The following is a 72,089-nucleotide window of genomic DNA, read 5'->3' on the forward strand; positions in this document are numbered from 1 at the left end:
TCTTAAACATAATTAGAATAAGACAACCAACAGTAGAAGGGATTCACTATTACCTAGGTAATTTAATTATAAGTGATAGTGAAGCAAATGATTTCATTGACAAGGACACACAACTATATTGTGCACCCATCAAAAAGATACACGATACTATAATGAGCTCATACTATATAAGAAATTCAAAGACCATCAAATTAAAAGCGTCACTGTAACATCCAATGCAGATCAAATCTTAGAATTGAAAGAATGGATAATGGATCCAAATTAAAAGCGTCACTGTAACATCCAATGCAGATCAAATCTTAGAATTGAAAGAATGGATAATGGATCCAAATTTCCACTCCATACAACAAATAGTAATAGGAGCGAAAATGATGATCACAGAAAATATAGATCTCACAATCAGAGCTACAAATGGCGCTATTGCAAGTGTCATATCACTAGAAATAGATAATAACACAAACAACATTTTAAAAAATCATTATCAACAAATGAAAAAATCACACTAAGACGATCAAAACATAGACGGAAGGTATTAAACTCAATATGGTATCATAAAACAACTTTTCCAATCACACTAGCATATGTAATTACGGGACACAAGTCACAAGGATGCACACTCAAAGGAAAGGCTCTTGTAGTAATACAAAATTCATTTGCACCAGGACTAACATATGTCATGCTTTCACCAGTCACCACTCGAAAGAACTTAAGAATCTTAAATAAAATCAATCCATCTGACTTCATTCCAATGCTTACATGAACTTTAAAAAAATAGTAATCAATAGAAAATCCTTTTATTAAATATTCATCATTTAAGAGAAAAGAAACTTTTGATATACAAACTAATATGCAGGATCTATCAAAAAACTTATTTGAAGAACAACCAACAATAAAATATGGCAACATCAGACGAGGTACGTTTTCAATATTAAGCATTGTAGTATTTCTTCACATTAGTTTATATTCTAATTTATAATATATTACTATTTCGCAGATCTTTAATCAATTCAAAAGTAAAGCCCGATTGGCTCAACAAGATCAAGAGAAATCAACAAAAAGAACAAAGGGACAAAATTACTTCTTGTATATAGCTCAAATGCATCTTGCAAACATGGCTGGAAAGGAAGAGGAAAGGAACCAGATGAATACATTTATGGATGGAGCACACTGCAAGACCTTAGGAATTTCATGGATAACAATCAACATGAAGTACTACAATAGAAGGCAGAACATGGGGACAAAGAAATGAGAGCAAACGGTTAGTAACCCAATTTTATTTATAAAAAATGATTAAATTTTAAATTTTAAAAATACAATAAATAACATATACATAATATCAATTCAAACATAATGCAGGTCTAACTAAGTACATAATTCGAAAAATCACAAAAGAGGACGATATCATTACTCCAATGATGTTGAGAATTGAAGCACAAGCTATAATAGATAAGCACTCAGAAGGAATTTCAGCTTATTGCCTTGAACTTCTACACTTTAGCTACAATGTAAGCTTACCCGAACTCCTCAAAATAGATCGTAAGACTGGAAATGTCATACTAGCGGAGTTCAACAACATGTTCCAAACAGATGATTAAAAAAAAGCAAAAGAGTTGCCATTTACCATAGAAGGTATAACTTCCATTATTGATTTAAATTTTGCAAAAGAAGCATATGGCGAACATTTTGAGTTTTTCCCGACCCCAACAAAGTACAATATATTTCAGCCCCCTACAGGTACATTCTTGACTCCATATCTTAAAATACGTACAAACTTCATCTTCTAACACACAAGAAAAACTCATCGTATTTCGTTTTGCTATTTCAAATAGGAAATCGCGAAGAAGACAAAGAAAAAGGCACAAAAGGCCCATATTACATATATTCTATTCTATGTATTGCTACAAAAAAAAGACATATTGGACAAACTAGAAATCTTGAAAAACAGATAGCACAACACCAAACCAATCCTCCATTAAAATTGAAACATGATGTTAACAAGTACAAACCGTTCGACTCGAACTTCAAAACTGAAATCCTAGCCACCACAAACTTTAAAAGTAAAGTGGATACACTCGAAGAGAAATACATAAGAGAACTAAATACAACCGACTCGAAATATGGATACAATAACCTCAGTGGAAATCCAGCATCTACAAAAAAATTTTACTTTCTCAAAAATAGAGACATAATCTAGTATATTTAAGTAGAAATCCATTTTCAATACATGTAAAGGACTTCCTATTTCAAACTATAGTTACATCATACTCTTGAAGGACTCTTAACTCATAACATATATTACTCATTTTTTTTGGTTTTCAAAGCATTACTACTTTTTTTCAATACACATAAAATAATTCATGTATAACATGTATTAAAAAATGCTTACAAAAGCATCATGTTTTTAGTGATATATAACTCCATTTATAACAATTCCAATAATAACCACTTTTAGGTATACTATATAAATTTTCATGTATTGTTACTCTTATAATAATATTATAGTGTATTTCAAAAAATTCTACAATTATAGTGCTCTTCTTCATATCATAATTAATTCTCCTCAAATTGCAAGTTTACATAAATCTAAGTTCTAAATTCACTTTAACAATCAAGTCAAGATGGAAAATATTATTTAACAAATTTTACGAAATAGCACTAAATTCATTCATATATATTCTAGCTCAATACAGCTACCTGCCCGGATCTATTTTGTTTATTTAATGTATTTTAGTAAGCATTGGGTTTGCCCAAGAGACTCCGCGGGTCTTTAGAAACCCAGTAGAGTTGCTTATGCTTGGGCACTGATGACGACATAAGTGTTGCTTTGCTTGCTAAGTATGTCTTCCTTTTGTTTTTCATAAAAGTTTTTGTTTATCTCTTATGTCTTCCTTTTGTTTTTCATAAAAGTTTTTGTTTACCTCTTTTTTCTTCTCTTTCATTTTCTCTTTTGTTTTCTTTGTAGATTTTTTATCTTTAGAACAACAAAAATTCTAAATTTGTATGATTGGACTTATTCTAGTCTTACAAAGGTATATTTTTCTATCACCTTAGCGGACATGCAAATTCTTTGAATTTTCGTCGAAGTGGTGATCAACTGTCCAACTACATCATTTTATCTTACACGGGTGCAGAAGCCCCAACAGCTATTCTTATTCTCATTTATTCTTATTATTATTTTAATTCTTTTCTTTTTATTAATTTTATTTTTTTATTTTTTATTTTTAATTATGTCTCTCTCTCTGTTTCTCCCCCTTAATTTTATTTTATTTTTAATTTTATTTCTTTAAAAAGTATGCTTTTGTGCTTTGTTTTAGTTGCTCTCCTTGGTTTATTTCACCATATGACCGCTTAATTATTTATTTATTTTTTAAATTATTGGTAACTTTCCTTTTCTCTTTCTCTTTCTTTGGTGCTTCTAGGTTGATTAAGCTCTTACAGTGGCCTTGGGACCCTGGCTAACCCTAACTGTAATCGCCAGTTTGGGGGTATATTGGCATTAGCAATACATGCTCTGATGAATTCGCCTTTTGGAAACCAACAGGGTGATCTCCTGGGATGTCATCTGGCTCCTGTGACATTCCGTTTTAGTAGTAAGGGAGGAGTTACCTTGGGACGAGTAACAACTGTGCAAGCAAGCCCCCCCCTAAATACTAGTCTCACTCCTGCTAGAGTTAGGGGATATAACAAGGGAGAAACTACCTTGGGATGGGCAGGGAGAGTGCAAGCAAGTTCCCCAATGTTGGATCGTTTGACCTCACCGAACAACATTGGAAATTCTAGTGATGGTCTTGTCTCTTTGGTAGGTGATTTAGTTGGGTCTAGCTCAATAAATCAAAACAAAAAAGTTAGAAGAAACATATATAGAGAAAGGTATAACTTTTTAGCTAGGTCAAACATGAATAATCTTCATGATTTTGGGGAAGGTAACATTAATTGGTCTAACTTTAAGGCTTTATTAGTTAGCACTCATTATACTAACAATAACATAAGAATTCTTAATAAACTAAGATGTCTTAGAAACCAGCATCTCAAGACTTCAGTTCTATTCATGCCACGCAAGTAATTTATGTTGTCTATAACATACATAGTAGTAATATGCTTTATGTAGGACAAACCTATAGGACAGCTTTTATTCATTTTCAAGAACATGTTAGGGAAGCTAGAAAAGTTCATAGGAAAAATTCCTTAATTGAGAATTCGAAACCCTTATATGCAGCAATGGCAAAGTCTGGTTTTGAATCTTTTCGTTGCTTTCCCATTGAGCATATAGAGGGCCATTTTAATAATGCCAAGGACTTTTACAAGGCTGCTCGTCCTCGTGAATTGTTTTGGATGAGAACTTTACACACTTTCTTCCCAAGAGGTTTTAATTTGGAAGGAAAATCAACTCTTCGTAAAAATAAAAGAACCCTTTGATGTGGAGAACTCATATCAAGCCCTTTAACATTCATCATTACCAACATAGTCATACATCTAACATCGTATGGAAACCTAAAGTTATGTTACAAGGTTGTCCTAGCTCTCCTGCAATCTCACATGTAGTTCGTGAGTCGCCTCCCTCACTTCCTCTTCCTCCACTTCCTCCTCCTTTAGTTCCAAAAACTTCCTCAGTTCCAAGAGTTTTTGCTTCTTGAGACTATAAAAGAAGACTACTCTACCTAGATAGATTAATGTCATTGGGTCTTTTTTCAATAAAAGTTTTTGAAAAATATAATGTCAAAGTTCTTTTTAAACATCAATACACCTTGGAAAACTTCTCTTTTGAGGATTTGAATCTAAATAAGCTCCATTATATACAACTTAAAACTTTGTTGGATCGCTACTTAAGAGTAAAAGCTTCCTTTCAAAGAAAAGAAGTCTATCTAAACAAGGAACTCTTGATTTGTATTTTTACTTCTCCCTCACTTGACAAGATAGGCTTAAACTTCATTTTGAAGTCTCCTGAAGTAATGGATTCTCTCCATCATTTTGTGAGAAGAATTTGGAAGCATCCAGTAATAGCTTGGAAATATGTAAAAACTTTAGGACAAAAGGCTTTCAACTATGGAGAGATAGGTAAAAGGCTTTCAGAGTACTCTTATGTCTTCCTTTTGTTTTTCATAAAAGTTTTTGTTTGACTCTTTTTTCTTCTCTTTCATTTTCTCTTTTATTTTCTTTGTAAATTTTTGATCTTTAGAATAACAAAAATTCTAAATTTGTATGATTGGACTTATTCTAGTCTTACAAAGGTCTATTTTCTGTTTTCATGGAGTCCTTGTCTGCCGAGAAGCAGCGCCAAGAACTCGAGGCATTTGTCATCCAGGCCTATAAGAATTCCCCCTTCGGCTTCGATTTGATTGTTTCAGCGTTTCTGCAGGCCCTTCACAGCCTCCGCCGCTTTTCCGGTGAGTCCCCTGCATCTCGATCCTTGCCTCAACTCCTTGGTTCGTGCAGGCTTTCGGCATTCGTCCTTCATTTGTTCAGCCGGAGAAATCTTGTGGCAGAATCTGTTTTCCTAACACGATCTCTCGATAGTTGACCTTCTCATCATGCAGTTTGTACCCCTTTCCCAAGTATTCTGTTCACAAAGGATGGCGATAAGGATTTTGCCGCAGTTGAAGCAGCCGTCCATCATTTTCCTGATATCCATAGAGAATTCCGTTCATCCACGGAGAGGCAAGCTGTACCTTCAGAAAGTCTAGAAGATCCAGTGAAATCTTTGATCAAAATACCTTTGGAATCTTTGAAGCTTCTACATTGGTTGCTGAGACTTCGATACCATGTGCAACCGGTGGTAGATCCAGTCCTTGAGCTGCCAAGGGAATTGCCATGGAGATTGCAGGGGAGCGGCGGAGATGGAGCTGCAGGCTCAGGACAATTACCAGATTATATTTTGAAGGTGCTCTTCTGCTCTCATCCTGATATGCCCCCTGATTCGTACACATTATTAATTGTTTGTCTGTAAAAGATTCACAGCATACAGAGTCATCGGCTCCATGTCTAGGTTGGGCCAATCGTTCACGATGTGGCAAGCTCATGGAAGATCCATTGGACCTGTGTGATGTCTTGAAAGGTTCATTTTTGTTGGTGTATGCCATGGGGCCAAATTCCATATAGATACAAAGCTGCTACAAGAAGAGAGTAGCAGCCTACGTGGTGGTCATCATGGTTTTCGAGAGTTTACCTAGGCATCGTCAACTCCCATGGCGTAAAGTCCCTACTTGTATATAAACACCGTGAGTAAGAATCTGTCACATCCATTCCCTACGAACGATGTGGCTTGCCACTGTTACAAATCTAAAAGGACTATTCTTTTGATTGCAAACCCCAACAATCCCCCCTCAAACAGAAGATGGGAGATGCAGAAACAAGTTCATTCATCCAATGGACAATTGTTGCAAAGCATGAACTCCTAGACAAAGGGATCCACCAAAAAGCTGCCAGAAGCAAAGTCCATCAATAGAGAACTTCCATGAAACGATTTCTTCCTTCCGGGCAGAAAAGTCACTGGAGAATTTGTCCAAATTGACGAATCGATCATCACAAGGCTGCAAACCACTACAAAACTGCGAACCAAAAATCTTAGAAAAACAGGAAAACTACAAATCAACGGAGCGTATGCCCACTCATCCTCAGCTGCATCTTTTTCAACACACAAGCCTGCAAACTCTTGCACAACAGTATTCACAGCGTCTTTCTTCTCAGACTCTTCTTTCTTTTCTCTGCATCCTTTTTCTTCTTGTAGCTTAAGTCGTCCTTGTGTCCGGGCTTGCCACAATAGCTGCACTTGAATTTATGGGTCTTGCTTTTGCTCAAATAGGCATGATCCTGATTTTCAAACAGGGAAGAGAGTCGTCTTTCTTCATCAAGCAGGGTAGAAATCATTTCATTCAGAGTCACATCGCTGCTAACATTAGGACTTCTGCTATGTCATGATATGCCGGAGATAGACTAGGCATCAGCACAGCTTTAGAATCGTCTTCATCAGATTGAACACCCAGGTCGATTGACCATAAATTACTCAGATGTTCACCAAGCTTGTCTCCATCTGACACTCGCAATCTGAAAAACTCTTGCTTTAGTAAGACTGGAAGAGGGTTTTGATTGCAACCCAATTCTCTGCAGCAGTCTTTGTCAAGTCAAGGTGGCAATTGTATTTGCTTTCTAGAGTTCTTCCAGGGATGCCAAGAGCCCTCTCATTCCTGATTCCTTAGTTATGAATCTTCTCACCACCTGATTGTTGCTGGGCTTTTACTCATTACCTGCAACAACTGACCAAACAAACTGCAAGTTGCCATGCTGGAAAGTTAGAACCAGTGAACTTCTCAATCTTGGACGAGCTCTCTGAGATCCACTCCATGTGCTCTGATACTAACTGAAGAAAATAGAATCGAAATTCAAAATGAAAAAAAGGCGATTCACCAATATTGCCAATTCAATTGTAGGAGAACTGATTATAGAATCAAGTTAACATAGCAAACACAATAGATTCAACGCAATAGAGGAACAACAAAGGTTTTGGCAAACAAAGCTACCACCACATCAATCAGGTCTTCTCCATAAATGTCCCCTCAGGCATACCTGCCTTTTTGGGGCTCACAAGGGATAAGATATCGTCATCTGCACCAAAGGCTAACACCCACAAAACAAAAAACGTCATGCTCTTGTAGAAAGCATTGCTTGAGCGTGGGAGAAAACCGCCATCACCAAACAGCCCTTAATCAAGCCACGAGTGAGTGATGACACTTGAATAGGTGTGCACCTCCAAAGTTGATTGGACCATCTCACAAGGCCAACCACACACTGCAAAGCATCAAAGGCTTGCTCTGCCAGGGACGTCTTCACATTTCAGAGATATCTATGGCCAACATGTTGTTGATCACTGCCCCATTCGTGAGCCCCTATATGAGGAGGATTGCTGGCTGGAAGGAGAATGGGCTGCTGTCCTTCCTGAAGGACCTCTCCTAAACTACAATGGAGTTCTTGTTAGAAATCTACCAACAGAGGGTACGCACAATGGAAGACTGATAGAATAGCCTAGAAGCTCACACAGTGTGTGGGGGGTGTGGAATCACAAACTTCTTAACTTAATGTGCATCACATAGATGTGCAGACTCATTAATAGACAATGAACCAGCCAGATGTAGAAACCACCAAAATAATATATTTCCATCCAAAGCTATGGACCCAATACAAAAGAGATAGATCCAGAGTCCCACCAATGGTGTGGTCCTGTACAAGGTACTTCTATCTGCCGGCTATCTCTAGACTCGAGCCCGCGTGCTCCACCTCGAGCATGTGTTCTTTGTCCAGAATGATCTTAGCAACCTTCTGCCCTGGAAGACAGTCTAGGTTCAGCCTCTCCCTGGAGCTAAGTCTGCAGCAACCCCTCTCTCCTTCACTTCCTGTTCTAGAGGCCCAAGGATATATGCTGCTCCTTTCTGTTCCTCCAAAAGCTGCAAGGCTGGATGATTTGTGAGGCATCAAGTCCCATTGAAGGTCCTAAGACATTTTCCCATCATCCCCAGAATACAACACATGTTCCGATGCAACTCCATTGTGCAACTAAAAGGCGAGCTGATTCTCCAGGTTCTGGATCCTTGTCTGATTCCGTGTCTCATACTGACTCTTCAATATGTTCCAGGCCACAATTGCCTTAGATGTATGCTGAATCAAGGTCAAAACACTATCAGTAGTACTTGTAACCAGGGCACATAGAGCATCTGCGTTCTTGTGTTTCCAAGCTTCCTATCTGCCGGCTATCTCTAGAGACTCGAGCCCGCATGCTCCAGCTCGAGTGTCTGTAGACTCTCTGTCCAGAATGATCTCAGCAACCTTCTGCCCTGGAAGACAGTCTAGGTTCAGTCTCTCCCTGGAGCTAAGTCTGCAGCAACACCTATAGGCTGCTCCTTTCTGCTCCTCCAAAAGCTGCAAAGTTGGATGAATTTGTGAGGCATCAAGCCTCTCCTTTTATAGGCCCCCAAGGGCTGGAAAACCTACCGACCCAGCAGCCTTGAATGGCCGACTGCTGGTTGGTTCACTTCCCCCCCCTGGCTGACTTGGTTGGCTGGTCCAACCAGCCCTATATAAGGGCCTATGACAGGCCCTTTTTGGGCTAGTCTCTTTGAAACTGGCCTTCAATAAATCAAAGGGCAGTAAAACTAGTAAGTAACCAGTCAACACTGTTACATTAACAGTTCAGCAAAAGTAGTACCAGCAGATTGGGAGCTAGAGTGCCCCTGCACCAAGACAAAGACACAGATTGGCCCCAAACCTTGGCGCCCCTTTTGGTATTTCTTAATTAAGTGAGAGGCCCTGAAATCCAGGCTACATAAAGGATACACTCCTTACAATTGGGGCATTCCACATCCCAGTGAGCAACCACGTACCCTGCATAGCCCTTACTGTTCACCGTGTTGGAGATAAGTGCACACTAAGTGTACTATTTCCTAGTCTACATTTGTCTAAGTCTAAGTCTAAGTCTAGTCTTTATGTCTTGAGTGTGTGCCATGTGGCACTTCTACAATTATCCCATAAGCACTCTTGCTTTATGTCTTGTACTTTGGCCCATATATTCATGGGTCACATCATTGTAATCTATCTGTCTAGCTTGTGTCTTGTCTACACTCTTCTCAAGGTATTTCTTGTCTTTCAATCTTGTTATTTCATTTCCAGTTTCTAGTTCTAGTTCTTGCTTCCATATTCCAACATGGTATCAGAGCTAGGTTGATCCCTCTTCTCTCCCCTCAGTCTGCCTCTTCTCAGATCTCTCCCCCGCTGCAGATCTGCCCCTCTTCTCAGATTTCTCCCTCTTCTCATTTCTCCCTCTTTCTGCCCCGCCATTGCACGCCAGATCTGTGTATTTCCGCTCCAGATCTGCGCCAGATCTGCGCTCCAGATCTGCGCACCATTTCTGCCAGATCTGAGCGCCAGATCTGCGCAGTTCAGCCACAGATCTGAGCGCCATTTCTGCCAGATCTGAGCGCCAGATCTGTGCAGTCCTGCTGTCACTCCTGCACCCGCTCCAGCTGTCGCTCCTGCATCAACGTACCTGCTATCTGTACAGATCAGCACCGTCCGTACGCCGTCCGTACGTCATCCGCACTCCGTACTCCATACATTGTCGTCCGTACTCCGTACTCCGCTGTCCGTACAGTCCGTACGACTGTACGGAATCCGTACCTGCACAGGCCGACTTCTCCAGCTGCTGTTCGAAATCCGCTCCATCTTCACGGAGATCTGCGCCATCTGTTCGACCTCTTGGACTGCGCCCTTTTTTTGCACCTCTACCTCTGCCTGGGATTAAGGTACTGTGCTTTGCCTCTTTCAGTTTGCTGAGCAGTCTCTCTTTTTTGCTGGTTCCTCCTGCTTCGATGGGCTGTCATATGCTATGGCCTTGACAAAGTGGTGAGAGAACCGGCTTCTTGGATCTCTCCTCTCATTTATTTCTGCAATATTGTAAGGGAATAGACACTGCCCTTGCATCCTAGCAAGAGGTAAGACCTTCCCACATGGCATCTTCTTCTCATTCTCTCATATCTATCGACAAATTCAATGGGTCCAACTTTCATACTTGGCAAATCAAAATCAAGTGCCATCTTATGAAAGAAGGTCTTTGGGACATTGTTCACCGTGCTGCTCCCGAAGGTCCCTCTGAGCAAGTTGTCACTGCCAAGAACGACAAAGCCTATGCTATCATATTGCTCGGCCTTGTAGATGATTACATTCATCACATCTCCGACATACAGTCTGCTCCTCAAGCATGGATCACTTTGGATACCCTTTTTGGAGCCCGATCTAAAAACTCTAAGATTGCACTTATGATCTCATTCTTTGATCTACATATGCAGGAAGGAGCTACTATAGCCTCTCATGTCAATTATCTTCGCAGTCTTATGGTTCAACTTGCGTCAGTCAAGTCTCCCATCTCCGAAGATATTGCTATTGCTGTGCTTCTCAAAAGCTTACTTGACACCTATGCTACTCTTGTCACTACCTTCAAGTATCATAATAATCCTTCTCTTGAGGGTATCATCAATGCTCTCCAAGAGGAAGAAAGAACTCAACAACGAAAGGTAACTGACACTGCATTTTTAGCAAAGAAAGGAAGTTCTAAGGTAAGAAAGCCTTGCACCCATTGTGGCAAAACTAATCATATGGAGAAGGACTGTTTCAAGGCTCATCCATGCACCATTTGTGGCCGTGATAATCACCGGGAGAGGGACTGCTACTCCAAAACCTCTACATCAGCCCCTACATCTACCTCAGCCCATGTTGCTGCAACATCTCCATCAGCTGATTTTGTTGTTCCTTCCTCACATGATGAGAAGTGGGCTTTCTGATTACTTCTATGTCTTGTCTACCACCTTGACCACCGATGATGTAGGTCAATTAGAAATGTCTCTTCAATAGAGTGTCTCTTGTGAAGGGTTGTGCGTCATAGGAAGTGTCCCGTCGAAAGGGCGTACCCTTCCACAAGTGTCCATTCATCAAACCATCCATAAGTCTAGAAATAGAGAAAGGAATACGTCACAGATCGTGACATCCCCTCCCACTCAAAATAAGGCCTTGGTGGAGATAATGAACTGATGTAGAAAATATCACTGTAAATTCTGAAAATACTGCTGTAAAATGTCAAGGTATTGCTGTAAATCTTCATCAGATTGCCAAGTAGCGTCGGAGTCGTCCAGATCTCGCAAAGAACAAGGAATTCCGTGATAAGTCGATGTCGAGTCTCTCGCTGTCAATGGTTCAGAATACGCTCAGGAATAAGGAGAACATAATCGTCTTCGATTTCTGGGACATAACACCTGCAGGAGGAACTGCTTCATCGCCTGGAATGTACGTCTTTAGCCAAGAAACATGAAATGTTGGATGGATTTTACCCCATGATGGTGGTAATTCCAATTTGTAACTTAAAGGTGAATTTTTCTTGACGATCTGGAAAGGTCCATAGTATCTTGGTGGCAACTTAGGAAACACAGACTTAACCGTCTTATAGCGATGTGGGGCTACAAATAATAGCACCATGTCACCAGTGTTAAATTCTAGGTGACGTCTATGTTTGTTGGTAGACCGTTGATACCGCTCTTGCGCTTTTCGCATATGATCCCTGACTTGGAGTAGAATGTCTTGCATTTCTTGAACCAGTTGATCAGCTAGGGCCACTCGATGTTGAAGTACAAAATTCGTTGGTACAATCGGAGTGTGTCCATAAGCTGCTTGGAATGGAGTCATGCTGATGGCACTAAGGAAAGAGTTATTATAAGCAAACTCAAGGAGTGGTAGATACTCTTCCCAAGTTGCTAGGCGTGACTGAATATAATGTCGAAGCATTTCTTCCAGAACTTGGTTGACTCTTTCAGTCTGGCCATCTGATTCTGGGTGGTAGGCTGAACTGAACAGTAAAGTTGTACCCAAAGATTCGAACAGTGAAATCCAAAAGTGACTGGTAAACTTAGGATCTTTGTCGGATATGATATTCTTGGGCAATCCATGGTGTCGGAAGATGTGTTGTATGAAGAGTTTGGCTATGTCCGGAGCCTGTGCATTGCTTTTGCAAGCAACAAAGTGTGCCATTTTGGACAATCGATCAACAATTACCATAATCTGAGTGTTACCTCGGGAGGATCGTGGTAGTGTTGTAATGAAATCCATGGAAATACTTTCCCACCTTTCAGTTGGAACTGGAAGAGGCTGAAGAAGTCCTGTTGGAAGTCGTTGGCTTGCTTTCATTTGTTGACAAGATAAGCAAGATGTAACCATTTTGATGACGTCGCTTTTCATTTGAGGCCAGTAGTATGTTGCATTGAGTAACCTATAAGTCTTATTGATGCCTGGATGGGCATCATAAGGAACTACATGATGCTCTTTTAACAAAAGACGTCGAACATCCTTGTCATGTGGTACACAGACACGATCTTGATAATGCAGAAGGTCGTCCGTATAAGAATAGGATGAGAAAATCTTTTGTTCGGAAGTCGAAGGTTGATCTTTTGAAAGAACTTGTACTGCTGTGTCGAAGTCTTTATCATTGAAATACTTTCCTTTGAATGAATTCGGAACATCCACAGATAATGTAGAGATTACCATAGCTGATGCTAGAGGTAACCTGCTGAGAGCATCTGCAACTACATTGCGTAGTCCTGGAATGTACTCAATGGTCATGTGAAAGTTGGCCAGAAACTCAACCCAGCGTGCTTGTCGAGCGTTCACGACTGGCTGAGTAAAGATATACTTTAAAGAGTGATGGTCTGTCTTGACCACCGAGTCGGCTCCCATGAGATAATGTTTCCAAGAGCGATAAGCATGTACAACGGCAAGAAACTCCTTATCATAAACCGGGTATCGGGTTTGGATATCAGAATGTTTATGGCTGTCAAAAGCAATAACTCTGCCTTCTTGCATCAAGACTGCTTCTGTAGTGATGTCGGAAGCGTCGGTCATGACCTCAAATGGAAGGTTTGGGTCAGTAATAGCCATAACTGGTGTGGTAGTGAGGGCTTGCTTGAGTTGTTGGAAACTATTTGATCGAAGAGGTCATCGATGCGAGGCAATGGATACTTGTTTTTGAGAGTGAGCTTGTTGAGGGCTCGGTAGTCGATGCAGAGGCCCATTGACTCATTCTTTTTTTCCACAAGTAGTACAGGAGATCCGAAAGGGCTGCGACTGGGCCGAATGTGACCTTTGTCGAGTAGCTCGGTCACCTGTCTTTGGATTTTTTCATTTTGAGTGTAAGAAACCCGATAAGGAGGTTTCAACGGTGGATTACTGCCGGGAATAAGTTCGATTGGGTGATCCACTGGTCGTCGAGGTGGTAACTGCTTTGGCAATTCCTGTGGAAAAATATCCAGGTAAGGCTGGAAAAAAGGTTGGTTGAGGTATTCAGGGGGATCCTTTGTTGGTGTCTCCTCTACTGCCGTAACCAACAAAAGTGAAGTCTTTACTTGGTGTTTACGAACCCACTTCTTTACTTGTAGGGCAGAGGCAACTGGGGTTGAAGGAGAGTCCCTAGAACCAGTTAGCTCAATAAGTTTTCCTGGTGGACAAACTGGATAGTATGGCTGCGAAAACTGATTGATGGATCATAGTCGTAGAGCCACTGTTGTCCAAGTATGACATCGTACCGAGAAAGAGGCATGATGTCGAAGTTCAACTTGTCCGTATAATGTTGGATGCGAAAAGACAAGTTTTTGATCCTGGTGTTGCACAAGAAAGTAGTTCATGCCTGAGGTGTCCTTGAAAGGTCGGGTGAATTACCAGGGGTTTCCATGCTTTAAGGGAGTGTCTTTCATTTGCTGTAATTTGATAATGACAAGAGAATCCTTAAAAGCAGAATGGAAAGACTCCACCTGGCGACGATTTAATCTGCCAAATTGTTGCGTAGAAGAGGCCTGCAGATTTCTGTCCGGAGGTCCATGTTGCAATGGGTGGCGAGGAGCAGATCTGGGCCTTGCATTTAATAGGCTGTCTTCATCGCGATAGGAGGCTGAAACTGCTGCTGATATGGCAGGAAAAAGGTGGTGAACCAAGGAGAGCAGGCTATCAATGGCGCAAACTGGTTGCAGGCTGGAAAGGAACAGAGCTGCAAAACCAGCGGGGCTGCAAATGGCAAAGGTGGCTGGCAGCGAAAAAGGCGAGGGGCTGGCAGCGAAAATGGCGAGGCGAGGCAAGGCTGGCAGCGAAAATGGTGCGGGCTGGCAGCGAGATGGCGCGGCAAGGCTGGCAGCGAATGGCGCGGGCTGGCAGCGAAATGGCGCGGGCTGGCAGCGAGATGGCGCGGGCTGGCAGCGAACCGGTGCGGGCTGGCAGAGAAATGGCAAGGGAAGAGGGCAGATCCTGCGTGCAAATCCGTACGGACGTCAAAGGGTGCATCCCCTTTCCGTTTGTGGCTGCCTAGGTTGGGTGGTTGCCCAAAAATTAAATGGTGGGTTTATTTAACCCTAGGGTAGCTAGGGTAAACCTAAGGTTTGGGGCTGGGTTTTTCCATTTTAACCCCTCTAGGTACCTTTTTATAAGTGCTTGGTGCCTAAAAGGTGTGCCTATTCGAAGGGGTGTGACCCTTGGAATAGGTGCACCTTTTCATGAAGGGGTGTGTCCCTGTTTTTAAAACGGGTGTCCCTACATGAATAGGTGTGTCCTTTTGTCCACGATGGGGTGTGTCCCTTGGGTGAGGAGTCGAGACTCTTCATCAAAAGGTGTGTCCGATGGTGGAAAAGGTGCGTCCCTTGGTTTTGGGACAGCCCAAGCACCTGAAAAGACACAATTTTTGTCGTGTCCATTCACATCAACTCGTGATGTGTGGGAGATGGAGAGGCCATAGATGACTTTAGGCAGGGTTGGCGCGAGAAATTTTTACGCTCATCCTCTCCATCTCTTCCATGCACAATGTGCACGGATATCCTTCTAGCGGTAAAGATGTATCAGATCGGCGCTAAAAGGTGGGGGGCATTTCCTACAGGTAGGAGCGAATTTTGCTCTGATACCACTGTAAGAAATGCTAGATTTACTATATTTAGAAATGTGCTAAGGAACAGAAAGGAGACTGAAATAGCAGAGAACAAGGAATAATTGTATTCCTTGAATGTCTGTAGGGTATCCGTTGTGTGTCATCCATACAATTGGGCCTCTCTTATATAGAGAGTGAAGAGTCACACATGAAAAGGTGTGTACTCCAAAGTGTATGTGCATGAAGAGGTGTGTACCCCTTGTGAAGGGTGTGACCCTTGATGAGAGGGTACATTACAATAGAAATGTCTCTTCAATAGAGTGTCTCTTGTGAAGGGTTGTGCGTCATAGGAAGTGTCCCGTCGAAAGGCAAGGGTTGTGCCTCATAGGAAGTGTCCCGTCGAAAGGCTATACCCTTCCACAAGTGTCCATTCATCAAACCATCCATAAGTCTAGAAATAGAGAAAGGAATACGTCACAGATCGTGACACTTGGCCATACAGTTCCCCATAGCTGTTACCAGTGCCCAATTAGTCATCCATTTGCTCAAAGTAGAGAAAGAAAGCATACCAAAGCTTTCTCCATTGTCCAGGACTGCCATGACCAATAGTCTCTCACCCTATGGGTCGCACCTATCGTGATACAAAACTTGTTTCCCAAAAGAGATCTAGCAACACAATACAACAAACACTATGGTAGTCACACCTGTACCATTCCTCTCGGGGTTCCAGGGATACTTCTCATTCCAAGCATGGATTCCCGACCCCAGCATACTCAGCAATGAGGCTGTAACAAAGATGTGTCATCTGCCTAGCAACCATGGCCTGCAAGTGACCCATCTCCTAGAGAACCAAAAAAACATATTCCCACACAGAACATGTTACTTGCCAAAGCCAGCAAATAGAATACACAATGAGTACAAACCCACTCGCATTCAGTGCTCTTCCCACACTCCATAGGCATTAGTATCACAACACATTAGCCCTGCGGGGTTCTGCTTTCACACCCATGTGACCATAGGCATCCATACTCAGTGCAAACACTTGCATCTAACCCGAGAGGGTTAACTAGCAGCCCACACAAGGCCACACACTCCTCAGAAAATCGCAAGTGTCCACTGACTCACTGGAATACCCAAACAATGGGTTAAAGCATCACTGAACTGCCCATAGTGATCATAAGCATGAACAACCTCTGCAAGCATTCATTGTGAATCACCCTGTCAACTAGGCTTCTCCAAAACACTTGTACTCAGCTTAGGGCTCTTTCTAAGACTAGGCTTCTCCAAAACACTTGTGCTCAGCTTAGGACTCTTTCTAAGACTTGGTCACACAGTCCCCTGCAAATGCTTCATGTGCCCACTTGTACACCCACCTGCTCACTGCAGTGAGAAATGCATATCTACTCAGCCAACACCGAAAGAGCCTAAAACAAAGGGATGACCACCGAGTTCCAATGGGATCCGCTATCCCTTCACTAACAATTTGTAGATACCAGCCAGCTCACCCAGAGCAGTTCATGGTCATCTAACAAAAACACTGACATAATTGGAAGCAGCCCATGAGCATTTGACAGAAACAGCCTGTTCGCCTCAGCTATTCTGTCAGTATAACTGGCGAAACAGTCTGTGCATATCTCGTACAAAGGGCAGTAAACACACAGCCGTACGTGTGGCAACCCTCACATGTAGCAGCACGTACTTATGGCAGCCCGTACAATAGTCGTACCCCTGTCACCAGCATTTATTGCTCCGTACACAGCCGTACCAGTAGCACGTGAAGTCCCCGTACACAGCCGTACTAGCAGCGCTCAATGCTCCGTACACAGCCGTACATCTTCATTAATATCCTTCCGTACCGTTGTACAGCCACATGAATTCTCTCTCTGTAGGCGCCAGCTCTCGTGAGGTCTCTATAATTTACACAATATACCCCCCGTGCCATTTTTCCCCGTCCAATTTCTGCCCAAGGCCTTCCTTGGCCTTCTTTTCCAAAAGGGGGCTGCATGGTATTGCCACATGCCTTGGGTTACCCCCAAGGGCCTTCAATTGCCCCTAGGCCCCCTCTAGTGGGGCCTTTTTAAAAAGCTCACCAATGACTAACTTGAAAATCCTAAGGTTCTTTGGGCCCTCTTGGCCCCAGACCTTTCATTTGCCCCCAAGACACAAATGCTAGGGGTGCTAGCACATCGAGTAACCCTTGACCTCGCCCCTTGTTTTCCCAGGGTCTTGCCCACATGCAGGCCAACATGCATGCGCCAGAAATCATGCCCTCGTGACACTCTTGCAGGCCGTTTGCCTGCCCAATGCCCCTGCCTTTTGCAGCCCTCTGCAGGCACCCTTTGACCTGCCATGCTGCTCCATGTGCCAGCTTCATTCTGCCCCCTGTGCGCCTGTCAGAGGCCTGTTCCAGCGTGTACATGCTGAGCCTTCTGCCAGGCTGCTGTGCTGCCCACATGGCAGCTCATGTGCTGCCCATGTGGCAGCCCCTTTTCTTCTCTATTGGCTGTGAGGTGCTGCCCATGTGGCAGCCCCCTCCCTCTCTCTTTTCTTGTCTGATCCCTGCCCTCATGGTAGCCATGATGCTGTCCATGTGGCTTTCTCTTAGACACTAGGTTCACCCCCCCATGCTCTCCTCATATGGGGGCTTACAAATGGGGAGTTGACGTTTCCAACAGTTCTTGCTGTACTGAAGCCTGTTGCTGCTATAGTGAACTGATATGCTGCCACACCCTGTGTGCATGAACTGCTGGAGAACTGTCTGCTGTAGTTCTGCTATGTTTGCCGCTGCTGAATTATCCTCAAGGTCTGTAGAGGGTTGATCTGCTGCTGAAATGGCTGCTGGTTTGCTGGGAGTCAAATGCCTGAATGGCTGAACTGATGCTGAAGTGCCAATGAAGTTTGAGGCCCTAGGTCAGATTGGTCATCCCTGGTTGTCATGCCCTCACAGGATCTAACCCTATTGGAATCATGGTCTACAACACCAGAATCATGTGCAGGCAACTCGCCACCCAGATCCATACTCAATCAGCCCCGCCTTGTGGAAACTGCCAGCCCTGCAAGCCAAACCTCACACCTCCTAGCTCTGCTTCCTCACTGGTCGGTGTGTGTAACTATGGCCCTGGTTATAGGCTCAGGGAAGAGCGCTTGCCAAGAAAAGCACACATGTGCCAAGAAAAGCCAAAAAGCAATCTTGCTAATCCATGTTCTCATAGATAGCACTCTAGCTCCTCGTCTGCATGCCTGTCCCTAGTGTGCACATGACATACTTCCCTTCCTCAAAGAGCTCACTCCTGAGCACATAAAAACTCGAAGAAGTAGTCAACTCGCTAGAAACAACTCACTATTGGGCGGAACGAATAGGCTCAAGGACTATGCTACCAAGAGATCCACCTGCTCAGAAAAATCAGATGGCCATGGGGTCTTGGTAAGAAGCAACATCTTTGTCAAATGGACCAACTGAACTCTACTCTGAGAATGCTACCAATACCTAAGGTAGGCACACATGTTAGAAATGAAGAGGGAATGAATCACTCAACCCTCCACCCAAGATCTCTCCAACTTCTTACACAACTCAGATAGATGATCACAGATGCAACAACCACACACTCAGAAATAATAGTAAATATAGATGGAGAGAGAGAGTATATTCATCCACCGGATGGTGGGCATAAAATGGCTCCAAGGGAGCAATACAAATCACAGCAGGGTGCTGGAGAAGAAATGATGAACTCTCTCTCACAAACTGCCCCAGACCTGAGTGCTGAACACAGCCTTGGAGAAGGGCTTTCAGTTTCGCACTGGATGCTGGGCTGAATGGAGAAGTGGGCCTTTTATAGGCTCTGCCCAGGCCCCTTCAGATGACTGACCAGCAGGGTCGGTACCCTGTCTGGTGGCCGACCATATAGGCCCCATAAACCAACCAGGGTTGGCCCTGGTCGGTGGCCCTGGTTGGGCCGACTTGGCCTGCCACAGGCCCCTATATAAGGGTGCCCTGGGCAGCCAACTGCGCTGCTGCTGGTGCCTCCATGTGAGGCCTAAAGCCCCCTTATACCTGCTGTTGCAGGCTGTGACCAGCATAGTTAGGGGAAATGGAAACGGAAACGGGGAAACGGGGAACGGAAACGGAAACGGAAATGTTTCGGGATTTTTGGGAGGGCTGAAACGGGGAAACGCCACGTCAGCAAGGGAGGGGAGTAGATGATGATGGAGGGCTGAAGCAGGCTGCAGGAGAGAAAGGAGAGGAAATGGAGTGAATGGGGCTGAAGGAGGGCTGGAAAACCTTGAGGATGGAGAGAGTATGAGGCTGAAGGAGTGGAAGGAGCCTGGAGACCAAAATCAAAAGCAAAAAGACAAAAAATGTGATTTTGGAGACCTAGCAGCCTGTGTTGTCTGAAACGGCACGTTTCAGAACTCTGAAACGCGTTTCAGCCTGGCTGAAACGTTTCAGCCAGCCGTTTCAGGGTCCTGAAACGTTTCAGACTCTGAAACGCGTTTCAGGAAACGGGGCTTCTCTGAAACGGCGTTTCAGGCCTGGCTGGGCTCTGAAACGCGTTTCAGCGTAACTGTGGTGACCAGCCCGTGTGCTGGTCGCCTATATCTATCATGCTATCCTCCCTCCGGTTCCGACTTGAGTCTCTCTCCCCAGCCATATAGGCCCCATAAACCGACCAGGGTTGGCCCTGGTCGGTGGCCCTGGTTGGGCCGACTTGGCCTGCCACAGGCCCCTATATAAGGGTGCCCTGGGCAGCCAGTCTGCGCTGCTGCTGGTGCCTCCATGTGAGGCATAAAGCCCCCTTATAGCTGCTGTTGCAGGCTGTGACCAGCCCGTGTGCTGGTTGCCTATATCTATCATGCTATCCTCCCTCCGGTTCCGGCCTGAGTCTCTCTCCCCGGCCCTCCTACCTCTCACTGCCCCTTGTCCCCTCAAATCGGGGGCTCATAGGTGGGCACAGTGAGAATCTAACACCCCTCCTCAATGTCACAACTGTGGGCCAATCTCCATACGTCTGATGAGGTGCTCCATCTGTTCTCGAGGGAGTGCCTTCGTGAAGAGGTCGGATAAGTTGTCGGCGGTTAGGCAGTACATGAGCTCGATCACGTCGTCGATGATGCGCTCTCGAACAAAGTGGTAATGAACTTTGATGTGCTTGGTCCGCGCATGGAACACTGGATTCTTGGCAATGGCTATGCAACTTTGATTGTCGCACATCAGCACTGTTGCATCCTCCTGACACACGTCCATGTCCTCCAGAATCCACCTCAACCACAGTGTCTCACAAGCTGCTGTACATGTGGCTCTATACTCTGCCTTTGTAGATGAAAGGGCCACTGTGGGTTGCTTCTTACTCAGCCAAGAGATGGCACCAGATGCAAGTAAGAAGCAATACCCTCTTGTTGATCTTCTGGTGTCAGCATCACCCGCCCAATCACTGTCGCAGAACCCGCCTAGTTCGATGCCTTTGGTGTAGGTGATCCCATAGGTGCAAGTACCCTTTAGATACCTCCCGTAAACTTGCATCCCAATGACTCTTCGTGGGAGAAGCAGAGAACTGGCATAATAGCCCAACTGCATAACAAATATCAGGTTGAGTATTGGTAAGGTAAAGCAAGCTTCCTACCAATCGTCGGTACAAAGGAGTATCAACCGGCTGAGATGTGTCGTGAACACTTAGCTTGAGCATGACCTCCATGGGAGTTACTGCTGTCCTGCAATCCTCCATCTGGAATCTCTTCAGAAGTTCTCTACAATATTTCTCCTGTGAAATGAAGATCCTGTCTTTGGCCTGCTTTACTTCTATCCCAAGGAAGTAGTGTAATAACCCAAGGTCAGTCATCTCAAACTCAGACATAAGTAGCTCCTTGACCTGAGAAATCTTCTTGACATGGTCACCTGTCAAGATAAGATCATCAACATAGAGGATGAGTACCAATCGCAACCCCTTCTCAATGAACAAGTAGAGGTTTGCCTCAGAAGGGCTCCGACTTAGCCCTATCTTCTAAAAGAATATATCTATCCTTTGGTACCAAGCTTTGGGGGCTTGTTTCAGCCTGTATAACGCCTTCTTCAATCTGCAGACCTTTAATGGGGACTTTGGATCTTGAAAGCCCTGTGGCTGCTCGACGCACACCTCCTCCTCCAGGGTTCCATTAAGGAATGCAGACTTTACGTCCATTTGAAAAATAGGCCAATGGAATTGGGCAGTAAGAGCAATCACTGTCCGGATAGTAACCATGCGAGTTGTGGGAGCAAAAGTTTCATCAAAATCCATGCCTTCAGTTTGAGCAAAACCTTTGACTACTAACCTTGCTTTGTACTTATCGAAGCTGCCGTCCGATTTGAATTTAAGTTTGTATATACACTTAGTGCCGATGACTTTCCGTCGCGGGGGCCTGGCCACTAAGTCCGAGGTATTGTTCTTCAGGATAGCATCCATCTCTGCCTGCATGACAGCCTGCCATTCTGGATTGTCCTTCGCCTCCTCGAAGGACCTTGGCTCTTCAGGCTGAGCCACCAAGTTCACGGATGGGGTTTGCTTAAGACGTTGGGACCAACGCAACCCGAAACTGCTACTCTCAGGTATATCGATGACCCGAGAGTCTTCCAATGTTCTTAGGTACCATTGGGGCAACCTCTTTTGCTTCTCAGTGGGAGGAGGAACTGGAACTGCTCTTGGAACATCTTGCTCTTCCTCAGTACCTTGTGGAACATCAGCTTCCAATTTCGCCACCTCTTGGATGGTCAACCTGGGGCAGGGTGGGTTCGGGGGTTGAACAATCTCCTCCTCCTCAATCTGAGGCTCCTCCTAGGGTTCAGGTTTCTTTTCCTCGAACGTGACTTCCCGATTGATAAGGATTTGCTTCTTTACTGGGTCGAAGAGTCGATAGGCCTTGGATTCTTCGCTATACCTAACAAAGATACATTTTTGGCTTCGGGAATCAAGCTTGGTCCTTTCTTCCTTGTGCACATGCACCCATGCGTTAGAACAAAAAATGCGAAGATGAGTGATAGAGGGCTTCTTACCATAAAATGCCTCATATGGAGTCTTGTCCTCGACAGCCTTCGTCTTGGTCCTGTTGAGGATGTGTACTGCCGTATTGACAGCTTCACTCCAATAGGCTTTAGAAGGTTCCTCCCTCGTAACATAGCAAGCCCTGTCTCCATGGTGGTTTTGTGCTTCCTCTCGGCTACCCCGTTCTGCTAAGATGTATGTGCTGTGGTGAGTTGTCGCTTGATCCCATGCTTGCGACAAAATGTGTTGAACTCATTGGAGGTGAATTCTCCCCCCCTGTCTGTACAGAACATCTTGACATTCTCCCTTGTCTCCTTTTCAACTCTGGCCTTCCAATCCTTGAATTTCTTAAAAGCCTGTGACTTTTTAGCCAAGCAATACACCCAGGTCATTCTACTGAAATCATCCACAAAGAGAAGTGAGTACCTGGAGCCTGCCCACGATGCTGTAGACATTGGGCCACAAATGTCGGCATGAACCAACTCAAGTGGTTTGCTGGCCCGAAACGAGGCCTCTTGTGGGAACTTGTCTGTCATGTGCATGGATTGGTATCTGACGTGTACTGGGTACACAAGACTAGCTCAGGTAGCCTGGGGAGGCTTAGAGCTAGGCAGGCTTGATTCTCGGGTTGAGTGGCAAGGGTACGAACTATTTATAGGTCTTCGCTATTTTTGGTGCCGGGGCCCAAGTCTATAAAAGGGGCCCAGGGGGTTCAGTTCTCAGTGTGCCGACGGGAGCAAGTTTCGTTCCCAGGTGCTAGGTCTGATCTTGGTTTGAGTTGCGGACGCGCGCCTGCATCTTAGCGTAGCCCAAGGCCCAGTGGCAGATCCCAGGCTTCACAGCACCACCTGGTGGTATGGGACACCAGGCTGGTTTGGATCTGATTGGGAGTTCGTGCCAGTAGCTCAGCTCGTGGCTCGCAGGGGACATCTCCTGATTCGGGATCACATCCCGTAGATGTCATGGTTGGGTGGTGAGCAGCCTGCTCAGTTTCTCACGTTGTGTGTGTTTGTTTTGCGGATCAGGGGTTTCAGGAGTGCTGGGACGTGTCAGTTGGTATCAGAGCCAGCTCCTGAGGTAGGAATTTCTGATGCGAGTACTTTGGACGATTTCATCCTCCAGGTATGCTCTAAATTTCGAAATTTGCTGCTGCAAATTCTGGTGGATTCATGGGTTAGCTAGGGTGGTCAGGATGTAGGGAAAAGGTAGGAGAAAGAGAGAGTCTAGATTTCGAAATTCCTGAAGGGTTGAGGTGAGAAAGGGAAACGTAGCTGGGAGAGAGCAGAGGTGAGGAAGGAGAGGCGATAGGGTAGCTGAGTGGCAGGCAAGCAGTTCGAGGCTGATCGGGGCTGTGTGGGGGTCGAGAACGCAGAGATGGAGGCTGTGTTGGTGTGCCATGGCTGGAAGGATTTTCAGCCAGGGCAAGAAGAGGCGCAAGGAGCTGGAACAGTGTGTGGCCACCCTGTGAGAGGTGTTGCTTTTTTCGAAAAAGCACCACCCTCCAAAGCTGGGATGGTGAGCCTTTTTTGGAAGCAGGGCTTCCTAATTTGGCTGCCCTGTTCCCTATTTAGTTGGACAAGGTTCCAAGCTCAGCCATAGCCTTGCGAGAAGCCCTCTTTGCCTAACGTCTAGACTGCGCCATCGGGATTCGGGACAGCCTGCGACAGGCTGCCGTACAGCCAGCGTCATCCACCGTACGCCCACGTCAGCAACTGTACGGACTGCGTCAGCGTCTGTACAGATTACGTCAGCAACCGTACGGATCGCGTCAGCAGCCGTACAATCTGCATCACCTGTATGGTCAGCAGGAGGGTACCGTACAGTACGGTTTGCTGCAGGAATCCGTACACTGTAGCCTGCAGCGAATTCAGCAAGATTCCGGGTTGATTGCGCCCGTGGTTCGCCAGTTTTCAGCATCTTCTTCCGTCAGCATCTTTTGGGACGGTTTTTCTCTGCTCCACTCTCCTTCCAGTTTCGATTTCCTCAGTTATTTCTCTCATTTTATATTCGTTCAAATCAGATTTCAGATATGTCTGATCCTGCAAATCCCGAGTTCACCATGGGAGAACAGGATCTGGATTACACTCCTGTGGGAGAGGAAGACTAGGGTCTTTATGACGATTTGATTACGAAGAAGGCCTTCATTGAATTCACCACTGCTCTGTATGGCAAATTCGAGCAGGTTAATGCGAATCAAACGGGGTTGACACAGCAACTCCAAGGGATTCAAGCGACTCTCACTCTTCTGGCTAGCACCGTGCAGGCACTCACGCATGTGGATGCCATGGCTTCAGTGCTAGGTCCGAACATAACTCCAGATCCTTTTCCGGGAGATCAAAAGTCTCGAACTAAGGAGGTGGTTGACACTTGGTTACACAAGTGGCAGGTACACTTCCAGTTCCACCCGTACCCAGATGAGAAGAAAATCCAGCTTGTAGCCGGTTTCATGTCAGGTAAAGCATTGCTATGGTGGAAGGAACTCCAACCTAAGCCGGATACATGGATAGATTTCGAAGGGGTCTTCAGGAAAGAGTTCCTGAAGAAGGAGGAGGATTATGATATCGTTGGCAAGCTTAAAGCCCTCGATATGTCAAAGCTGAACTTGTCATTTGAAGTTTATCTTCGAAGATTTCGGGATCTGCAGACCAGGGCCACAAAGATGGATTCAGTGGTCTTGTTAGATTTCTTTGTGGATGGTTTGCCAGATTCGTACAAGTTACAAATAAAGAACAACAAATGCACAACGTTGCAAGAGGCCATGACCTACGCGCGTATTTATGATGATACCATGGCCGGTGCAAAAGCAACTACAGTTTCCGACACGAGTGGAAAGAACAAACGCAAGTTCTTTCAGCCTACGACTGGTACCGGGGAGACGAAGTCTACGGACAACGCCTCCAAGAAAAACTTGACTCAGGCAAAGAATGGTCGAGCCCGTTTCCTTCGCACATTGAAGCTTAAGAAAAAAGGGACATTGCTTCTATTGCGAGGAGCGGGGCCACACCAAGAATGAATGTCCAAAGCGCAAGAATCAAAAGTTAGTGTTTGGACCGAAGCTCCAGGCGGGTCCAGGTACCAAAGCGAAGGAAGCGAACCAAGTTTCGATGACAGGTATTTTTGTAAATGTCATTACCTGCCCACTTTCTTGTAATTGCACTTTTAATACTTCGTTGTTTGGTTCCCATGATCTTTTCCGAGTTTATGGAGAAGTTATGGACCAACAAGTTCACATTCTCTTTGATCCGGGCAGCTCTCACAACGAGTTTATGGAGAAGTTATGGACCAACAAGTTCACATTCTCTTTGATCCGGGCAGCTCTCACAACTTTGTTAATTACAAATTTGTGCAGAAGATGGGGCTGTCCACAGTACCTAGCGATCACACCTATGAGGTGCAGCTTCCAGCTGGGAAGCAGTTTTGGGATCGCAAGGTTGAAGCGCTTCCTATCCGGATTCAAGCTTACACAGGGGCTCTTACGTGTTATGTTATGCACCTGGAGCATGTAGACTTGTTAATCGGAATAGAGTGGTTTAAAACCCACAATATTCAGATTGGATGGACGGAGCATACTCTTTCTTTTGTAGATAAGGACACCCAATTTTGTATTCAGTGTGATAAAATTCCCTCTTCTCAGGGACCTATTGTATCTGCGATGCAGCTTCGGAATATATTAAACACTTCTCATTATGACGTCTATCAGTGTGTTTTGATTCCGCTTTCTTCATTTGTTGTCTCCGTAATAAACAAAAATGATTTAAGTGTGTTTGAACACCGTGAATTGAGAATGTTGTTAGATAGTTTTCAGGATGTATTCCCTGCTCAACTGCCGGAAGGTTTACCTCCAGAACGGGCAGTAGATCATCGCATAGACTTAGTCCCAGGGGCTCAACCTATTAGTGTACCACCTTATAGGATGAGCCAGGTAGAGGAGGATGAGTTAGCTACCCAGCTACAGGATTACCTGAATATGGGCTATATACGCCTAAGTAAATCACCTTGGGGTGCACCTGTCCTCTTAAGAAAGAAGAAAGATTCTACCTGGAGAATGTGTGTAGATTATAAACGACTACATAAAGTGACAATTAAGAATCGATATCCTCTACCTCGTTCCGATGATTTGATAGACCGTTTGGCCGGAGCAAAGTATTTCACTAAGATTGATTTGCGTACGGGTTATCACCAAATCCGTATCTATGCTAAACACATAGATAGAACCGCATTCCGAACTAGGTATGGTCACTACAAGTTTCTTGTTCTACCTTTTGGTTTGACCAATGCTCCTGCAACATTTCAGCAGATGATGAACGATTTGTTCAGGGATTTTCTGAGCAAATTTGTTGTAGTGTTCTTAGATGACATCTTGGTATATAGTCGAACGCTTGAGGATCACATAGGACACCTCCGGCTTGTCTTAGCTATTCTAAGATAGCATAAGCTCTATGCTAAGATGAGTAAATGTGACTTCTTTATGAAAAAGATCATTTACTTAGGACACAAGATTTCTTCTGAAGGTATTAGCATTGATCTGGATCGTATCCAGAAGGTTTTAGAATGGCCTATCCCTCAGACTGTGAAACAACTTCGTTCTTTCCTAGGATTTACAGTATTTCTTCGGAAGTCTGTGCGTGATTATTCACATATCACGGCACCCTTGACAAACATATTGAAAGGTCGTGGACGCAGGTCTACCCAGCCGATCTCTTGGAATGATGCAATGAACAAGGCTTTTGAAACCTTGAAGTTTTCTATCAAGGAAGCAACCGTTCTTGCATTACCCGATCCTACCCGGCCTTATGTTTTAGAAGCCGATGCGAGTGATTATGCGATTGGGGCAGCCCTATTCCAAGAGGGCAGACCTGTAGCTTTTGAGAGTAAGAAGCTAGACGACACTCAATATCGTTGGCCCACACTCGAAAAGGAACTTTATGCTGTAGTGTATGCCCTTAAAGTTTGGAGAGACTACTTGTATGGTTCAAAGTTCCTTGTATTGACTGATCATCAGTCAATTAAGTATGTGTGTGATGGGTCTGAATTGAGGGGACGGAAAGCTAGATGGGCAGAATCAATGCAAGATTTTGATTTTGAAATACGTTATTGTAAGGGTTCGTTGAATAGTGTGGCTGATGCCTTAAGTCGAGTTAAGTTTGTAAATGCTCTGTCATTTACGGAAATATCCTCAGACCTATTTCAATCCTTGAGAGGGCTATACGCAACTGATAGTCATTTCAGTTCTTATTGGCCGAGAGTCCAGGATGGGAGCTCCATAGTTGACCAGGACTCAGGGATTGTGCCACCTACGGTACAAGCGGCGGGAGGTCAGTGGATGATTAGGAACGGCTTGCTGTTTCGGAATGAAAAGATTTGTGTGCCAGATGTTCTGGACCTTAAATCCAAGATTCTCTGGGAGTGTCATGACGCTCCTAGTGCTAGACATCCGGGTATACATAGGACTCTGTCTCTTGTGTAGCATACCTTTTATTGGCCTAAGATGCGTGCATTTATTGAGAACTATGTAGTAGGTTGCCGGGTTTGTCAGGTTACTAAGGCAGAACACCTTAGGAGCGCGGGCTTATTACAGCCATTACAGATTCCAGGTAATAAATGGGAAAGTATTTCCATGGATTTTATTACTGGTTTGCCTCGAACGCGCAAGGGTCATGACTCCATTTGGGTCATAGTCGACCGTTTGACAAAAATGGCTAGATTCCTACCTACTAGAACAACTATTTCAGCTGTTCAGCTGGCTCACGAGTTTGTGGACCACTTGTTTAAGCTGTATGGTTTGCCATCTGACATAGTCAGTGACAGGGACTCAAAGTTTACAAGTAACTTTTGGACACTTGTTTTTGAGAAGTTAGAAACTACTCTAAGTATGAGTTCCTCGGATCATGCACAATCCGATGGCAGTACAGAGAAGGTTAACCAGTTGGTTGAAGATATGCTTCGGGCTTATGTATCTAAGAGACAGTCTTCATGGGAAGATTATCTACCTATGATAGAATTTGCTTACAACAGTGCAAAGCATTCTAGTACTGCTTACAGTCCTTTTATGCTTATGTACGGGTTTCAACCCAAGTAACCAGTTATGGTTGGATTAAAAGGAATTCAAAATGATGCTGCTAAGAACTTCTTGCTAGATATGCAGGAAATGTTGCAGTTTGCCAAGGAGTCTATTAGAAGTGCCTAGGATCGGGACAGATTTTATGCTAATAGACATCGTTCACCTAGAGAGTTCTCTGACGGAACGATGGTATATTTGCGAATTCCTAAGGAATCCAAGAGCGTAAGTACTGGTTTGGTTCCGAAATTATCCCCCAGATATTGTGGGCCATTCAAGGTCATTAAAAGAATTGGACCAGTTGCATATCGACTAGAATTGCCTCCTGATGTTAAAGTCCATCCAGTCTTTCATATCAGTAGACTGAAAGAAATTTTGGGTGTAGATGATCAACTTGTTTCTCCTCACGAGATAATAGAAGTTACTGATTTGACTTTTATTCCACACGAACCTGACTGTATTCTTGAATTTCGTGACAGACAGATTCGTAATCGATCTATCACGGAATACAAGATCAAGTGGAAGGATCGTGTTGAGGAGGATGCAACATGGGAGACATTACAAAACCTCCAGAGAACATTTCCGAGTTTTTTAGCGAACTCAAGAGTGAGTTCTTAGAGGAGGGGGAGTATGTCATGTGCATGGATTGGTATCTGACGTGTACTAAGACTAGCTCAGGTAGCCTGGGGAGGCTTAGAGCTAGGCAGGCTTGATTCTCGGGTTGAGTGGCAAGGGTACGAACTATTTATAGGTCTTCGCTATTTTTGGCGCTGGGGCCCAAGTCTATAAAAGAGGCCCAGGGGGTTCAGTTCTCAGTGTGCCGATGGGAGCAAGTTTCGTTCCCAGGTGCTAGGTCTGATCCTGGTTTGAGTCGCGGACGCGCGCCTGCATCTTAGCGTAGTCCAAGGCCCAGTGGCAGATCCCAGGCTTCACAGCACCACCTGGTGGTATGGGACACCAGGTTGGTTTGGATCTGATTGGGAGTTCGTGCCAGTAGCTCAGCTCGTGGCTCGGAGGGGACAACTCCTGATTCAGGATCACATCCCGTAGATGTCATGGTTGGGTGGTGAGCAGCCTGCTCAGTTTCTCACGTTGTGTGTGTTTGTTTTGTAGATCAGGGGTTTCAGGAGTGCTAGGACGTGTTATTGTCCCTGTGCTGCTTGCCTTCTAGACAAGCCCTACAGACACCATCCTTGCCTGTAATGGGTGGAAGTCCATCCACCATCTTCGACTTTGACATTTGAGCCAAGGTTCCATAGCTGACGTGACCGAAGTGCTCATGCCAAAGTTTGGACTTTCCGTTGTCTTCATGAACCAACATTGCACTGAGGCGGTACAATCCGTTTTCTTCGACTCCTTGGGCCACCATCTGTCCATTTGCTTTGGATGTTACGGTGACCTTGCTGTCCTCAAAGAGAACTGACATGTTGTTCTTGTCCATTTGACTTACAGATAGTAAGTTCTTGCAAAGGTTGGGTACATAAAGTACTCCAGAGATATCCTTCTCCTCTCCCGAGGTCTTAATGCTACCAATGCCCTTCACAGGACATGTCCATGTATCCTCGACAAAAACTTTGGGATCCGGGTGTGTACTTTCCATGGTTTGGAACCAAGTCTTTCTGTTAGACGTGTGCTTTGAAGCTCCGCTGTCAACATACCAACCCTCTTTTCCTTCGCTGATTGCATACGCTGAACAATTTTCACTGATTAAAAACAACTGTCCTGTCGTCACATTGGCAGAATCATTCTTAGGCTCTTCTTTGATTTTGGCTTCTCTCTTCCGCTTCTGATCTTCTGATCCGCCTTCTTCTTTCAGCATTCTTTGGCGGAGTGGCCAAGCTTTTCACAGTAAAAGCACTTCATTTTCTTCTTTTGGTCTGCGTCCTCTGACTTCTTGAAGTCCTTTGACTTGCCTTTTCCAAGCTTGTCTTTGGCCACTAATGCCTTTTCGTCGGTTTGCGTAAAGAGTTTCTCTCGAGCCTCCTCCTGAAGCAGTAGTGGGCCAAGCTCCTCAAAGGTGAGTGGCTTAGTCCGTTGACCCACAGTGACCGTAGTCACAAAACTTTTGAAACTTCGTGGCAATTTGTGGAGTGTGAGCATCGCCAATTGACTCGAGTCCACCTTCTGACCAACCGCTGTGAGCTGGTCCCGCACGACTTTCACCTTTGTCAGATGGTCATGCACAGTATCACCCTCGTTCATATCAAGATTATAAAGTTGATGCTGAAGAGTAATGATACGGGTTGTATTGTCGGTTTCATACAGCTCCTTCAATATGGCCCACGCCTCTGAAGAAGTCTCTGCCAACTAGATATGAGGGATCACAGCATTTGCTGTCGTGCCGATTAGCATTGCTAAGGCTTGAGCATCCCTCGCCTCCCATGCACTGAGTTCATCCACATCTGCTTCAAATAGAACATCACCTCTTTCGTCCACAATGCCCTCTGGCTTTACCTCGGTCCCAATCACTATCTTCCACAGCTTCCGTGCCACCAGATGGCTTCGGATCTTGACTTTCCAAATTGGACAGTGGGTGTAGAGGCTTCTGAACGCTGATCCATCTCGGTGAATAGCAAACTGAAAAACTGAAGCAAAAAAGATGTACTGACCTCCCGTGCTAGCCTGAGCTGAAAATAGAATCGCCTTTCTGCCCAAGGGACTCCTTCCTTCAGAGAGTGCTTTGATGAAGAAGAGTTGAGAGCCTATGGCTTTGATACCATGTTAGAAATGAAGAGGGAATGAATCACTCAGTCCTCCACCCAAGATCTCTCCAAGTTCTTACACACTCAACTCAAATAGATGATCCTTTCAGAAATAATAGTAAATATAGACGGAGAGAGAGAGTATATTCATCCACCGGATGGTGGGCATAAAATGGCTCCAAGGGAGCAATACAAATCACAGCAGGGTGCTGGAGAAGAAATGATGAACTCTCTCTCACAAACTGCCCCAGATCTGAGTGCTGAACACAGCCTTGGAGAAGGGCTTTCAGTTTCGCACTGGATGCTGGGCTGAATGGAGAAGTGGGCCTTTTATAGGCTCTGCCCAGGCCCCTTCAGATGACTGACCAGCAGGGTCGGTACCCTGTCTGGTGGCCGACCATATAGGCCCCATAAACCAACCAGGGTTGGCCCTGGTTGGGCCGACCTGGCCTGCCACAGGCCCCTATATAAGGGTGCCCTGGGCAGCCAGTCTGCGCTGCTGCTGGTGCCTCCATGTGAGGCCTAAAGCCCCCTTATACCTGCTGTTGCAGGCTGCGACCAGCCTGTGTGCTGGTCGCCTATATCTGTCATGCTATCCTCCCTCTGGTTCCGGCCTGAGTCTCTCTCCCCAGCCCTCCTACCTCTCACTGCCCCTTGTCCCCTCAAATCGGGGGCTCACAGGTGGGCACAGTGAGAATCTAACAACACGCTACCAGTACCCAAGGTAAGCAACAACTGTCCTAAAGAGTTGTGCCCAAAATATCTGTGATTTGAGTTGCTTGCTTTTACTTTTGAAAAAACTGCACCCCTTTACTGAAACTACGTTGACAATGGGTTAGATATGTGTTGTCAATAGGGCCTGATCTATATGAGAGAGCACACACTATTATGGTCAGGGTATGAACAATAGTGAAATGGGATGAACAAAAGGTCTCACAAGGCTAGCAGGTTTGGACAATGGAGTTGAAATTAGGCTAGTTTCAAGTGTTTCTTCTTCATTGCAATTAGAAGGTTAGCATTAGCTAACAAAGTTGAAATAGTAAACTACGCTGATGTATAGAATTGCCTTAACATGCAAGTCTCATGAACAAGATGCTTAGGTGGATCCATGCACTTCTGGCTGTTTATACGCAGCCTTTTGGTTCTTTTGTAAAGGGGTTTTTGTTTCCAGTTATTTTTTCAAGCTCTAAAATGAGAGAGAAAAAGTAGAGGGTGCTAAAAAATAAAGTGGGAATAACTAAAGGCTTGGTTTGTCTGAACACAGCTTCAAGAGTCCGATGTGAGCATGGGTGGTGCCCTGTCCACATTTGAAGAGAACAAGTTGCACTTTGGAAGCATCTTTGCTTTCCATGGAACGTCTGCAGAGAATTTACACAGCATTTTACGATGCGGTATACTTTTTTTGTATGAGCAAAATGAAGTTTTTGGATAAAGAATTTACATCACTTGTACATAGCTAACCAGCAAAACAATCGGTTAGCTCATCAGCCCAGCCAGGTTGATATAGATACAAAAAAAAAAACTCTGTTGTGGTAGCAGTTGATCTGCAAGAGCTGGACCAGTAGAATAGAAGCCAAGAAGGCCATAGAGAACCACGAAATCCGAACCAGTTCTTCAAATCGTCCCTTGTAGCAAAAGGCCATGATGCTTATTTATTGGTGAGAAAGTGGTCCCATTAGAAACATATACTTGAAATCGCGTGAGCTGAGAACCAGATAGCTAAGAAGTCCTCCTTGTGAACAGGGTATGGGTGCTGGAGTTTTGCATGTTCAGCATGTCATTTTTCCGCGACAGTCCTCATGTCCTGACAAACCAAGAAGTGCCAAAGAATTGAAGGATTAGTAACCTCTTGTAACAAATAAGACAATTCCTAGCAAGCCAAAGTTGCCATAAAGCCTGGGCTCTGATTTTAGTCCAATCTTTCCCTGAGCATCCATTAGTAATAAGGCATCCAGATTTCATCTAATACCAATGAAAGCATGAACGGTTTTCCACATCTTCATAGCAGGTGGGCAGGCCATAAACAGATGAAAAATATCCTCTGTGCAGTTAGGGCATCTTTTGCATTGACCATTTGACTTGCCAATCCTTTGGGCATGGGAGTTTGTCCATAAGGCTTGGTGGAAAATGAGCCAGAGAAGGGCTCCTTGTTTTTCTGGATTGCCATAACCACTCAAATCTGAACTTTCAAGTGTAGGCAAATTCCTTGAGAGATTTGAAAATACATTTACCTTTTATTGAGTGGTCCATCTTCCCAAAGGGCAATACTACCCAACACAAGTTTCCGGGAGTGGTTAGCAAGAGCAAATTCATGTCTGATAGCCCTTCACTCCTTCCACTTCATGGCTTCCTTATTCTAGAGCTCCCCTCCAAAAATTTATTTAAAAAAAAAATAAAAAAAATAAAAAAAAATATATAGAGAGAGAGATTTGTTGGAAAGGTCACCTCCCCATCTGTAAGCCCCCAAATGAGGAGTGCGTGGGGGGGGAGACCTAGGGTAGGATGTGCCCAAGAGAGAAGAAAGAGAGGGGGCTGCCACATGGGCAGCACCTCACAGGATTGGGACCTGCAGATGGCGTCAGCATGGCGAGGGTAGTGGGCAGGTGAAGGGCCTGCAACAGACCCTGATGATGGTGCGGTACAGGCGGGTCAGGACAGCAGGATGTACAGGAGTACGGCGCAGGACACGTGGCTGGGAAGAGGACCTGGCAGAGGCGCAGATATGGCAGGATGTGCAGGCCCAGATGTGGAGCAGGAAATGTGGCTGTCAGTGGGCAGTAGGCATGCCTTATATAGGCTGGACCCTTGCCTTGAATGGAGGGCCAAAGGGCCCTGGAAGTTTGGGCCAAAAGCCCTGGGTTGTGTGCCCTTATAGGGCTGGACCAGCCACAGACTGGTCGGCCAGTCTGCTGCAGGCTGGTCGGTATTTTGCCAGCCCCCTTGGGGCCTATATAAAGAGGCCATTGGGCCTCATTCAATCATCCAACAGTTCAGCAGAACCAGCAGCAGACAGGAGCAGCGAGAAGACATTTTCTTGGGCCTCATCTTGGAGTGAAGGAGAGTAGGAGGTGTGCTGCAGACTGAGCTCTCAAGGGCTGAACCTTGGCTGTCTCTCAGGGCAGCAAGGTGTTGTGATCTAGACGGAAAGTCTACTTACGCTCGAGGTGGAGCACGCGGGCTCGAGTCTAGAGATAACTGGCAGATAGGAGGAGGACCTTGTGGTAAGATCAGAGGACCACACCATTGGTGGGACTCTGGATCTATCTCTTTTGTATTGTGTCCATAGTTTTGGACGGAAATATATTTTGGTGGTTTCTCTATCTGGCTGGTTCATTGTCTATTGATGAGTCTGCACATCTAATCTATGTGACGCACATTAAGTAAAGAAGTTTGTGATTCCACACCCACACCGCACACTGTGTGAGCTCCTGGGCATTACTATAAGTCTTCCGCTGTGCGTACCCTCTGTTGGGTATTTTCTAACAAGATTAACGTCTGCGGAAGGCCTCGCGGGCCTATGGGACAAAGTGCAAAGTACACCAAAAGGGAAAAGAACTCATACAAGCCACAAAGGGCTGGAGCAAAGGACGCGCTAAGACCCTTGCTCTGAGAGAGAGAGAGAGAGAGAGAGAGAGATTAACGTCCACGGGAGGCCTTGCGGGCCTATGGAACAAAGTGACACCAAAGGGAAAAACTCATACAAGCCACAAAGGGGTGAGGCAAAGGGCGCGCTAAGACCCTTTGCTGAATACTGTGCTGAAATATAGAGAGCTCAATGGCTCAAGCAAAATCAAGTACAAAAATATATCATATCATAACATCATCGCATCATATCATATCATGTGCTATCTGTTATCTGGAGTAGGCTGAAAAACTGGAACTGGAACTGGAAACTCAGAAACCAAAACCTGGCACTGTGGTGGCTCGTCTATGAGCGGTGAAAATGTCTCGAATTTGAGTCTGTCTGGCTGTCTCATGCTGCGGTGTCGAAGGGGGGCATGGTCTCCCCGAAGTCTGAACCCGCTGAGCTATGTTCAGAGTGACCCTTCGTCTCGGGTGGTCCCCTTTGAGGAAAGTTGTGATAGGGTGAACCTCGATCGAGTGTGCTCTAGGCGCTCTTCGTGTCGTGGGTGACCTCTGCAATCCTCTCTCGGTAATCCAGACTGCCTGCATAGTAGCCAGCTCCTCCTCCTCCACCCCACTGTGTCCTGGAGCTGACTTGAATGCATAAAAATTTGTGATGTGCCGCTGTGTGGTCAGCCTCTGCATCCTATGGTGTGATTTCCTCGTGCTGTTCTTTAATCTTTCGTAATAGGGTCTCCTTGTGTCGGCGCTTCTCAAGGAGATAGAGCCCAATGCAGGCCAGGTCATGGAAGTGGATTAATTGTGATAGTGGGCTGATGCCACTCCCATCTTGATAGAGACAGTGGTATCATCCCTGGATCTCGTAGTAGGCTGGGTAGGTGCAAAGAAACTGTTCCTTTGTCTCAACCACTACCAGTGTGCATAGTGTGCAGGTCCGCTTGTGCAGGTCCGCTGCTTTCTAGGTATATGTGCTTCTCTCACTGTCTCAATCCTCAGTTGATGGAATGAAACCCTCATCTGTCCAATGGCGATCCTCAGTGCATGTGTGACTCTACTGTCCTCGAGATATAGGGGTTCGACAATGAATCCCTCCTCTTAGATATTCAAGAAATGGTCACGATAGAACCGTGTCTCGGTGGGGAGCTCCTGATCTCCCCCCCAGCTCGAGACGTGTGGAGGTGGAGAAGATCTAACCGTATGATACAAGTAATCTCATCTCGTAGGATCGACTAAGGGTTGCAGCCATACTATATGTCACGATTTGACGTATTCCTTTCTCTATATCTAGACTTATGGATGGTTTGATGAATGGACACCTGTGGAAGGGTATGCCCTTTCGACGGGACACTTCCTATAAGGCACAACCCTTCACAAGAGACATTCTAATGAAGATACACTCCTATTGTAATGTACCCTCTCATCAAGGGTCACACCCTTCATAAGGAGTACACACCTCTTCATGCACATACACTTTGGAGTACACACTTTTTCATGTGTGACTCTTCACTCTCTATATAAGAGAGGCCCAATTGTATGGATGACACACTACAGACACTACAGACACTCAAGCAATACAAATATTCCTTGTCTCTGCTATTTCAGTCTCCTTTCTGTTCCTTAGCACATTTCTAAATATAGTAAATCTAGGATTTCTTACAGTGGTATCAGAGCAAATTTCGCTCCTGCCTGTAGGAAATGCCCCCCACCTTCTAGCGCCTATCTGATACATCTCTTTCCGCTAGAAGGATATCGGTGCACATTGTGCATGGAAGAGATGGAGAGAATGAGCATAAAAATATTTAGCGCCAACCCCACCTAAAGTCATAAATGGCCTCTCCATCTCCCCCACATCACGAGTTGATGTGAATGGACACGACAAAAATTGTGTCTTTTCATGTGCTTGGGCTGTCCCAAAACCAAGGGACGCACCTTTTTCACCATCGGACACACCTTTTGATGAAGACACCCCATCGTGGAAAAAAGGACACCTCTTTTCGTGTGGGGACACCCCTTTTCAAAACTGTGTCACACCCCTTCATGAAAAGGTACACCTATTCCAAGGGTCACACCCCTTAGAATAGGCACACCTTTTGGCACCAAGCACCCTACAAAAGGGCCTAAAAAGGGCAACCAGCCCTAAACCTAAGGCCCTTACCCTTGCGTTCAAGTAACCCAACCTTTAATAAAGCAAGGCCTAGCAGTTATTGCAGCCTTCGCAAATCAGCCTTTGGTGTCTCGTAAGTCGCGCCCTCTTCTCGCCTGCTGGTCCGTACAATCTATCATGCCGATTCTGCCCCTCCCTTGCCGATTTTCTGCATGCCAGCCCACGCCAAGCCTGCTGTTTTCTGTTTCCAGGTTTTGCGCAGCCTCCTTTGGCGGCCTTCCTTAGTCACGCCAATCATGCCCTCAGCTTTCTGATTCTGTTCGCCAGCCTTTCCTCAGCCATGGATGTGTTCCATCGCCTCTGAAGAGTGGCAGCCTGACGCCCATCTCTGCACAGCCTGCTCTCTCTCTTCACCTCGCCATCTCAGCCTGCGAACAGAGGCCTTGCTGTCCAACAAATCCCCTCAGCCAGCCCCTCTTGTACAAGAAAACCTCGCCTCTACACAACAGATCGAGATCCTGTATGGTTCGTGGTTTTGCTGGCAACATCTTTCTACCCACAACCGGACTGTTTGGTCGCTGAATCGCCTCCCTCTACAGCAAACCCTAATTTCGAAATTTGAAGCCTGACATCAGGACCTCCTTCAACTCGCAATTGATGCTGTACTTTTTCCAGCCCGAAGCCCACGGCTGGTACACGCTTTTCAGCACAGTCGGGAAGATCTAATCTATTCCAGATATGTCGCAACGCTCGCGTGCAGCCTCTCCGGAGATAAGCGACTCAAGTCCAAAAAAGACCCCTGAAGTCAACTTACAAGGCGAAGCACTACTTCAACTTCAAATTTCCCAGCTTCAGGACAACATCTCCGACTTGGTCCAGAAAGTCCAACAACTCCAAGATTCTCGCAGTACCACACATACAGAGGATGACGTGACGCAACCAGACAACTATGTGGACTCATTACCACCAGAGGTAGAAAACACTGAACTCCGTGCCCTCTACTGTTTACTCCAAGCTTCCAAAACTAAAAGACTTGACATTAAACTTCCGGAGGCCTACATTGGCCAACGAAATCGCCGAACAGTTGACCAATGGCTCGCAAAACTGCGCATGTACTTTGATACTGTTGACCTCAGTGAAGGCAAAAAGATTGCCTTGGCAGCCTCCCTCCTTAAGGATACAGCTTTCCTATGGTGGCAACGATGCTTAAAGGACGGCAAAAGTGTGTTAACTTGGGAACGTTTTGAACACGTGCTCCGTAAGCAGTTCATACCTGTCAATGTGGACTTCCAAGCACGTTCAAAACTCCGACAATTGGAGCAAACAGGCTTCCTGTCTTCCTACATCTCTCAGTTCACCACATTGGTGCTGGAGATTGATGGTTTAACTGAGGACGATCGCCTTCATGCTTTCAATCTTAGGCCTAAATCCCTCGTTACGCATTGATGTCCTTAAAGCCAACATCACCACCACAGCTGGCGCTATTGCTTACGCAGAGCGCATTACAGATTTTCAAAACACAGGGAAGCGGAGTGCTAATAGAACACATAACTCTACTATGGCCAAAGGTGCTCGCCCTCAAGATAACCCCAGGTTAAGAAAAAACTCGGGTAATTAAGGTCGGCGACAGTCTCAAGATCTCCACAAGTCTCAGAAATCGTATGCTGGATTTCAATAGAAGCACCCCTCCAAGGATCGTGCCTCTTCTTCTTCACAAAGTCATTACCGTCATCCCCAACATAAAGGTGCGGCCACTGACATGAAGAACAACTCTAGCACAAAAGGGCTTTGTACCATCTGTACAGGCGACCATAGATGGTTCGATTGTCCCAAGCGACCAAAGCAAAATTCCAATATGGAACCTAGCACTTCCCAAACAGAAGATGCTACCCCAGCACAAGACAAGAAAGGCAAAGCTGTTCGAATGGCAAATACCATCCACATGAGCCTTGCCAGCAACCCCGAACCTTCCCTAGCTACTCAAGTACTTTGTGTTCAAGGATTGATTCGTGGAACAACGGTCACTATCCTCATCGACAGTGGCTGCTCTCATAACTTCCTAGCTAGTTCTATGGTCGACAAACTTCGGTTGACCACTAGTCTTAGTCTCATGGACTATCAGATTGAACTCACAAATGGAACTACCTTCTTGTGCAACACCAGGATCAAGAACTTGTCTTTTCGCATCCAACATTATACGGACAAGTTGAACTTCGACATCATGCCTCTTTCTCGATACGATGTCATACTCGGACAACAGTGGCTCTACGACTATGATCCATCAATCAGTTTTCGCAGCCATACTATCTACTATCTAGTTTGTCCACCAAGGAAAACTTATTGAGCTTACTAGTTCTAGGGACTCTCCTTCAATCCCAGTTGCCTCTGCCCTACAAGCAAAGAAGTGGGTTCGTAAACGTTAAGTAAAGACTTCACTTCTGTTGGTTACGGTAGTAGAGGAGACACCAAGAAAGGATCCTCCTGAATACCTCAACCAACCTTTTTTCTAGCCCTACCTGGATATTTTTCCACAGGAATTCCCAAAGCAGTTACCACCTAGACGACCAGACCCAATCGAACTTATTGCCGGTAGTAATCCACGGTCGAAACCTCCTTATCGGGTTTCTTACACTCAAAATGAAGAAATCCAAAGACAGGTGACCGAACTACTGACAAAGGTCACATTCGGCCCAGTCGTAGCCCTTTCGGATCTCCTGTACTACTTGTGGAAAAAAAGAATAAGTCAATGCACCTCTGCATCGACTACTGAGCCCTCAACAAGCTCACTATAAAAAACAAGTATCCATTGCCTCGCATCGATGACCTCTTCGATCAACTTCTACACGCAACACAATTCTCAAAGATTGATCTTCGTTCAGGTTATCATCAAATTCGCATACGAGAAGGCGATGAGTACAAGACAGCTTTTCGAACAAAGTATGGACACTATGAATGTTTGGTCATGTCTTTTGGGTTAAACAATGCCCCGGCCACATTCATGACACTAATGAACGACATCTTTAGGCCTTTCCTCGATAAGTTCGTCATCGTTTACCTCGATGACATCCTCGTTTTCAGCAGATCCCTACATGAGCACAAACAACATCTTCACCAAGTTTTTGAAGTTCTCCGCGCAAATTCTCTCTACATCAACATTGCGAAGAGTGAGTTCTTCAAGACCTAACTCGAATATTTGGGACATGTTATTTAAGCTCAGGCATCTCTGTGGATCCCAAGAAGGTCGAGGTAATCCAAAACTGGCCTACTCCTAAGAATGTTCATGATGTCCGCTCTTTTCTCGGATTGGCAAACTTCTATCATACAAAGGTCTATCAGTTTTCCGAAATCGCAGCTCCTATGTCCGAATTATTGAAAAGCACAGCAGTTTTTCAGTGGCTTCCCAAAACAGTGTATAGTTTCCAACAACTCAAGCAAGCACTCACTACCACTCTAGTTATGGCTATTGTTGACCCAAACCTTCCATTTTAGGTCATGACCGATGCTTCCGACATCGCTACAGGAGCAGTCTTGATGCAAGAAGGCAGAGTTATTGCTTTTGACAGCCATAAACATTCTGATATCCAAACCCGATACCCGGTTTATGATAAGGAGTTTCTTGCCGTTGTACATGCTTATCGCTCTTGGAAACATTATCTCATGGGAGCCGACTCGGTGGTCAAGACAGACCATCACTCTCTAAAGTATATCTTTACTTAGCCAGTCATGAACGCTCGACAAGCACGCTGGGTTGAGTTTCTGGCCAACTTTCACATGACCATTGGGTACATTTCAGGACTACGCAATGTAGTCGCAAATGCTCTCAGCAGGTTAACTCTAGCATCAGCTATGGTAATCTCTATATTATCTGTGGATGTTCTGAATTCATTCAAAGGGAAGTATTTCGTGTGAGAGTTTGGGGAGAGAGAGAGAGAGCAAGAGAGAGTGAGCTTGAGAGCTGAAAGCTTGATAGCTTGGTTGCAATAGAAGAATGTAAAAGAGTGTACAACTGAAAGAGTTAGAGATAAGGTTTTGTCCTAGTGACAAAACCTTAGTAGTCACTAACCATAGTTAGTGAACTAACTGCGGTTAGGGGAAAAAACCTCTTAAAGAGGTAAAAGTGCCCCTAACTAGCTTATTAAATTACATTGGTCACTGTTGAATTATATCTATAATTCTAACACCCCCCTGCAGTGCCAATGTCATGTACAAGGCTGATCAATCACCAAACGGATATAAGTTCAGGGCACTGCGAAATGCCTCAAACTTTTCACGTGGTAGTGCTTTGGTGAAAATATCTGCAACGTTGTTATGTGTGAACACAAAGATCATACTGATCTCTCTTGCATGCAACTTCTCTCTGACGTAGTGATAGTGAACCTCAATGTGCTTCGTGCGAGCATGAAACACTGGATTCTTTGCCACTGCAATGGCACTCTGACTATTAGTGAGAATTGGAGAAGGACCCTCCAAAGACAGATGAAGATCAGCAAATAGACGTCGCAGCCAGATACATTCAACTGTTGCTGTGAAAGCTGCCCTGTACTCAGCTTCACATGATGAGGTAGCCACTGTAGATTGTTTCTTGCTCAGCCAGGAAATGCAAGATTTACCCAAAAAGAAACAATTGCCACTAGTGGACTGCCTAGTGTCATAATCACCAGCCCAATCTGAATCACTGTAGGCATGCATCTGCAAGTCACCCCCCTTGGGAAATAACAAGCCAAAAGACTTCGTGCCCTACAAATAACGGAAGATGCGCTTAACTGCCTGCCAATGCCTAGTTTTGGGGCTGTGCATGTACCTGCTCACCTGAGATACTGCAAACTGAATATCAGGTCTAGTGTTGCAGAGATATATGAGGCATCCAACAGCCTGACTGTAAGATGTGGCATCAACTGATTCTCCTGCATCATGCATTGTGAGTTTCAGCCCCGGCTCCATGGGAGTGGCTATGGGCTTACAATCATGCATGTTAAATCTGTCCAAGAGTTTCTGCACATACTTGGACTGAGACATAACAGTGCCACGTCTCTCTTGAGAGAACTGGATCCCCAAATAAAAGTGAAGCAGCCCCAAATCTAACATGTCAAAGGCGGTCTGCAAATCAGCTTTGAAATCTGCAATTTTATGTTCATTGGACCCTGTGAGCAGTATGTCATCGACATAAAGAAGGATGACTAAAATTTCCCCCCCATTCACATAATCCCATAAATTGCGAGAAATCAGAATATTGCGTACCATAAAACTCCAGAGGGAGTAGTTGGTACCATCCAACTTGTTTTCCTGTGAAAGACCACCGAACTGGAAGTTATTCTGATTTTGCTGGGCCATATCTGAGAAAGAGATTTAAGCAGATACAAAACTGAATTCCCTTACTGGGAATGAAATGCACAACTCCCAAAAAACACAGCCAAGCACTGGCTGTAAATGTAACTCAGATTTCTGCACTTGCACTGTCAGAAATCTGTCCAAGCATCAAAAACTCTCCAGAATCTGTCAAAAGTGCTGCAAAACACTTCAAGAAAGGAAGTATGAACTGAAAACTCCAAAATTGCTCTCCCAACACAAAAGCCCCAATTTGTGGCTTGAAATTGCAACCAGAAAGGGGCAAATGGTCTGAAAACCCCAAATGTTGCACAAATTGCTCTCAATCTGCAAAAGCCCCAAATTTCACTGCGAAATTGCAGTGTAATTACAAAATCCCCAAATTTCTTCAAGAAATTGTACTGCAGAATTGAAAGCCCCAAATTTCGAGCTTGAAATTATTTGCAAAGTCCCAAATGTTGTCTGCAAGATTGCAAGCAGAACTAAAAAAGCCCCAAATTTCTGGAGCAGATTCTGCAAATTGATTGCAATGTCTGCAACAAACAGGATGCCCCAAATGTACTCCCAAAAGCTGAGCCAAACAATGGCTGTCTGCAAAATGTGCCTGCCAAATATCACCTGCAGATGAAGGAAACCCTGTACGGATCTGCAGGTACAGATCTGCAAGTGCAGATTTTTGCAGCTGGACTGTACGGTCGTATGGAAATACACATGCGGTACGGACGAGCAGATCTGCCGTACGGAGTACGGATCTCTGAGACAGTACGGCGAAGTACAATCGTACGGCGCTGATGCAGGTAATGCTGTTACGGCGCTGCAGTACGGAAGATGTACGGCGCTGATGCAGGTAAGGCTGGTACGGCAGAGTACGAACAGCGATGACGCAGTTGGTACGGTACGTGCAGAGTACGGCAGGTACGAACAACGATTGCACAGCTGGTACGGTATGTGTAGGGTACAGATTCCGTACAGTCGTACGGACTGTACGGACAGTCTTTGGATTGCTTCGAGCTGTACGGACGGGATGTAGCAGCAGGGGCGTGGGCTGGAGGCAGGAGCTCAACGAGGCTCTGATACCAAATGTGAGAGTTTGGGGAGAGAGAGAGAGAGCAAGAGAGAGTGAGCTTGAGAGCTGAAAGCTTGATAGCTTGGTTGCACTAGAAGAATGTAAAAGAGTGTACAACTGAAAGAGTTAGAGATAAGGTTTTGTCCTAGTGACAAAACCTTAGTTGTCACTAACCATAGTTAGTGAACTAACTGCGGTTAGGGGGAAAAACCTCTTAAAGAGGGAAAAGTGCCCCTAACTAGCTTATTAAATTACATTGGTGACTGTTGAATTATATCTATAATTCTAACATTTCAATGATAAAGACTTCGGCACAGCAATACAAGTTCTTTCCAAAGATCAACCTTCGACTTCCGAACAGAAGATTTTCTCATCCTATTCTTACACGGACGACCTTCTGTATTATCAAGATCGCGTCTGTGTACCACATGACAAGTATGTTTGACGTCTTTTTGTTAAAAGAGCATCATGTAGTTCCTTATGCTGTCCATCCAAGCGTCAACAAGACTTATAGGTTACTCAGTGCAACATACTACTGGCCTCAGATGAAAAGCGACGTCATCAAAATGGTTACATCTTGCTTATCTTGTCAACAAATGAAAGCAAGCCGATGACTTACAGCAGGACTTCTTCAGCCTCTTCGAGTTCCAACTGAAAGGTGGGAAAGTATTTCCATGGATTTCATTACAACAGTACCACGATCCTCCAGAGGTAACACTCAGCTTATGGTAATTGTTGATCGATTGTCCAAAATGGTATACTTTGTTGCTTGCAAAAGCAGTGCACAGGCTCCGAACATAGCCAAACTCTTCATACAACACATCTTCCGACACCATGGATTGCCCAAGAATATCATATCCGACAGAGATCCTAAGTTTACCAGTCACTTTTGGATTTCACTGTTCGAATCTTTGGGTACAACTCTATTGTTCAGTTCAGCCTACCACCTAGAATCAGATGGCCAGACTGAAAGAGTCGACCAAGTTTTGGAAGAAATGCTTCGACATTATATTCAGTCACGCCTAGCAGCTTGGAAAGAGTATCTACCACTCCTTGAGTTTGCTTATAATAACTCTTTATCGGCATGACTCCATTTCAAGCAGCTTATGGACACACTTTGATCGTACCAACGAATTTTGTACTTCAACATCGAGTGGCCCTAGCTGATCAACTGGTTCAAGAAATGCAAGACATTCTACTCCAAGTCAGGGATCATACGCGAAAAGCGCAAGAGTGGTATCAACGGTCTGCCAACAAACATAGACGTCACCTGGAATTTGACACTGGTGACATGGTGCTATTATTTGTAGCCCCACATCGCTATAAGACGGTTAAGTCTGTGTTTCCTAAGTTGCGACCAAGATACTATGGACCTTTCTGGATCGTCAAGAAAAATTGACCTTTAAGTTACAAATTGGAATTACCACCATCATGGGGTAAAATCCATCCGACATTTCATATTTCTTGGCTAAAGACGTACATTCCAGGCGATGAAGCAGTTCCTCCTGCAGGTGATTATGTCCGAGAAATCGAAGACGATTATGTTCTCCTTATTCTTGAGCGTATTCTGGACCATCGACAGCGAGAGACTCGACATCGACTTATCACGGAATTCCTTGTTCTTTGGCGAGATCTGGAGGACTCCGATGCTACTTGGCAATCTGATGAAGACTTACAGTAGTATTTTCAGAATTTACCGTGATATTTTCTACATCAGTTCATTATCTTCACCAGGGTCTTATTTTGAGTGGGAGGGGATGTCACGATCTGTGACGTATTCCTTTCTCTATATCTAGACTTATGGATGGTTTGATGAATGGAACTTGTGGAAGGGTATGCCCTTTCGATGGACACTTCCTATAAGGCACAACCCTTCACAAGAGACATTCTATTGAAGAGACACTCCTATTGTAATGTACCCTCTCATCAAGGGTCACACCCTTCACAAGGGGTACACACCTCTTCATGCACATACACTTTGGAGTCACTACAGACACTACAGACACTCAAGCAATACAAATATTCCTTGTTCTCTGCTATTTCAGTCTCCTTTCTGTTCCTTAGCACATTTCTAAATATAGTAAATCTAGGATTTCTTACACTATACTGAAAGGGGGAGAGCTTGTCCATCTGAATCTCATGTTTGACAAACCATGTGGATATACGTGCATACCATGTGTCCGCCCCACCCTCAGCTGGTCGTCTGGATGACTCCAGAGCCAGCCTTGCTAGTCTCCAGTGAGGAAGTCCCAGACTCGATGGATGAAAGTCACTGTCAGAAAGATGGCATCAATCTGTAGTGGTGTCATGGCGAACTCTGCGTGTACTATCTCATGCAGGATTGAGGGCTTGCTCCGAATCATCCTAGATCCCATGGTCACGTGTAGCGCTCAAATCTCTTCCAGACTGCTATGGGTAGATCACATCCCCAGAAGGGTGTTGCATACATAGCAGTCGGTCGCACTAGCGTATCGAAAAGCCAGCACTTCGTCGGTGGATCTTGAAAGTGTGCCTGGAAACACTGTCTCTCCATTTGGGCGAGAGCACCCCATCCCCGTGTGAGTCGTGCTTGGGCTGCATGTGTCATAGTGAAAAGGGGTCTTGTGAAGACTGCTCCCAAATATGTGTGGGACTGCACTATCTCCACTGGCTCGGCTTGATAAGTGAAATTGAGTCGTCGAATTATTGCATGTGAGGTGTTGAAGACCATAACCTTGGTCTTCCCAAGATTGACTGTCAGGTCTCTCTCTGTCTATAGAGCACCTCTAGGGTTTCCAAGTGTCTCTGCAGCCCCTCTGCTGAGGATGAGATAAGGACTATGTCATCAGCGTATAACAATATCTGTATCATGAGATTGGCCAGTAGTGATCCTTCGTCCCCTAGGTGGTCTATGAAAGAGGTGATCTCATCAATGTACAGCCCGAAGAGAGTCGGTGAGAGGGGGCAACCTTGCTTCACTCCGATTGTACTCTCGACCCAATCCGATAGGCCACCTGGGACCCAAACTTTGCCTCTGACTGACTCGTATAGGCTTATCACCCCTATATCAGTGTCTCCGGAATTTGTAGCTCCTGTAACCTCCTGATCATGCGGGATCGTGGGACAATATCAAAAGCCTTCCAAAAGTCTATAAAGCATGTGTAGACTTTGTGGTGTCTAGACCTTGCCTCCTCAATGATAGCCCTCAAAGTGAGGATGTGATCTAAGGTAGAGTGCTCATCCACAGAGAGAGAGAGAGAGAGAGAGAGAGAGAGAGATTAACGCCTGTGGAAGGCCTTACAGGCCTATGGGACAAAGTGTGGAAAACACCAAAAGGGAAAAAAAACTCATACAAGCCACAAAGGGCTGGAGCATAGGGCGCACTAAGGCCCTTGCTGAGTATTATGCTGAAATAAAGAGCTGAATAGCTCAAGCAAAATCAAATACAAAACATGTTGTATCATATCATGTCATGTCATGTCATGTCATATTATGTACTATCTGAAAGTAGGAACTGGGACTAGAACTCAGAATCCGAAACCCGGCATTGTGGTGTCTCGTCTATGAGCGGCAAAAATGTCTTGGATCTGCGTCTATCTGGCCGTCTCACGCTATGGTGGCAGAGGGGGACGTGGTCTTCTCTAAGTCAAGCCATTCAACTATAACCTTCAGCTTCTTTGGATCCATCTTATTTTCTCCTTCAGTCTCTTATGCCCAAGAAACTGTATCTCAAATAGGAAGAACTCACTCTTTTTAGCATATTTTGAACAAGTGACTCTCTTTGAGGAGATCAAATGCAATCTTCAAATGGCCTCTATGTTCCTCTTCATCTTTGCTAAAAACAACAATGTCGTCAAAGAATGTTGCCACAAAAGACATACATCTCTGTCAAATCCAACTGATCATCCGATTAAAGATAGCTGGAGCATTACTTATCCGGACAATCACCAAATATTCATACAAACCCTGTGATGTTTGAAACGCAATTTTATGAATATCTTCGGGTGCTATCCTTACCTTATGATATCCAACTTCAAATCAATGCGATGTCAAGAATTCCATCAATCACAAGGATTGGAATTTTATGGTCATCTTATTTAGAGCTTAGTAGTCCACACACATAGGCAAAGGCCCATCTTTCTTTAAAGATAGAAGGACCCGTGGACAGAAAGATGAACTATTGGGCCTTATTGACCCATTTTCCAGCAATTCTTCAAGTTATTTCTGAAATTTGTCCTATTGTGATTTATTCACCCTATATGGAGGTCTATTGGGGGTGTGCTCCTTGGAATGAGATCGCGATCATTAAACTTCTCTAGGAATCATCTCTTCTCTATACTCAAGATGTCCTCATTCCCTTCCTTATGTGATTCCTCCTCGTAAAATCAAGTGAGAATAAACAGCATTCTTTAAAAATTTTGGTACCTGCATATGTCTCATCATAGGAAATAAGACTTGCTGTGACTATGGCTGTAACGTCACGTCCACGATGTCAAATTGTCACCGTCTTCTCTCTCGAAAGTATTTTGTCTGAGTCAGCTAATGCCATGGCTGTCCCAAAATGACATCCAAATCATCCAATGGACCTACCAAGCACCTGATCTTCGTACTTTGGCTTGCCTTGTCGCCACCTCTTGCAGTGCCTTTATACATCTGCTTACATTGTGCTCCACGACAACCCATCATTTAGTATCTTTTTTACTGTTATGTCAGTTGAGAACCTTCCACACGCATCATTGAAGGATCATATTCCAGCCTCTTGTATAAAGATGTCCTGCTCAACAATCTTTTGCCTTTCTGTTGATGCGCCGTCAATAAATTTGACTGTGGAGAGGTATTGTTAGATCTCTGTGTGCATATCTTTGTACACTTCGTACATTGACGCAACGAACATCTTGCATCGGCTCGCGTAGTTACCAGGGAACGATGTTCTGACATCCGGAATATTTGGAACGCCTTTCCAGGAAGCAGGCCCAAGAAGCAAGCCGGAACCGAAACTGCCTTCCTCCCTTTTTTTTTGGCTCTTTCAAATGGGTATTTTAGAGTTTGTATATAAAGTTTACAGCTGTAAAATGTCAGTTTCTTTCATTTTCTAACATAGTTTTATGTCATCATATGACGTGGCGTTTTGATCTCCGTTCCCCCTTCCCGAAACGTTCCCATTCGGACTCCTGAATTTCTGGAACGTTCCCGTTCCTTGGTAACTATGGCATCGAGTAGCTCATTGTCCATCTTCTCGTTGGATTTTTTATTTCTGTGTGAGACAAATAATCTACCCCAAAGTGAGGCAAACCATGTTTATGAATGAATTTGAAATCAAACTCTTGTAGTAGAAGCATCCATTTGATGAGTCTTGGTTTCATGACTGTTTTGTTAATAAGCCTGTGTATAGTATCAATCCATATACTGGCCATAGACTGGGAAGGGTGAACCTGTGATCCCTCCATGGCCTCCGTGTATTTGGCCCTCCAAATATGCCAAGCTGCAATGCTAGCTAGAATCTCCCAAGCCGTGTCTACTGAGGCATGATCGGCTCTGAAAGGAGTGAAAGGAACATCCTGGAGAGAGCATGACTTGTCGTATAATAAATGATGAGTCAGTGTCATTGTATAATAAAGGATGAGTCTGAGTCATGTCCCTCGAAAACACCTGAGGGCCAATAAGAAATAACCATGCCACTGATCCCCAGGTCATGAAGAAGGGTGTTTTATGAAATATGCAAAGAATCCTGGCAACACCCTTCAAGATCGTCCTCGCCTGTCTGCACTCCCAAAGGCAATGCTGAGCTGACTTAACTGCTGCGTGGCATCAAGGACAAGTAGGGTCAACCCCGAACCTTGATCTCCACAGGTTCACTGTAATCCCTCCATGTTTAGAAAGCCAAAAGAAGAGAGTGATCTTTCTATTTGTGAGGGATTTCCAAAGCCTCCTCCAAAAGTTTTTCTACACTTTCGCAGAAATATGAAAACTATCCTAATGAGGAGCTCTGGAGGGCCTCCAACCTCTATTGCTAAGCTGAATTTTTCTGGCATTTCTGACTATGTAACGAAAGAAAGGGATGCTCTTCTCTCGGTGCCCTTCATCAATCCATTCCCACTCCCCTGGGTCCCATTCAGGGATGTTTTTATTGAAGCTATATGTATATATTAATATAAAATCTTGGCGAAAGTTTATCGAGCTTGTTTTTTTAGTTTCATAATTTTGATAGAACATCTTATAATTTTTTATATTTTCTTTTAAAATTTGAAGAAAAAGTTGTAAATCTTTGCGAAATTTTAAGATTTTAATCATTAAAGTTTCAAATCTTGGCGAATGTTTCCAACCTTTATTTTTATTAGGCCATATAAACTTTCGACACCAATATAAAAGTTTCGCCTCTTAACGAAAGTAAGAGAAAAAAATCATCCTTGGTCCCATTGCAAGAACCTGATGGGAGAACCGCCATCTAACCAGAGTCTCCAAGACCCAAGTGCCATGATGTTTAAAGTATTTGTTCAGACTTCAATTCCATGAACATGTGATTTGCATTCATTTTTAATCTTATGATGTTTAAAGTATTGGATGATCTATATTTGCAGTATAGAGCATGTGGCCTTAAAAGACTTGATGTCATTGATGGTTTTTAGGGCTGCTGATCCTAAGTAATTCCAATTTACAAAGGAATGGGGCCATTTTTGGAGAAGGCATATATTTGTCAACAGACCCTACAGTTGCTCTTGGGTTTTGCAAGTCTGGCAAGGGCTGGGAGCATTCACATTTTGGGGAGAAGGCAAAATATTTGCTCGTTTGTGAAGTAGCAAAGGGCGACAAGGTGGTGTACTCTGGTGCTTCTACCTCAGAAGAGCTCAAAAAAAGTCCGCACAAAAACATGGGAACGTACATTATTGTTCAGAATTGTGACCTTGTAAAGCTTCGGTATGTGTTTGTGTATGTGCAACCACTAAATAGAGGTGTATACAATCCGAAGAGAGACTTTAATCCAACACAAGCTGCCATAGCACACTCTGCATTTCTTTCAAAGGTTAAAAGGGTGGATTGGTGTAAAGTGATGATATTATCATATGTCATTCTTCTTTTGGGCATTGCATATTTCAATTACAGTAGTGCTTCAAAGATTGGTGTAAAGCAACATCAAAGAGTGAGGGACCACAAATGATGGGAGTATTGCCAGTTTACCAGTCTAGAAATGGCATCTACTGTAAGAAATTTATTTTCAGGAAGTTAGTATTATATTCTTTGTTTCTCTTATTTTTAAAAGCTAGTACGACATTCTTCTTCAAATGCAAGTATTACACAAAGTGGTTCATTGGACTGAAGTTCTGTGTTGTGCAATTGGCCTTTTGGCCTGGTGATGCCTTGTTATCAATATTGCAAGAATAATAATCTTACTGCTCTTCCACAAATTATGAAACAAGTGAACCTTGTGAACCTTGTGAATTGGATGTGAACCTTGTGACTTGCCAGGTGGCTTGAGACTCACCAAACTTTGCAGAGTCCTCAGACTTACGACTCTGCAAACTTTTTTCAGACTAAGATGCGAAGTGGAAGGTGGATTCTTAGAGTAAGTCTTCTTGGAGGCTAGGGCTGACGACTTTATACCTTTTGCTTAGTGGTGGACGAGGTAGTAGTGGTGAGGGAGAGATTTTCTTGAGGGCTTGTCATCCGTTGAAGACACCAAAACCAGGGAGATTTGTTCCTACTATTGAGGTAGTTGTTGCTGTAGTTGCGGCCTTACAAGTTTGTGGAGGGATGATGCCCTTGTAGGTAGATTGGGCTAAACCACTTAATGGCTCATGATCTTCTCCTGCAATCAGCACGAATGCGGGCCAAGCTTGCAGTTTGTTTATGTTCAACCTTTCAATTGCTCCTACAGGGTTTGATAGAGGGTGCTGCCACAATTTGTGGGCTTTTGTCTTGCAGTATTTAAGTCTTAGCAACTAAGTTCTTCAAGCCAATGCATTTTGAAAGAGATCAAAGGAACGACTGAGGGAATGACTGATCCAACACTACATGTAAAAGGCATGGAGGATTTTTTGTGAACACAGTTCAATGCCAAGGGAGCCCCATTCTTGTGGATGCACAAAATGTTGCGCTTGGTGGTTTAGCTATTGATGAGCTTAGTCTTGTTAGATCTATCCACTCCGAACTTTGAAAAATAGTGACGTGAACTTTTTGTCTCCTGATCTCCATTCAGTTAGTCAACGAATCAATGCTGTGATTTGTATCTAGGAAGCCAACGTGGTTCCATGTCATTTGGGATTCTTTCCTTTCAGACCACATCCTGTTACCTATCGGAACCAAGTTTGGGTTTCTATATGAGTCATAATTGGGTCACCTATTTGGATCCGAGTTTCAAATGCTGATTACTTAGCATGTAGGTTCGATTTGGGATTGCTTTTCGGATCCCAATATTTGAATCCTAGTCCAAGTTGCCTATCCAAAATCTGACTTTATTGAGAACCCGAATCCGCTTTGTCCTAGCACTTTCTCTTTGTTCTCCTCATATTCACATGTGACATAGGGGGCATACATCTCACTAACCTAATGTGAGCCCTACACCCAAACATCGAATGAAATGCTCGACCTATTCACCAGACAGAGCCTTAGTGAAAATATCAAACAACGCATTCCTCTGTCAGGTAGTACATTGACTCTATGAGCACATCCTCAATCAGGTCCTTGGTCTTGGCATGGAAAATCGGGTTCTTTTGTGAGATCTCCATGCAACTCTGGTTGTTGAAATAGATCTCCACCACATCATCACTTTGAAGAGATTCATGTCTTCCAAGATGTAGCTGAGCCATAAAGACACTTGATCATACCATTGATTAGTCTTTTCCCTCTGTTGAGGACAAAGCCACGATGGGTTTCTTGTTGAACCATGAGATTGTCCCAATTCTAGTGCAGTATGTTTCTAGCATGTCTCTAGCCTAGTCTTAATCACAATACTCCTAGAACTTGATTCCACTTCAATAGGTGATTCTTTTGGATGTTGTTTCTAGCATGTCTCTAGCCTAGTCTTAATCACAATACTCCCGGAACTTGATTTCGGTGATTCTTTTAGATGTTGTCGTTCTCGGAGTCTTCTGTGTCTTCACACTCCAAAGTGGCGGCCTCCTCTTTGTCACTCTTCCTTCGAATTAGACTTTGTGTCACTCGATAAATTTGGTATTGGACCCGGTTTCAGGTCTACATTGGAGTGTGAGTGGGAGTCAGTCTTTTGGAACACTATATCCAGACTGATCACCACTTGTTGTGTCATTGGATCAAACAATCTATAGGCCTTGGATTCTCTTCAATGAAGCTAATGAAGATGCACTTGTGGTTGTGTTATCTAACTTGGTCTACGTGTCATTTTGTACATGGACCCTAGCGTCGGACTTAAATTCCTAGAGATGCTTGATGATATGAGAGGGTACAATTGCATTGATTGCCTCTACCCATAATGACTATTGAAGATTTTTCCCTCTCAATATACTCAACTGCTCTTGACTATCACCCAATTCCTCCTTTTTGCCATCCCATTCTATTGGGATCTTGTGGCCATGGTAAGTTGTCAATTCATATTAGTTTGCTTGTAGTACCTACCTAGGGATCTCATGCGCATTTGCCCGCCAATGTATGAGTGAGCTAGCTACAATGGTTCTGTGGCTTGGTTTGTGGCCACCATTGGAAATGGATCCTTGTAGCTTTACCCACATCCAATCTAACTAGGGATCTCATGAGCATTTGCCCACCAATGTTTGAGTGAACCAGCTAGTGGTTCTGTGGCTTAGTTTGTGGCCACCATTGGAAATGCATCCCAGTGTTGCTTGCCTTCCATATAGCCTTGACCACCATTTTGGATCTTTGCATCGCATCTGAAATTTCGCATGGTTGAATTTTTCATGCCATATCCTTGAGACATCTTTGTTTTCTTAGACTCACATAGCATTGTTCTTTAACAACCCTCTTTTCAGCGAAGGCCACACTCATCCCATTTCTTGCAAGTCAATTGATGGTAGATAGGTTTTTGCACAGATTTAGAAACTTTCCAATTGACTTGAGACATGCAATGTCCCAAGGATGTTCTCATAAGAGAAATTCCAAAATTGAAATAGTCCCACACCCCCAACAAGAAGGATACAAATCTAGGGAAACTAGAGAATGCACATAGGGAACTAACATATAGTTAGGAGAGGGAGGGCCTGGCACAGAGTTTGTGAATAAGAGAGCTGACCAAAAAAAGAGAGCATCAACCTTCAACCTCAAACATTCCAAAGATGGAAACTAAGGTAAAGAGAGGTGGTTGACATAAGATTGTTAATCAATCATTGTCACCTACTCCTATTGATGAGGGGAGAGAAGACACTGTTATACACACATAGTGATGAGGGGAGAGAAGACACATAGTCAACACAGCGTAAGAAGGGGAGAGAAGACACCAACCTATTGGCTATACAAAATGTACATGTCTCTATTACTAAAAAGATGCTCCATTATACAATATACAACATTCTAATGCAGGTCGCGTTAAGTACATAAGGACTATTCTCACTTGGACATAGGTCCCTTCTAGTCTTCTTTATGTTCCTAACCATCTACCCCATGTATATACATATGTCCTACCGTTGTACGTGAATGATGACCATCCAAATGATCCGTACTCAATAGTAAGGCCCACATAGAATACAAAGGGATTAACCAACTAGATAACCAAATCTCTGAGCATTGTATATTAAGTACGCACTTCTCACATGGTAGTAAATTTTCTCGGGTGGTGCGAGCTTCCTCTTGTCATACTAGATGGGATAATCCACCTTGCCCTCTGATGACAAACCCTAAAGCATCCAAATTATTGTAAGTGCTTCCCAATTAGTAGTGCTATATTTTTTCTCATGTGGAGTGAGCACCCTGTTGTCAAAATAGATGGCCTTGTCCTTTAGTTATGCCAAGATCAAGTCAATAGTAAGTTTTGGGAAGGTTAATGTTGTTTCTTCATCCAGACAAACCAAGTTTCATTTTGGGTGAGCTCATACGACAAGAGGACTACATTTTGGGCAAAAACCCTAATTGAATTTTAGTAGAAGCTAATAGATCATTTGACAAGTGCAATCGCATTAAGCTCATTGGCTGAACCATGCAATATATAGGTTTAATCTTACCTTAATCATAAGTCCTTGATGAGACACAATATGAGCAAGAAGTATGCCAAACTTCAGACAAAAGGTGCATTGGAAGAGTTTACCAAGATAGATGTTTTGTAACATTGTTAAAACACTTTACAAAGGTAGCTAAGATGAACTTAGGTAGTGATATGTACATAAACATCATCCAAAAAATGGCCATAGTATTTAGTGAGATAATCTTGAAAAGTTTCTACCATGACATGACTGGGCAAGCATAAGCATCCCATTTGAAAATGAAGGCCATCCCTTATTGATATTCTTTAGCTTGAGAAATAAGTTTATACCTATTAATTTAATCCATAAAGAGGTATAATATGTGAATGGAATAAGATGCTATAGGAGAAAAAGATGGTCCACTACCCCATAAAGGTAATTAAGTGATCATGATTCAATCATATGTTCATTTTTCGAACTAATCAAGTGACCATGAGTTTTGATGAATATCTCCGATTGCTACAACGTGAAAAGAAAAAAATAATTAGTTGAACATGCTCTTTTTATGTATCCATTTAGTTTTTAAATAAAAAATGATCATGGAGGGGCATTAGCAAAAATAGGTTTTCTGAGTTTGTATTTCAATTACAAAGTAAATTAAATGCCAAGTAAAAAAATTTCAAATTTGTGATTTGAAAAATTATAAAAATTGGCCAAATCATTTAATGGGAAAATTTTTGGTAGAAAATATGCTACCACTTATTTTTTTCAAGGCTTTGCCACGTCAATAGTCAGTATTTGAGCAATAATTATGCATTCAAATATTTTATTAGTAACAATAAAATTTCCTATACGTGTTCAGAATCCATGATGGTTTTGTTATCTTATGCTTGGCTTTTTAGCAAACCAAAAGAGACAATAGACAATAGAAGAAGAAGGAAAGAAGAAACGCCTTTTGGATTGTTTAAGCCATCTTGAAAGTGTAAAATAAATTTTATGTGATTGTTTGCTTGGGTTCTTAAACCCATTGTGTGTATTTGAAATTGAGTGTTTTATAGAAAATGTTCCATTTCTCACTTTTTGTAACTAACACAACTTTTGTAAACTTATTCTTCTTTTGAATTGTTACAGCAATCTCCATCAGTAGGGGTAGGTTAGAATTCATCCATCACACCACATTGGTCTAAAAGATTCAAAGTAGAATGAGGGTTAAAGCCCCCTTCAACAGGTCGTGTATAAAATCCAATTTGAGAGGTTATTGTCCATTATGCATCTTGGTGGAATAGAACTCTCTTTGAGTATATGGTGTTGAGTTTACATTGCTATGTCCCCTTCCCGCTTCACTACATTCATACTTGTTCTCTCCCTCCTCTTTAGTCTCATACCTTCTATTTCTCGTGCATTGCCATTTCAGTTGCATTTGAGAGCTACGATCTGTGACACTCATGGATTGCCATTCAATTTGCATCTAAGAGCCATGTTCAATGACACTCATGGATAGAAGTGTGATTCTGATAGAGGATCATCTCAGATGCATAGAAGCAAATCTATTATTTGCAGTAAGATATTCGAGAGCTTAAACTTCAGATTGGAGTCCCTTGGAGGAAAGTGCAGGATATGGACAATAATGTAAAGCATGAAATTATCGCAAAGGTCATACACAAATGTAATGCATATCTACTGGCACCGATACTTGTCTCCATGGTTAAGGATATGATCACCAATCGATTGAGTTCAATCAAGAAAGAAATCGCTATTAATGCTAGCAAAAAATTTAATAGAGCAGATCTTTATGTGGAAATAAAAAGGGCAGGTAAGAAGATCTTATGCATTGGGGGTTTGAAACATGGTTGTGTTCATAATGATGAGGAGAAAGATAGAGATGACATAATCATATGTCTTGAGAAGGATGTTCCAAAAGTTGAATGGGATGAGAATGATATATGCAATATATCATAGGTCAGAAGGGCCCACACAAGCATAGGTCTACTTCTGAGGGAGGGTAGCATGAGTTAAGATCCTCACACAAGCACATAAGTTAAAGGGTACAAAGACTTGTATATCTAAGGAGCTCACTCTGATCCAGCTCAAACAAAGAAATAGTGAACTCACCAAAGTAAAGGAAGCACACAAAGCAGGCAAATGGGTGGTTTCTCGAGATGGGCAAGCTTTAATTAGGGACTTGAAATCCAAACTTCAAGTGATGTTACAAAGGCCACCTTATGATAGTATTAGAATGTAGCTTACCCTACAATAACTCGGGTGGAGTTGAACCTTGTGCACTCCCTTGATCCTCTAGTTATGTTAATGTAGTAAGTCATTTCTTGGTGTTTGTAATGTGTCTCATAGACCCATGAGGTCTTACATAGACACTAATAAATCTTTATTCTTTCTCTTCACACAGAGAGAGAGAGAGAGTGAGGATTTGGTAGAGACAGATAGAGCTACCATTGCACTAGGGCCATAAGTGATTGTTGATCACATCTCTTGTCATCTCAAGAATTCTAAGTTTTTGTATTTTGAGTACGAGGCTTTTTCTTATTGTAGCTCTCAACAAGGGCCCTACCGAGCCCTTTTCCTCAGTGCATAGTGGCTTGTCTTTTTTGTATTGTACCTTGTCTTGTAGGGTCGTGAGGCCTCCCAAAGATGTTAATGCACCTCTGTGTGTGTGTGTGTGTGTGTGTGGCGCTTGTCAAGTGTAGAGTAGCTGTAGGAGGGCACAAGATCCTCCTCCATAAGTGGACAATGATCTACTACAAGCTTCTTGCCTACACTTCCTAGTCCATCATCGATCATACCTTGACATTTCACGCCACCTGTGTGCTACATTGTATTGGATTAGATTGCATCTATTATGATGATGATGATGCCGGGGAGGACTAGGACTATAGTTACATGTATGATGATGGCATTGACTATGTCTACAGAATTTTCTAACGTGGGTTAGGATGCTTGCTTAGTAGCTCCACCATTTTGCTCATTGTATCAGGTTTTCTATTAGTCTCATAGATCCATTGGCCTTTAGTAGACTTTAATAAACTCTCTCTCTCTCTCTCTCTCTCTCTCTCTCTCTCTCTCTCTCTCTCTCTCTCTCTCTCTCTCTCTCTCTCTCTCTCTCTCTCTTCAAGAAGTCAATAACCTTCCCCTCAACACTATTTTTCATCCCCTCCAATCTGTCCCCCTAGTAGCCCCCAATAGCCAATAGCTCTTTCATCATTACCTCTTTTTTGTGTGGGGCACATCCCCTATTTCCTTGCTAGGGGTCAATTTAGCTATTGGTTGAACTTACTAGATTTTTCCTATCACAAATCGAAGCTCATTGTTTTGTAATAATGTAGTGGTAACATTGGTACCAAACAATTGGTAGGTTTTGTGTCCAAATCCTTATAGGCTTCCATCCAAAGTGACATCAACAATCTAGGCTTGACACACATAGTAGACCTTATTGATATTGGGTCAACATATCCAAAAATCCCTCACCAGGAAAAACCCTCACTTGTACATCAACAAATTCGTATTAAACACTAAATCTAACATGACTTCAACCTCAAAGTTACATGTAGGCAAATTCGGAATTTAATTTCTCTCTCCTAAATTTTGATCTAACCCACTAGATCTAACACCTCACCATTCTTTAAACTAGTACTCTAATCCAACAAACTACGAAATAGCTAATCTTGCCACATGGGGTTTATCTAATGATTGGATTAATTGATCACCAATCTGAATCTTTGACACCAAACTATGCCATGTCATCATCAACTCACAAAGGCATGTGGATAAATGGGGTCATACATGTTAGAAATCCTCCGACATCATATTGTCATCCAACCACATGAACAATCCGAAGATTACCACATCACATTAGAATAGCATCTCGTACATTCAAAAGATACCATTTGGACTAACACTAGGCTACTCTAACTATTAGCCCAAATTCCATCTAGCTTTAATATTTAACTAAACACTAAGCGAACATATCTATCAAGGTTTGTGAGTTACTCTTATTTCAAAGGTTTTCTATTATGGAGAGTGTCGTCATGGTTCCAATTTTGAGTATAGAAATTACAAACAAATGATAAGTTTTACTTTTTATTTAAATTTTTATTATTCTATGGGCCTCACCACCTCCTAGTGGGTCAGGAAAAACCAAAAACCACCTTTATGCTAGTTAAACTTGCATGAATAGGGACCCTACACAAATAGGATTTTACACACCTTTCTTTTAGTTAAACAAAAAATGGATCCAAAGATCCCCTAATACGCAAAGCCCAAAACCAACAAGATGCCTCACTTGTACATCAATAGACGAATTTGAAACATTAGATCTAACAAAGCTTGAATGTCAAAATAGGAAAACCGGGCTGTTAATTCCTATCTCCTTTTGGATTAGACCCACTAGACCTAACTTCTCAAAATCCTCCAAGTTCTTCAATTGTCACCTCCCTTATATCTACTTGCCCACTTTGTCCTTTGGCCCTAGGAGATCCTTGTTGGCTAAAATTGAATCCCTAAAATGTTAATTCCATGGTTCAACATTTTTCCCACCATTGTTTAAACATGCACGCTCATGGCTCTAATCTGTTGGCCTTATTTGTGGAAGCATTGACTTATTTTGTCTTGCTAGTGTAGGTTGGAGGTTCATTGTACCTTTCAAACAAGTAATAGATCTTCTAGGCCTCGATGGTAGAGATTTTTCTCATGCACTAGTAGAGGGTGTTGAGCATTCTTGACCCTTAGATCAACTCTTGCTGTTTCTTCATCTCTTAAAACATCTTGAGTAAATTCTTAGTGAATTCATGATTTTGACCAAGAGAATCAATGGCTTGCTACCACTTTGTGGATCTTGGATGCACTAGCGAATCTGATCTTGATAAATCGTTTCCATGCCTGCTCAATGAGGGGAATCAATAGTGAGACGGGAAAAAGGATGATGCATAGTGCTTTGCCCATTTCTTCTTGTGCCGCCTCTCACTATGCTTGCTAATGAGTTCTCCATGAGGATGGTAGTAGTGGGGGATCCTCAGTGTCTCAATTCTTTGTTCACAATCCTCTTGGCTTATGCTCACTCATCCAGCTTTTTTATTTGATCTTGTTAGCTTCTTTGTTAGTTTGCCTTCAAGATGATCTCATTTTGAGCTTTGGGCATGGATTGTTGCTAGCTTCTTTGGTACCATGGTTTCTCTCTGTAGGGATGGCTCCTTGGCCTTCTGGATCATTGGGTTTGTGGGCACCTTCAAGTTTGGGTCTTCCACTTCCCCATCCTTAGCCAATTGAGGGATTGAGGTATTGGCTACCAGCTCTTTGGCGTGCTTGGTAGATGGGGTCTTTGTCATCTTAGTAATTTGATTTTCTTTGGCCCCCTACTATTAATCAACTGCTTGGCTGCCCTCTACATCACCTTCACATTTTGTTGATTCTTGCCTTCCTTCATTTTTCCATTTGGTGGGTTTGTGGGGAGGGTTGCCAGCTTGGTTATCTGATAATTGTTGAAGGAAATAGGCCCATTTCTCCTACATTGCCTTTGAATTTGTTGTTAGTATCCTTGTTATTTTTCAGCTTCTCAAGACCTTAGGGTCAGCAAGTGAGGAGTTGGAGCAGTTTCTCCACTTGTTGTTGTTAATCTCTCTACCTTTGGTTCGCCTCAAAAATTTTAGATGTTTCACTCATCAATTATTCGTATATTACTTGAAATTTTTCGTTTGAGATCGGGATCTCATCGTCTAACTTGTTGCATTGTGCTTTGAGAAGTTTGACGTGGGTCTTCTACTAGATGTGATCTTTATCAACCTAGTCACTATGTGCCTCTACATCTTTTTCTTGCATCTTCTCCTTTGGATGGTATGTTATCTCTTCCAAAAAGGACGTTTCTTTGTGCATGGCTTCATTAGTCTCATAAATGGCCACCACTTTTTTCTCTATGACATGTAGGGGGGACTTGGAGAGTCATTCTCTTCCTCCAACTTTCATGAACAATAAGCAGACAATATGTGGGGCAAGAAGTGGCTGGCCATGTAGCACATGAGCTTGCAAGCTTGGTGTACTCTCAATAAAAAATCATTAGAATAGTTTGTGAGGTTGGTTTGGCTTCCTGTCACATATCTACGTAGGCCAACAATGTCATGGGAATGTCGTAGTGGCACCACTACTGGGCTTTCAGTGATGGGATGAAATGGAGTATGGGCAAGGGTTGTTGCACCTCCCAATTCCTTTGTTGTTCTAGTTGCTTGCTCATTGGCATAAAAAAATCCCTTCCCCTTATCCTCCTTCATTGGCTTGGACTTGGGGTCCACTCCTACACTTGTTCGATTGAAGTGGATTCATTGCTAGCCCTTGGTGTTGCTACTACATGGTAGTAGCTACTGCTATGTCAACTATTACTTTAGCTACTATTGCTATTCCAGTTGTTCTGCTGCAAGTGTGTAGTGGCCATTGATTTTGTCACTTTCGCTCTTTTAGTCTTTGGTGAGTCGCCAAACATGTCATCAATTTTGTTGGAGGTGGTGGTTGGTAGTTGATTCTCGGGTCATTCACCGCACCATACGAGTAGGCACAAGTGTGCACTGACTCATTCTACTTTTTGTGTAACTCATAAGTGGGGAGTTAGGGTAGGGGTGTGGGGACCAATAGTATAAGGGTACATATTCTACCCAAGAAAGGGGTACGGGTGTGGGGACCAATAATATAAGGATACATATTCCACCAAAGAAAGGGAATTTGTCTGTGTGTCTATGTGTAAGTGTGTGTGTGCGTGCGTATGCTTGTAAGGTATAGAAATTTTGTGTGTGTGTGTGTGCGTGCGCTTATATTAAAAAGTCCCATCAATAATTGAGCCATACAATTAATTCTATCAATTGGATAAAATGTTAAAAAAGGAAAACATATAAGGAAAAAATGTTTGAGACATGTAAGTTGAAAAATGCAACTAGAGTTTGCAAAAATTTTGATCAAATTAAGAATTTTCAATAATATTGAGTTTGAAAAACATAATATTGAAAAAAGCATAAGGGAGGATCGACGTACCACAGGGAGGATGTGTGAAGCTTGGCCACAAGAGAGACCAAATGGGTGTGTTTTTTTACCTCGTGCACCATGGAGGTTATCAAAGCTAGAGATGGCGGCGGTGAAGTGCACTATTACTACAATTTGTACTCCCACTGAATGCATGAGGTGTCTGAAGGGATCCTTTACAAAGAGCAAGAAAAGAGGTGTAGAGCAATTATATGGCTTGAAATCTCATGATTGGCACAAGATGCTCTAAGTAAGTATTTTATGTGCATATCTTATTTCTTTCAAATTTGTGAGTGAATAATTATAAGCAACTAATCAACCACCTCCTCGTGGGTTCAGTTCATACTATCTACTAGCATTTCACATAGTGCATCGAAGGACGTGAAAGATTGTATTTACAAGATGGGCAAGCTTGTGAGGTACTTTACATGATACAAAATATGATGCGTATCAATGCTCCATGCAAGGTGTTCATATTGCTAATATGCTGTACTTTTTCATTTCTAGGTATGTGAGCTCAAAGGAAATAGATCCCACCACGCTTGAGAATGCTCGAGTTATGTCAGTGGAGGTGGTTTGTTTAGTGGAGGAGACATTTCCACGTTCTATTCTCATAAACCAACTACATCTTATAGTGCATTTGGTGGATGAGATTGCTATATGCGGTACTATACATGCATGATGGTTGTTCTTCCTCGAGCACTTCATGAAGACCTTGAGGGGCTTCATGAGACAAAATGCAAGACTCGAAGGTAGCATGGCTAAGGGTTGGTTGGTATAAGAGTCACTTGTATATATTTCTGAGTTTCTTGTTGATGTGGATAGCTCTCTCCCACGACTATGGAGAGATGATGAAGACCTAAGGATAACCTCTATTGTGCCTCAAGGGAAAGGATGCAACAAAGTAACACACACGGAGTTGCATAATAGTATCAACCTCTATTGCGTGCTTAATAGTGATGTGATGAAAAGACGGGTGACAAGATATGAGGATGCAAAGGCAAGAAGAAAGGGCCCTCTTTCGTACACACCACGGATCTCGTGTGCCATACCCTCAGTATCTAAGAGCAGTTCCAAAGGATATTCATGTGGATTGGCTACTTGATGAAATGGAGAAAGTAGAGAAAGACGAGGGGATGCATATCACAATGGAAGAATGGGAGTATGCTAGGGGATGCATGAGCAAGGTCGGTATATAGAATGTTATGCATAAGTTAGGAGCTTTCAATAATTTAGATTGCTTATTTAATTGATTTTTTCTTGGTGTAGTGCACTATGTTCAATGCTATATGGTGTGAGAGCAAGCATTTTCGAACACAACGGATTAATGATAAGAGAAACACACAAGATTGCGGCATCATTGCTAGCTTTGAGGGCGCCAATGGAGCCATGGATGATTATTGTGGCATAATCCAAGATATTATTAAGCTTGACTTTCGACGCTTCTTTGTGTATGTTTTGGATGTAAAGTGGTTTAAGGACATGGTGGAAAGAGGCCCTAATGCAACAATCAAACGCCATGTAAGTGGCTTTGCAACTATTGACTCCACAAAGTTTTGGCAAAGTAGGAAGGACACACTAGTACTACCGCAACAATGTGAACAGGTACTGTGCACACATATAAAAATACTCGCTTTTAAATATTTGATGCAAGGAAAATAACATGATTGTATTTGTGTTTGAATTAGGTTGTCTATCAACCAATGGTGGATAATAATAGATGGTGGCATGTCATACCTATTATGCCACGTTCCAAAGTGATGTATAGTACATTTACTAATATGGAGCATATTGTGGGGTTTAAAGGTCACTGTGCCTTTACCCCAGTTATGTACAATACTCAAACACATATATAAATGAATGAAAAAGAAGATTAGGGTGGTTCTGCACCCACCAAAACTTGTGTGGCTCTTTGTCTCTCTCTCTCCTTCTTCTGTTCTTGCTTCCGTTGAGAGCACTCTCAACTGGTATCAGAGCTCGGGTGATCTAGCTGAGCGTGCGTAAATGCTTGGAAGCTCGGCAGCTTTGTGGGAGGAAGGAGAAGCTTTGTGGGAAGCTTTGTGGGCGACTTTACTTGCATCCGAGTGTGCAAAGACCTTGGAGGAACCTTTGGAAAAGTTACTTTGGTTTTGCGAAGTGGTTTTGAGAGCTTGTTAAGTGTTTTCAAAGAAAAAGTCGTTTTTTGAGCTTTTCCCTGTTCCGTTCGATGACACAGACTCTGTATTGACTTGTAGAGGCAACTATTGCTTGCTTTTGGTATCCACTTCACTTCAGGAGCTTGGAAACACCTTCATTTTTGAATCTGGGATCATTTCATTGGATTTCTGACTCACTGTGTCAGTTTTTGCGTTTTTTACCCGGGTGTTAGAACTCAAGTTTAGAGTAACCATTTGTAGATTTGTCAGTTCCAGTGGACTCAGGAGGTCCTAAAACTTCTATGTTGCTCATCATTTACACTCCGGTGGAGTTTACAAACAGCTCTGTTTCCAAAAACGTTTTTTAGTCCGTGTGTTGGACCACTGGATTGAGACCACGGTTTCCAAAACTGTCTATCCCATTGTGTTTCGGATGCCCAAAAACCCCTACCTGTTAGTTCTTGCACAATTCGATGGAGGATTTTCAAAGTTATAGATCTCTGTGTATTCGATTTCGTCACTCTATTGAGCATTTTTCATTCTAAAGTTTTGAAACCTTAGATTTATGCCACATGGCAGTGGATAAGTGTTGACTCCCATTTCTCACTCATCGGTTGGGATTTTGGAGTTCTGGCAGAAGAGAGATATTTGTAGATTTTCTTGCTGAGTCCAATTATGCAATGGTGCCCATGCTTTGAGGCATCTCAGGTTCTCAGGTTCTAATTTCAGTAGTGGTCATTACCATGGGACTCTGATTTCTTGAGCATACCTTATGCAGATCACTCTGGTTGCAATTTGAGCAGTGTGTGCTCATTCGTGGTGTGCATTGGGTTGTAGTGGATGATTTATAGGCCATTTGGATGCATTGCGGTCCTTATTGGATGCACTGATAGGCCCAAATTGCCTTGTGGGATGCTATTTTTATGGGCGCTTTGCACATGGATGCTATTTTATGCTGAGGGATAGCTTTGACACATTGTAGGTAATGCACTGATAGTGCTATGCTCTCTTGGATGAGATATTATTGATGCATATGCCAGTGGACGGTGTATATGCTTGAGTCATTTGGCACTTATTGGCATTTTCTTTTGGGCCAGATTTGCTCATATGGATGCATAGTATATGCACATGAGTCAGATGCATCTTTTGATGCTTTGAGCTTTGAGTTTTGGTGATATTTCACTCTATTGTGGCATACACATTTGGGTGCACCTGGTATTTGGTGTGATTCTCTCTTGCAGGCACTAGCATTTGGGATTTTGTTTCATTTGCATCATGGCATCCTCTTCCACGTCTGAAAAGGAGTTTTTCAACATTAAAAAGTTTGATGGGACAAACTTTTCTTTGTGGAAAGAACAAATAAGGGATGTGCTTATTCAAAAGAAGCAGATTAAACCCTTGGCAGGGATTGAAGCTAAGCCTGCAAATATGTCTGAGGATGATTGGAATGAGTTGGATGCATTAGCAAAGTCTACTATTAGACTTCATCTTGCAGAGTCAGTTTATTTCACAGTAGTAAATGAGCAGACTATGGAAGATTTGTGGAAGAAACTGTGTGCCACTTATGAGAAGGAAACTGCCTCTAATAAAGTTTACCTCATGAAGAGGTTGTTTGAGCTACAGATGAAGGAAGGGGTCTCCATTGCTTCTCACTTGAATGAATTCAATATTATTTTCAGCCAGCTTCAGGCTCAGAAAATGAATTTTGATGCAGAGACTAAGGCAATATTTCTCTTATGTTCATTGCCATCCTCATGGGATACCTTCCGTACAGCTGTCAGTAACTCTGCACCTGGTGGAGTACTGAAATTTGATGATGTTGTGGGTAGCTTGTTGGCCGAGGAGATTAGACGAAAGTCTATGGATGGCAACAAGCATCATGCAGCCTTAAATGTGCAAAGGGGTAGATCACAGTTCAGGGGGAAGTCCCAAGAAAGAGGAAAGTCTCGTAGCAAATCCAAGGCACAGAACATTAAGTGTTACCACTGTGGCAAGAAGGGCCATATGAAAAAGGATTGCTACAAGCTAAAAAGAGAGCAAAAGGATAAGAAAAAGAATGCAAATTGGGGTGTAAATCAAAAGGAAGAGAGTCCAAGGGAGGACAAAGGAAAAGTGAAGATCGAGGAGATCAATGCAGTCACACATGATAGTGACAATGACGTTCTCTTCATGTCTAGTTTATTTGCAGAGTTGCTTACCACTTCAGATGATGCATATTCCCAGGATTGGATTTTGGATTCTGGTGCTTCATTCCATGTTACTCCCCATAGGGAATGGTTTTCCACTTATGACAGTGGAAAGATAGGTTGTGTGCATCTTGGAAATGACTATGCATGTGACATAGTGGGAGTAGGTGACATAAAGTTTTCTTTTGCAAATGGGTCTACATTCATTTTGAAACATGTGAGACATGTGCCTAAGCTGACCAAGAGTCTTATTTCAGTGGGTCAGCTAGATGATGCTGGTTTTCACACCACTTTTGGCTTTCAGAGTTGGAAAATTCAGAAGGGCTCTGTGCTTTTGGCCATGGGTGCCAAGTGTGGGACTTTGTATCCCTTACATGTATCAGGGGTATTTGATCATGTTGTTGCAATAATCGAGCAGCCAAGCACTTCTTTGTGGCATTACAGGTTGGGGCACATGAGCCAGAATGGAATGAAACTCTTATGTCGTTTGGGTTTGAGTTTCTCTGATTTTGAATTTTCTGAGCATTGTCTCTATGGGAAGTAGAATAAATCAGCCCATAAAAGAAGGGGAAAGAAAGAGTTTGAAAAGCTTGATTTGGTGCATTCAGACGTACGTGGTCCCATGCCTACATGGTCATTAGGCGGGGCTGAATACTATGTGACATTCATTGATGATGCAACTAGGAAAGTGTGGGCTTATGCTATAGCTCGGAAGAGTGATGTGTTCCAGGTATTTCAGAAATGGCTGGCCTTGGTTGAGAATCAGTCAGGTAGAACGCTTAAATGCCTACACACTGACAATGGTGGAGAGTATCTCTCTCATGACTTTCAGCATTTCTATGATACACGTGGGATTAAGAGGGAGCTCACATCCCCTCGTACTCTAGAGCAAAATCCAGTTGCAGAAAAGATGAACCATACCATTCAAGAAAGGTTGCAGTGCATGCTTTCCAATGAGAGTCTTTCTGGTGGTTTTTGTGCTGAGGCAATGAAGACTGCAGTGCATGTGATCAATAGATCACCTAGTAAGAGTTTGGATGGTGGTATTCCTGAAGAGGCATGGAGTGGCAAGAAGCCCTATTACTCTCATTTGCGTATATTTGGGTGTGAGGCATATGCACATGTGCCAAAAGAGCTTCGCAAGAAGCTAGATCCTAAGTCTAGGAAATGCATTTTTCTGGGTTATGGTGAAAGTGGAGAGGTGGGCTATCGTCTCTGGGATCCAGAAGCAAAGAAGATCATACGCAGCCATGATGTAGTCTTCAATGAGAAGAAGATGCATAAGGCACCCATGAGGGATGTGGAAATGAGGAGAATCACTTTCCAGGATGTGAATCCACTTGCATATGTTGATAGATAGCAAGCTGTCCATGCACCAAATGTGCAAGAAATGGTACCACCAAGTACTCCCACAGGTATACAATCAAGAGTAGATGATGGATCATCTATTGGTGGAAATGATGAGCCAAATGTGGCTGATATGGAGGTGGGACAGCAAGCTGAATGCCCTTGAGAAGATCATCTAGAGTGTCTAGACCGCCTGATAAGATTGTTCCAGGGGTAGACTATGTGATGCTTACTGATTGCGGGGAGCCTTCTTGCTATAGAGAGGCTATGATGCATGAGGATCAATGCAAGTGGGAGTATGCTATGCAATCAGAGATGAGTTCAGTTATGAAGAATAAGACTTGGGACTTGGTTTCTTTGCCACATGGAAAGAAAGCATTGCCATGTAAATGGGTCTACAAGAAGGTAGTCACAGGTGATGATGTGCCTAGGTCAAGGCCCGTTTGGTTGCTAAAGGGTTCAAGCAAGAGAAGGGTGTGGACTTTGATGAGATATTCTCTCCGATTGTGAAGATGACCACACTTAGATGCATGCTTGGACTAGTGGCATTAGAGGATATGGAGCTTATGCAGATGGATGTTAAGACAGCTTTCTTGCATGGGGATTTGCATGAGGAAATTTACATGATGCAGCCGGAAGGCTTTGAAGAAAAGGGCAAAGAGCATTTAGTTTGCAAGCTGAAGACGAGTCTCTATGGTCTTAAGCAAGTGCCTAGAGAATGGTATCAGAAGTTTGATGCTTTCATTCATTCCCAGGGTTTTAGAAGGAGTGAAATTGATCACTGCATCTACACTAAAAGGGCTAAGGATAATAGCCTGATAATCTTGGCACTATATGTGGATGATATGCTATTGGCTAGCAAGAATACTTATGAGCTAGATGCATTAAAGGCCAAGTTGCATGAGGCCTTTGATATGAAGGATTTGGGATTTGCAGGTCATATTCTTGGTATGTGCATCACGCGTGATCGGAGTAGGAAACTCCTTTGGCTTTCACAAAAAGAGTATGTTACAAAAGTATTGCAGCGTTTCAATATGGAGGGGGGGAAGGCAGTGAGTACTCCATTGCCTCCATAACTGAGTCATACAGATAGTCCCAAATCAGATGAGGAAAGGGCCATGATGGCCAAGGTTCCTTATGCATCAGCAGTTGGGAGTCTTATGTATGCTATGATAGCTACTAGACTAGACATTGCATTTGCAGTGGGAGTTGTTAGCCGGTATATGGCTAATCCAGGAAAGAGGCATTTGGAGGCAGTTAAGTGCATCATGAGGTACATGAAGGGTACCAAGGAGATGTGCATCTACTTTGGTAAAGAAGACATGTGTGTACTTGGGTACACAGATTCAGACTATGCAGGGCATGTGGATAGTAGGAGATCCACTTCTAGTTATGTGTTCACCTTTGCAAGTGGTGCAGTGTCGTGGATGTCTCGCGCACAGAAGTGCGCTGCTTTGTCTACCACAGAGGCTGAGTATGTTGTAGCCAGAGAGGGTTGCAAGGAGGCTATATGGCTTGATCGGCTAGTGGGAGATTTGGGGATTCATACAGGTGTACTGACATTGCATATGATTCCATGAGTGCTATTCAGCTAGCATGGAATCCGGTCTTTCATGCAAAGACCAAACACATTGAGGTCAGGTACCATTTCATCAGGGAGGTACTTGAGGACAAGCGCATAGAGCTTGTCGAGGTTCATACAGATGATAACCCTGCAGATATGCTGACGAAGAGTCTACCTAGTCAGCGGTTTGAGTATTGTCATGTATTGATGGGCATTGGATAGTATGCTCACAGGTTGTTCTTCCTTAAAGGCACATTGTCCTTTAAGCAGGAGGTTATGGGGGTTAAAGGTCACTGTGCCTTTACCCCGGTTATGTACAATACCCAAACACATGTATAAAAATTCCATCTACACTAGAGCAACGGTTCATAGTAGGATAGTGGACCTTTGGGAGCAGGAGTGGGACCCGGCATGAACGTGGAGGTGAGGACTGAGAGGCCGAGTCTAGGGCTAGGATGACTGGGGCATGGTCTGAAAGTGTCGTCCCTGGAACCACTCCTGACTCTCCTCCTCTGCCAAGTGCCAAATCACTGACATAGAAACGGTCCAGTCGCTCCAGGAGTCTGCCTCCCTCCCTCCTATAACCCCAAGAGAAGTCCAGACTCCCAGGCCATCTGCGAAAGGAAGGCTCCCTCCAACTGTCCTGACCTCCCACTGCAAAGAGGAAGGAGTCCCAATCTGCCTGCCCTGCCTGAGCTATACTGAGGAACTCTGGGCCCCTTCCCTGCTGATCCTCTAAGGTCTCAAGGTTGTTGAAGTCCCCTCCTACAATCCAAGAGTCCATCTCTGGCAATAGGTCTGTCAAGGATCTCCAAAAAATGGATCTACGTCTGAGATCAGTCGGGGCGTAGATATTGAGGATGCCGATGCGGGATCCCTCAATATGCAAGCCCACCCAAAGCGCACGTCCTGGGATCAAAGTACAAGAACCAAACACATGCTGAACTAGAGAAGCATCGATGGAGGTACAGACGCCCCCGCTTCTCCCCTGCTCGCCAATCGAAGGTTCCCAGTAGGTGTGGGAGTGTCCTGTGAGGACCTTCCCACAAATACTAGTCAGTGAAGCCAAAAGCTAGTGTTCCTGTAGTAGGAGCACATCTATCTTTCCCACCAAAGCTGGCTAAAGCTCCTGTCTGAGCACCATCTTCCTGGGGCCATGGGTGCCTAATGAGTGGAACCCATTGACGTTCCAAGAGATAATGCGTAAACTCATGAGGAGGGAAGGTGGGCCACAAACAGCTGTCTGCTTGCGATCGAAGTCGAAGTGGTCGGAGGATGTCCTGTGTGGAGACAAAGGCGCTTCTGTGAAGGTTTCGAAGGAGAGGCCGGATCATCGGACCCATCCTCTAAAACCTTCAGCAGAGGGGAAAGGCCCTTCATCCCGTGATGGTAAGCTCTCTCTAACCAGCTCGACGCCTCTGCCAAGGAAATGCTATAGAAGCCTGCAACCTCTGAAGTCCTCTAGGGGTGAAGCCCTTCCGCGTAGGCCCACTCCAGAGGTGGTCTAATAATGACCAGGAGTCGAAACTATTTGGCACTGTGGCACCAACGCAGACGAACATCTCCTTCTTGCCACTGCTGCTGAAGAAGCTCCGCTACTCTACTACCAATCTACTCCTGCACCTGCTCCTGGGTCTGGTCTTGTATCATCTCCCAAACATTTTCATTCGTCCATTGCTCATTCCCTTCACTGGAGATAGTGAAGGAATAGCTAGGACCATCGTGCGGAGTGTAAAGAATAAGGGAGAGAGATAGGAGACTCAAGTGCAGCTTTCTTCACAACACACAAAAGAGAGAGGACACAAGGTTGGAGGGTGAAGCCTTTCTTCACTTTTGCACACAACAACAATACAATAGAAGAGGGAAATACCCTATATGTCAGACCCTAGAATACGTGGTTCATATGTGAACCCAAACCAAAAACATACGTGGTAGTCTAACTACACCACGAGTACAACTAACATAGGCGGTGACATAAATGATTGTCATCCAGGAGATATATCGGGGGTAGAGCTTAATATCTCAACACTCCCCCTCAAGCTCAAATCCATCTCACGTACACCAAGCAAGCTCCTAAATCTGCGAAGCTTCTCGGTACCCAATGCCTTCGTAAAAATATCAGCCACCTGCTCCTCAGTGCTGACATAGACAAGATCAATCTCACCAGCTAGAACCTTCTCTCTCACAAAGTGATAATGCACCTCAATGTGCTTCGTTCTAGCATGATAAACTGGGTTATTAGCAAGCATGATGCTGCTAATGTTGTCACAATGAATGACAACTGCTGCATGAATTGACTGTCCCATATCTGCAAGTAGCTTCCGTAACCAAGCTACCTCACATGCAGCCATTGCTGCACCCCTGTACTCAGCCTCTGTGCTCGACAAGGCAACTGTTGGCTGCTTCTTGCTGCTGCAACTGATGGCACCACTCCCAAGGGAAAACATAAAACCATTAGTAGATCTCCTGTCTGAGACACTACCAGCCCAGTCAGCATCTGTGTATCCATGTACCTGTAATGCACACCCAGCAACAGTCCATAATGCAATGTGGACTTCACATACCGTAGTATGCGCCTAGCCGCATCCAAATGTGGCTTCCTCGGTGCCTGCATAAACTGACTCACCAGCCCCACAGCATAGCTCAAATCTGGTCTGGTTATAGTCATGTAAATCAAGCTACCTACTATGCGCCTGTACATAGTAATATCTTCAAGAAGCTCACCTATCTCTGCATTGAGCTTCACATTCTGCTCCAATGGAACAGAGATAGGCTTACAGCCTGTCATCCCATATTTGGATAGCATGTCCAAACCGTATTGCCTTTGCAACAGCCATATCCCACTCGGGGATCTAATAACCTCAATGCCCAAGAAGTAACGCAACTCTCCCAAATCCTTCATCTCAAATTTCTGCTTCAACAGCAGCTTCACTTCATTAATGTCTGCATCACTATCACCTGTAATAATCAAGTCATCAACATAGATGACTATAAGCACAATCCCTCTGTTTGTCCCTTTCACATAAAGTGAAAAATCTGAATTGGAAATCTGAAATCCAATAGTGACAAGATATTGCCCTATCTTGTCTGACCATGCCCTCGGCGCCTGTTTTAAGCCATACAAGGCTTTGCGCAACCTGCATACAAAATCAGGGTGTGAATTATCCTCATAACCTTCTGGCTGCATCATATAAACCTCTTCCTGCAAATCACCATGCAAGAAGGCATTTTTCACATCCATCTGATGCAAAGACCATCCCTTTGCAGCAGCCATAGCAATTACTGCTCTCACGGTTGCCATCCTTGCAACTGGGCTGAAAGTTTCCTCATAGTCAATTCCATATGTCTGCGCAAAACCTTTGGCAACCAATCTTGCCTTGTACCTGCTAACAGGCCCATCAACATTGTGCTTTACTTTGTAAACCCACTTGCAGCCAATAGCCTTCTTATCATGAGGCAAAGGCATCAAATCCCAAGTATGGTTTGCA

The 72,089-nt window shown here is 43.8% G+C and overlaps 1 protein-coding gene across 1 annotated transcript; it reads left to right on the forward strand.

The window, feature by feature from the left end:
• The first annotated feature begins 5,239 nt into the window (after nt 1-5,239).
• Nucleotides 5,240-50,471, forward strand: LOC147883410 (uncharacterized). The gene is made up of 4 exons (XM_087399939.1): nt 5,240-5,384; nt 5,535-5,878; nt 32,462-32,588; nt 49,883-50,471. Exons 1-4 carry the CDS (start codon nt 5,246-5,248, stop codon nt 50,410-50,412), a joined length of 1,140 nt encoding a protein of 379 aa, XP_087256065.1. The 5' UTR covers nt 5,240-5,245; the 3' UTR covers nt 50,413-50,471.
• Nucleotides 50,472-72,089: the final 21,618 nt, after the last annotated feature.

Source organism: Dipteris shenzhenensis, chromosome 28 (assembly GCF_047967505.1).
Source record: "Dipteris shenzhenensis isolate YYH24624 ecotype China chromosome 28, Dip_SZ_1.0, whole genome shotgun sequence".
Taxonomy (NCBI): Eukaryota; Viridiplantae; Streptophyta; class Polypodiopsida; order Gleicheniales; family Dipteridaceae; genus Dipteris; species Dipteris shenzhenensis.

Excerpts from the sequence above, each read along its gene's own strand:
- LOC147883410 (XM_087399939.1), top strand. The coding sequence starts at position 5,246 with ATGGAGTCCTTGTCTGCCGAGAAGCAGCGCCAAGAACTCGAGGCATTT. Across the intron at positions 5,385-5,534 it reads CAGCCTCCGCCGCTTTTCCG|TTTGTACCCCTTTCCCAAGT; the intron begins GTGAGTCCCCTG and ends CTCATCATGCAG. Across the intron at positions 5,879-32,461 it reads TACCAGATTATATTTTGAAG|CTTCAAGAGTCCGATGTGAG; the intron begins GTGCTCTTCTGC and ends GTCTGAACACAG.